Raw genomic sequence first — 72,089 nt, forward strand, 5'->3', positions numbered from 1 at the left:
GTGCAGTGGGGTACTTCGGTGGTCAACAGAGTGATCCATCAGCTTTGAGATTCATGGATGCATACTACATATTGGACTTGGATGACAAGAGGCCTATAATAAGGTATGTTCTGGGAAGGCCTAATTGTTGGAAGTCCAGGGTATAGTCTCAGGTTGCACTAGTTACAACTAGATTGGAGTTCTTAATAGTGGCTGAGGCTACCAAGGTAGCATTATGGTTTAAGGGATCATCGTTCAAGGAGCTGGGTGTTCAGGGAGGTGGATTACCTGTTACCATAGACAAGTTAAGCATTGCTTGGACTTGGTTTACGTCTCCAGGTGCTAGACGGGAGGTGGTCCCAATCTGTTGACCAGGGTGCTGCAGCAAGGTTATGCTTTCAGATTTCTCCTAAGTGGTGAATATTCACCAAGGTGGAGATTGTTGGGGATGTGTGTAATTCCCCGAACCCAAAACTAGGGTCTGTTGTGTTATTTGAAATAAATCTCTGATACCGCCTCATGACGCCCTGAATCCACCAAGCGGGGCCCGGGTGCCACGTGTTCTATTTCCTGTACTTGGTTCTATATCAGCTATGCAGTGAAAATAATAATAATTCTTCCATAATATACTGGAGTTTCTACATCTATATACATCTCAAAAACATAACCCAACATCCAGTATTCACAACATTTACAACTCTAAAAACATAAATATATTACAACCCTAAAAATATACACATCCAAAGTTTATACCCTTGCTCTCTTTCAAAAATGCTACACCAGCCCTGAGCTCACTAGGCTGGATCATGCGAAGGTCCTGAAAAAGATAAAATTCCATATCGGGTAAGACACATCTCAGTAAATCGGAATAGATTAACACTAATGTGTGGCTATCATGAGGTTTGTGTACAAATATATTCAATCATCATTTATATACATATCACAGTTATGAAAACATTCTCTATCCCTACTCACATACATGCAGTGTATTTTAATAAAATGAGAGTTCCTAAGGATTAAGGTGATTACCCGCTCATACAAGTAGCATCCATTTGCTCTGATACATTATGCAACCCATAGCTACAACTGAATAATATCAGAGCACTTACCTTACTCAGTAAGTCCTCAGGTGGATAATTTATCTCGTACACGCACGCACAAACATTCAAACAAAAGTTTTTTGGCAGAAGTTCCTGAGAATAGGGAAAATTACCTACCCATACAAGTAGCTTCCCTCTGCCTTAATACATTATACAACCTAGTATGACTACATCTGATACCTATTAGGGCACTTGCCTTTCTCAGCAAGCCATCAGGCAAGGAGTACACTTTGCTCCAAATAAATATAATACTACAATATACAATTCATTCTTACTTTACTCAGTATCTGTTATCTCTATAATATACATATTTTAATGTTCTCAATAGTTCATATTACGTAGTTCACTTTCATAGTTCACATTACGTGAATTTCGTGTATAGTTTCCAACACATGAATCTCATATAAAGTCCACATTACGTGGATCTCATGTAAAGTCTACCTTACGTGGATCTCATGTAAAGTCCACCATATGTGGATCTTGTGTAAAGTCTACCTTACGTGGATCTCGTGTAAATTCCACCTTACGTGGATCTCATGTAAAGTCCACCTTATGTGGATCTCATGTAAAGTCCACCTTACGTGGATCTCATGTCATATACATCATCTGTAACAATTTACATCACGTGAATCTCATGTCATATACTTCCTCTGTAATAGTTGACATCACGTGAATCTCATGTCATATTTAACAATACACATGCAATACATATTCTTATCACATTTCAATATTCCCAACTTCTCATAAATATACATATCATAATTCATCACAATATTTACATTTTACTCATGCCACACCGTTTAAATAATACACATAATCGTATCATTGAAAATAGAAAATCCAACCCATGTTCATCGTTCAGTTTACTGAAAGTAAACATTTAATATTCTTCACATATATCCAAAAAATTCATTACCTTCCATATTTCATTTTCACAAATAATATCTACACAACCCTAGGCTCAACATCGTAGTTCAAATGGTTGCCATTTCTTTTAAAACTCCCCTAATAATCATATACATTTATATACTCATATGTTTTCCATTTAAACCGATAAATCTATAAAAACTTATGACTTAATATATTCCCCTTACCTAGTTCCTTGAATTACATCTGCAAGAACCCCAAAATGATACCTGCGGCGCTTACTCGAACCCTGAATCAAAAACCTTAGTTTAATCAAATAAACCCTAAACAACCTATTATTTCTACATTTCCTCAACCCATAAACCTCAAATAAACATTTAAAACCCCCAAACTAGGAATTCTAACCCTTATCTCAACTTTGGAGTGATTCCTGAAAAGCCTAGGTTAGAAATCTACTCCGCTAGATATGTAGAAAATCTCCCCTAGAACACCGTAGCGGTCTTCATTTATTGATTCAGGTTGAATTCGGACTGAAATCCTAGAGGGAAGGTAAAGAGAACGTTTTTAGAGAGAAAATGAAGAAAAAGTATTTTCTTTGCAAAGAAGCTTCCTCCAATCTTTTTATACACGATGTTGCCACGTGGCTTCGTCAACGAGAAGACAGGATTTTTCGAAGAACCAAAGAAGGTAATTCATCAACGAGAGGATACATTCGTCGATGAAACTTAAAATATGAAATTCACTCACTCGGGATATCTTCGTCGACGAGGGACTGAACTTCATCAACAATCCCTAGAAGAACACTCGTCGACGAAAAAAGAGATTTGTCAACGAGGTTTGCTACCTTTTACTTTTAAAAATTTTCCCTTTTCCCCTTATTATTTATTTATCTACTCTATTTATTATATTTTCTAATTTTTTTAGTAGTTTTAATTTTTCAGGTGTAGTTTGACTCACTCAAAAAATAAGCAGCTCGGAAGCTATCCTAAATATAGGAGTTACTTCGTGTAATATTCAGCCCAAATGTTAGATCGTCTCCTCAAGGAATGCATTTTAATTTCAAGTTTTTACATTCTCCCAATCGAAAAATAAAAGGTTACTAAACTCAGTTTAGATTTGAGTTTTTTCAAGATGGTTGAGATTTCCTTTGACAAATTAAACGATCACACGAATTAAAACCCTAATCCTAGCATGCACTAAACTAAATAACAAGAACGAAAACCCTACGTCCAATGAGGCAGACACTGGAACCAGCGTTAGCTTCAGAATAAAAACTAAATACGGTAACTTTAAATACATAATTAAAACACACAATAATGAAACTCATTCAAACACATACATGAACGATAAAAACCGAACCTTTAATGAAATCAAGAGTTTGAACCAAAATCACAATTTAAACGCAAACACAAACTTAACGAAAATTTAACACTTAGACAACTCAAACGATAACAAAACATGATAAAAATACGAGCTTTAATAAAACCAACCCCAACTAAATCAAGCTTCAACAAAAAAATTAAATCTTGAAAAAATAACAACTAATTTAATTTCTTAAAAGCAAAAACACTTTTTTTCCTTTTTTTTTTTAATTTTATTCTTGTTTTTTATTTTAGAACCAAACCAGACTTAATTTAAATGATTGAATTAAATCTACCACTAATTAAGAGAAAATAAATAAATAAATAATTTCAATAATAATTAAATACCTTAACAATATTCAACATTCAAAATTTCAAATAAAATTTAAAAACTAAACTTCTCTCAATGTCCACTAACTAATAAATAAAAAAAGGAAAAGATAAAAGAAAAAGAAAGAGAAGGGGGGGGGGGGGAGAGAGAGAGAGAGCCATCGAGTTGCTATTGTGGAGTAGAAATTGCTGGAAGTCTTTTGGTGTTGAAACTGGGGCTGGGCAGATAGGAGTGGCTGTGAGTTGTAGTTGGGGTTCTTGGAGCAGAGGAGAGTAGGTCCTTGAGAGATCTCGGGTGGCTGCTGGTAGTTGGCCGTGGAAGTGGATGTTGTATTGTTGGTGCATGGAGGTTGGTCTCGGGTGCTGCTGTGGTGTGGCTGTAGCTCTTGGGTGGTTGTAGGAGGTGGCAGCTGGCTGTACTAGAGGTGGTTGTTGCTGGAAGCTACAAAGGAGCTCCTGGTGTGCAGTAAATGGTGGTTGGTTTGAACAGTTGAGGGGAACAAGGGAAGAGAGCTGAGACTGAGGAAGGAAAGGAAAAGCAAGAAACAAGGAGGAGCAAGAGAGTCTGAAAGAAAGGGAGAGATTGAGGGCCGAGAGAGGGAGACAGGGAAGAGGATGCACCGGTTGGCTATAGCAGACAAGGAAAACAAAAAAACAAAAAAAAAAAAGCTAGTAAGGGAGATGGGAGAGGAATGAGAGAGAGAGAGAGAGAGAGAGCAAGGAAAGAAGAGGGAGAAAAGGGAAAGAGAAAGGGAGGGAGCTTCAGGGGCTTCCTAGAACAGGGGAAAAAAAAAAAGATTAAATAGAGAGGGGTAGGGGAATGAAGCCCTACGCACCCGATGGATAGGTAACCTGACCCTGCCTGCATAGCCGGGTCACATCAATGTTTTTATTTTTTTATTATTTTTTTAATTATTTTTTTCTCATTTTTATCTGTGCGAATAAGGTTCGTTTTGACTCTCTTGGAGCCTGTTTCTATCAAAACTCAAAACATAGAAGTTGTAGATAATCTTCTCTTCTTTCTCCAAAATTTCGAATCATCTCGATTAAAGCTCGGATGAAAAAGTTACGCGCAAATTACGAACTGATGCTAGTTTTAGCTCCTAATAATTTTCTTGTGATAAAAAAATGCCAAAATTTCATAAATTGCTCAATAAAACTCAGAAATTATTAATAGGGCACTTTGTTAGAATATTGAGATTAATTAGGCATTTAATTAAAAATATAAGTCCTAATGCTCGAATTAAAATGCCTAATTACGCAGTTTAAGCGCGTAATCATGGCTCATATTTTCAGTGGAACGCATGCACTGTGGGAAAGTATCGTGAAGCGAGCAACAAAGAGAGAAGGATGTACGAGGTAAGCCGTTGATGGTTTGGGTGTAACCATCGATGGTTTCAGGTAGTTTTGCAAGGAATTCTTCTCAACTTTAAATTGTTGACAATTTGGCCTAAACAATCGACGGTTATGCTCATGGACGTCAAGGATTTTCGAATAAAAAATCAGTAGAATGGGAGTTTTTGGAGGATTTTCCTCCGGGGGTTGCTACAAGAGTGTTTTAGATATAGTAGAAGTATTCTATATGCATAGGATTAGTATTTAGTCATATTATGTATCCCTAGTTTGGTGATCTTCTTGTAAGCTTTATTGTGATAGTGAAAAATAGCCATAGCTCCCATGGATGTAGGCAAATTGCCAAACCACATAAATTCTTATTTCTTTGACTTGTTTGGTTTCCCTATTCTTATTGTTGAGTGATTGCTTGTTTATTATAGTTCATCATTGAGTGCTTGTCTTGCTTATTCCATTGTTTGATTCATGAGTTTGTGTGAGGGCTTCCGCTACGCATTTGTGACCGAAAATTGATATCAGAGCATTGATTGTTTAACCAACACAATGTACAACAACTAAATATCCATCAAACCTTCCAATAAACAATGTGCAATGGAAAAACAATCCATCAAGCTTTCCAACAAAGAAAGAATAGCAGCAAAAAAAAACAAAACCAGTAACAACTCTTTAGCTTAGCAGCCAACCAGCAAAAACACGAAGAAACAACTAACAAGGCAGCACTCCTAAGCAATGTAAAATAACTAAACAAACCTGCAGGCCTTCCATCCAAAAGCAACCGAGAACATCAAAAGAACCCGCTTCTGCTCGAGAACAACAAAAGCATGAATAGCCTACTTGCCTGAACGTCAAAAGAGCCAGTCTTTGACAGTAGATTGGGAAAACATGAAACTGAAAGTGCCTCCAATTAACCTCCTAAGTTACGCAAAATGCACTGAAATTTTTCCAATCCAAGTTCGTGAGAAAAGGGGAGGACCTAGACCAAAGAAAGAGATTGTCAAAGTGTTAGCCTTGGTGCAATCCCAAGTAGGGTGAATTGGAGATTTAAAAAATCTTCCTAGGTTTATCTAATCCAACAATCAGTATTAAGCAACCTAGGGGCAGTTTAAGCAATTTCAAGCCCAAACATATATTTAACCTATAAGTATAAACATACAGGGGCAGAAAATAAGGCGTGAAAAATAAATTGACACCAGATATGTTATCAGGGTTCAACCAATACTGCCTACATCCTTGTCTTGGCTCACCAGAACAAGGATTCCACTACGGCTCACTTAACGGGTGGAGACCAATTACAACTAGGTCAATTCATGGGGTTGACCTCAACCTACAACCTCACCTTACCAGGATGGTTCACCTAACTTTCCTAACCGGGTCTAAGCCAATCTGGGACTATTCCACAAGGCTAGCCTCCCTCTTCAGGCCCATGCTTGGAATACAACATAAATGAAATACAATTTTTTGCGTACACAGAAATATGCTTCTACCCAAGCAAATATGTACTAAGATACAGTCCAAATAATATGCAAGCACGAATGATAGTAAATATGATCAATGCTTAATTGTGTTAAACACTCAGTCTAATGTAAATCAACAGTTAAGATTTAGAGTGTATTTCCAAGAAAACTTTGAAACAAACAATCAATGTAAATCAATCACCACGAGCTTCAAAGTGTTCTAACAATAGTATTCAAAATATATCAAATAAGATTTTCTTAAAATTAATAGCTCAATAGATATTTGAAAATGTATAAGCTTGTGTAAAAATATTTTTGCAAATCACATATCACAAGCTTGATGAGTCTTGCAATCAAGATGCAAGGACTCACTAGCTGTAAGGGTATTCCCACTCAAAGATTTATTATTTAAATCAGGGGAAGAATCCTGGCTAAGAACTCTTAATGAAAATAACAATCAATGCAAGCAAGGAGACTTTTAGCAATATGAATCACTCAATAACACTCTTGGGAACTTGATCTATCAAGGGAATAGCAAAATAAAGAGTGTATGAGCTTAGCATAGGAAAAGTAAGCACTTGAGATTTGGGAGGATTTTTGGCTAATCTTGTTTTGCTAATCTCTTTTAATCTTTGCAAATGAAGCCCTATATACAGACTTAGCCAATTTTATGACCGTTGGGGACTCATAGGGAATTATTTAAAAGGTTTTAAATGAGTTCAAGGATTTTAACCCTGTTTAACCCAAAATTACGCAAGAGTTTTGGATGCCCGAGCTAAAGTTCAACCGCTCAAACAAACACAGCAAGAAAAGGTATTTTTGAGGTTTGGGTGCCTGAATTTTAGTTCGGTTTGCTGAATGAGACGATTCCTCAAAAATACCATGACTTGGGTGCTTGTTTTGAAGTTCGGTTTACCAAACTCACATATTCAGTTGCCTGAGGGTAAAATTAATGTAAGGTTCGGGCTGCTGAGTTGGTGGGAAAGTTCCTGACACGGGTTCAGTTGCCTATGGAAGATACGTTCATTTTAGTTTAGTTTACCAAATTCAGGTCAACTTTTTGACCCGTCCACGGTTCGGTCGATTGAGGCAATTTGAACTGCCAGGTTTGGTCACTCGAATGCCTTCTGATTTTTACCTAAGGTCATTTTCTTTATTTTGAAATATCCCCTGATAATATGAGAACTATGTTAAGGCTTTGTGCACTTAAGTGTGGGAACCTAAGGTCCAACTAAGGTCATTTTGGGCAAATCATCCTACCATGCATGATGTAGATTATTACAGACTAAATCGTGGTACAGTCCATAATTAAATTACAATCCTGAATGAAGAATGTAATAAAATAATTACAAATACAACATAATATTCTTCAATCTTTGGTGTGATCACCATACGCCATCATGATAGAGCATTCTGTTTAATTTCACACATCGAGTGAACCTGCATGAAAGCTCATGACAAACATCAGTACCAAGTATATTTGTTATTATCAAAACCGGGATATGACCAACTAGGTCAACACAAAGCATCTAGAAGGAACCTCAGATAAGGCTAGTTGAATTCCATAAATCATATAATCAGCTCAGCTTGATGGGCACGACCAAGTGTAATTGCAAACGACAACAAATGGAGGCCCACAACTTCCTACTGTACTGACAATGAAGGAGCAAATAGTTGACCTCCTCACAGTCCTTCTTGCAAAGAACACACATCGTGGCCAACTTCCATCCTCTGATCTTTTGTAAATTATTGGCTGCTAGAATTTAGTTATTAATTGCCAACTAGTAGAAGATACTAACCTTTGAAGGGATGAAGATGTCACAAAGCTTGTCAACATGTTTAAGGCATTTGAAGAGAATTTTCTAAGAAATAGCTTTGTAGAAACTAGCAACCAAAATTTTTTTAGAGGTGTTAAGATCTGAGGAGTAAGAATCAAGGAATCTTAATCTAATTGAAACTTTATAAATAAACTTCAAAAGTTCAACCACTTGATTCACCTCCTTTCCTCTGATCTATCAATTTAAAACCAGATCCTAAAAGGGTCTGTTATTGGAGAAGTTCAATATATCTGCAATTTTTACCTTTTTATGAGTCGCCATAAAAACCAAATTCTTCTAGTCCATTAGCATCCTTATTTTCCATTTGGTTTGTGAAAACAAGCCTAAAATAGAATCAAGTTTTTGGAAATGAATCATATTCCTACATTTGGTTTGTGGAATCAATAGTGAAATCATATTCCAACAAGAATAGGATTTGTGCGAATGATAGAATTATAATTTTAGTCTAGGTGTACTAGGATATATCTCCATTCCATGAAATCAAACTCATTTTATAATAAAAAATATATCATAAAAATAGCAATAAATAGTAATAATACTACCAATTGTTGTTATAAAAGTAATAACAACAATAGTAATTGCAATAATAATATTTATTTCACTAAAATAATAATAATAAAACAAGGAAAATATTGATAACAAAAAAATCCAAAATATCAATTTTTGTTTTAAAATTTATTATAATAAAATTAAAAAAATAAAAATAACATCTCATAATAATTACAAGAACAATAATCAGAATAATAAAGTCAATAATAATAATTATTATTGTTGTTGTTTGAAAGAAAATAGTTATTATAAAAATAATAAAAAAATGTAACAACAACAATAAAAATTATGGATTACACTAATAATAATTAATATTATAAAATTCATAAATAAAAATAATAATAATCAAATTAACTAGAACAACCATGAATAAAATTATTAATTATTATTTTTATTATTATCTTAAAATAATAACAACCAATAAAAATAATTATAGCAATAAATTTTGTTATAATAATAATAATAATAATAATAATACTGGTAGTAGTAGTAGTAAAAACAATAACAACAACAACAACAATAATAAAATGTAAAAAAAAATAATTACTATTATTTTAAGGATAATAATTATATTAAAAATGATTCAAAAATAATTGCAACAACCAATAATATTTAATATTTTAAAATAATAGCAACAACAACAACACTAATAGTAGTAGTAGGCCTAGTAATAATAATAATAATAATAATAATAATAATAATAATAATAATAATAATAATAATAGTATGTATTCGTTTAAGGATACTAATTATTATAAAATAATAAAACTAATAATAATCACTATTATAAGTCAAAAAATAATAAATTAAAATAAATAATATGCATGTGTGTTTATAAAAAAAAAAAAAAAAAAGGGTTAATTTTCATTCCATTATAGCAACCACTAAAAAAATACCTAATATTAGAAAGAAATCGAAACTAGGATTGCTATAGCCATTTCATGTTACTAAACAAATACAATAGCTGCAGTCTAAAAGCAATTTTATTCTTACTATTTCAATTTCATTTCGCAACCCAAACAGAAGGTTAGCATTTTTTTTTATCAAATCTTACAAAATTTTCTATACATTAATTTTTTAAAAAAAAATACATATCTATTTTAGTCACTTTACATATTTTTAGTCACCTTATAATTTTTTTTTTTTATGAAACACTTGATCATTTTTTTCTTTCTAATATCACCTATTTCATATTCAAATTTTTTTCCAAGAATCTCGATCAACTCTTTTACCTTTCCAAAAGTTACAAAAATGTCTCTTAAAATTTTTTTTTGAGCAGTTTAAAAAATAACTTAATAACTTCATTCACTTTTGTAATCTACTGAGCGGAGCTGTTTTCATTTGAAGATGTTATTATTAGTCCTAATTGTAATATGCCAAATGTGATTATCATCTCAAACTTCTTTGGCATTCCTTCATATCAATCCACATCCATTCCTTATCCTCATTTTGATTAATTAATTCTCAATAATTAAACAAAACCACTACATTAAAATACGAGTGCTTTTCAATTTTAACTTTGTCAACTCTTAGAAGCATAAATATTTGATAAAATTACCGAACAATTAAATAAGGAAATTATATTTCCTTAATTTAAAATAACTAATATAATTTATTTTATTCTAAAATAGAGTTAATTATTTTAATTTTAACCTCTTGAGTATTATCTTTTTGTCATTTTCAATTTTTAGAAGGGATAAAATTGGAAATGAGACTCTCAATTTCTCACTAATTACTAAATCAAACATGTTTGCCAATCTAATTCTATTAAATGAATTTAAGAAAATTTAGAGTTACAACCATTCTTTTCAATATTTGACTAGTTCACTTATTTAATAAACCAATTTAGAGTTACCATGCTTTACTTAAGGTCTCTTTGGTATCACTATAAAAAATTATGAAACAAAATCTAGAAATAAAAATTAAAACCTCAAAATATAAATTAAAATTTGAAAACAAGCAATCTATTTATCTAATATTTCTAGACTTAAAATAAATTAAATTTTTGGTTAAATAAATATTTATTTTTGCCGTCCAATCAAATAAAAATTGCAAAATATGATTGAAATAGTAAAAGTACAAAGTAATATAAATATAAAATACTATAATAAAAAAAATACTATAATTATTTTACTTAATTATTATACATCAATAATCACTTTTCAAGAACAATCTTATGTATATGACAATTGAATTCTAGTTATAAATATTTTGTAAAAAATTGTTGGAAATGGTGTATTTCCAAGAGGGAAGGTGAATTGAGTATTTAAAAATTCAACCTAGGTTTGGTCCAAATTACAATTCAGTATTTCACAACTTAGGGTCCGTCTAAGCAATTGCACAACCCAGCACAATTTAACTAAGCAGATATGGCAGGCTTAGTATATCCCAATCATTTACAATATTTAAAACATGCATACATTCAAAATAAATTTACATACATGTGCAGGAATTTAAGTTCGGAAATTTAAAAAGCACAAGGAAGAAAATGATACAGTATACGTTATCGGGGTTCGGCCAACAATGTCTACGTTATTGCCTCAAGCACACAAGTAAGAGGATTTCACTAAAATTTGCTCACTTGCAGGTGGAGTGGCACTGATTACAATCACCCTCTCCTTACTAGGTAAGGGAAACCTCATGTCACATTAACAGGGTTAACCCCAACCTTTACAACCTCTCCTTAAAAGGGCGGAGATGACCCACCTTCAAGTCACACTTGGAATACAATAATGAATATAAATTTTGTATACAATAGAAATGCTTCTTGCACTAAGCAAATATGTACCACAATAAGCACAATACAACCAATGCACTCACAGATAATAGACATTTATGCTTAAGTGAGATCGGTCAAGATATATGTATCAACTCTCAAATATGTGTATATGAAAATGTGAGAGTGACACCTTTAATTCAGATATGAAAAGTTCACTTGGTGTATATCAAAGGTTTGTAGCCCAAAGAAAATATTATCTCCAAAAGCATTTTTCAATAATAATGACTAGGAGATGATAATGATTAGCCTTCCAAAAATATTTTCAAATATGCACAATAATATCTCAACAAATATTTGCAAGATGAAGTATAGGAGATATTTGATATTAGCTCAACAAAATGATTTAGCTATATGCACAAAGATGAGCTATTGAGTCTTGCAATGTCAGTGCACAAAAACTCACAAGCTAAGATAAGATTTTCCCAACAAATAGTTATCACAAAAAAATAATATGAGAAAATCACAAAGTTATCTCTCAAAAACAATTTTCAAAACTAAAGTATATGTGAGAGTATAAGCTAAATAAAGATATATAAATAAACCCACAAAAACTAAGGACAATCACTCTTCAAGTTGCAATTGATTTGTAAATGAAGAGGATGGACAAATGAAGCTCTCTTCTTAAAATGATTTTTGCAAAGAAGAATGTAAGAGAGAGAGAGACAAATTATACATGATTTTGAAATGTATAAACAATAATAGCTCAAGAAAATTTTAGAGAAAAATTTTGCTAATCAAGTGCTAATTATCTTATTAATATAGACAAATGAGGGGGGTGTATATAGTTTTTCCACAAAATATAATCGTTGGGGACACAAGGGAAATTTTAGAAAAAGTTTAATTAAGTTTACTTAAAATTAACCCTTGTTTAACGCAATTAAAAATTGGCCAACCCAAGAGGTTCGATCGCCTAGAGGCATGGGCCGGTTGTCCGAATAGACTCATAGATTTTGAACTTAAAAAATGGTTTGGTTGACCAAGGATGGTCTCGATTGGCTAAGCAAGGGCGATTCTCCAAACCTTCATAGGTTTGGTCGACCGAGAAAGGGTTCGGTCTGCCAAATATTGAAGTTCGGTCGACTGTGATAATTTGAACTTACGAATCGGTCACCCAGGGAGAAGTCAAAATTTAATGATCGGTCGACCGTGTAAGATACATTCATATATAGATGGTCGATAGCTCGAGGCATAATCAACCTTTTGACTTCTGGCCTAATGGGTGTTTGGTCAACTTAGTTGAATTGAACTAAAATGGTTCGGTCAACTTAGGCTTTTTAATTAAGTCTAAAAATCCAACGTTAGTCAACTAAAGGTCGACCAAAGTCTATCTATAGTCTTTTGATTTCTTTATGGTCAGATTATGACCTTTGAGCATAAATCTATCATGTATGCAATGCATTATTACAGTCCAAATTATAAAACAAAAATGCATTTACAATTAAATAAAATATCTTCTTCTTCTTTTACTCTTAACTCTTTATGGAACCTGCCAAGATTATATGTGTTTTAAGTCCTTTCTGGTTTCCACTTCACTTTCATGTGTGTCTTTTGAATGATTAACATGTTCAAATACTTAGGCACACACATTAATTCCAAGTGGTTTGTTAGCATCAAAATCGAGATCGGACTCAAAAAGTCAACAATAATTTTTAATATTTTTTAATTATTTTTGAAGTTTTATAGATATTTTTTATTTTAATTATATTTTGAATTCATGTGAGAATTTTGTTTTAATTTTACTTAAAATGTACGGATAAGATAAATGATTTAATCCAAAAGTTAATCTTTATTATTTAAAAATGAAAATTAAAAATAAAAATAAAACCAAACATGTCCTTAATTTCCATAATATTTGTTTGCATTGATGAATAATATCTCCTTATCTTTTGCATTTATGAAACTAATTAATGATATTCCCATAAATAAATGCTTTTGAAGAAAACGTAGACTTTCCTTACAAATTTTTTGGTGTGTGAGTTATAAATTCTCATAGGCAAACAACATCAATGCATATCTACAGTATCCCAAACATGAAATATTTCTAGAGTTAAAACACATTAAGAACTTGGTTAAATAACTATTTATTTTTGTCCTTAAATCAAATAAAAACTATAAAATATGATTAAAATAGTAGAAGTATTATAATAAAAAATTATAATATTTCAACTATTATAATAAAAAAGTACTATAATTATTTTACTTAATTATTATATTTCAAAAATCACTTTACAAGAGCAATGTTATATATATGACAATTGAATTATGGTAAAAATATTTTGCAAACAACTTTTATTATTTTTTAATTGTTTTTGAAGTTTTACAAATATTTTTTATTTTAATTATATTTTGAATTCATGTGAACATTTTGTTTTAATTTTAATTAAAATGTATGGATAAGATAAATGATTTAATCCAAAAAGTTATTTCCATATATTAAAACATTCTTATACATTATCAAAACAATAGAAAATCATAAAATCTAGTTTTCAGTTTTTTCGCAAGTTAAAGATTGTCAACATAAGTAGAACACCAAAAATGAGTAAAGTAAACAAATTAAGCATTTTTTCATGATCTGCTTATTTATTATTTAAAAAATAAAATTAAAAATAGAAATGTAATTAAATTAACATGTCCCTATAATATTTGTTTGCATTGATGAATAATATCTCCTTAGGTTTTGCATTTGTGAAACCGATATTCCCATAAATAAAGGTTTTCGAAGAAAACTTAGACTTTCCTTGTAAATTTTCTTAGCAACATATTTGAGGCATCTGAAATGAATTTTTTGAGTAATAGCTTTGTAGAAACTAGCAATTGAAATTTTTTTAGAGATGTTAAGATCCTAGGAGCAAGAATAGGGGAATCTTCTTCTAATTAAAACTTTATAAATCAACTTCAAAAGTTCAACCACTCGATTCACCTCCTTTCCTCTGATCTACCGATTAAAAACTAGATCCCAGAAGGGTCTGTTATTGGGGAAGTTCAAAACATCTGCAATTTTTACCTTTTTATGAGTCGCCATAAAAACCAAATTATTATATTCCATTAGCATTCTTATTTTCTATTTGATGTAATTGGTGTAATCCCTAGAGGGGGGTGATTTGGATATTTAAAAATTTTAGGTCAAGTCTATTGAAATTCTATCCACAACCAGTATAACTCAACCTAGGGTCTTTTCTAAATAAATCCAATTCAACAAATACATAATCGTTCAGATAAGCTAGGCAGATAAAATAGTTCCAGTATTTCTCAAGCAATTACCAATATGTATCTAAATACCAGTGTAATGAATCCAGCAGATAGCAATAAGCAAGTAACCACAAGAATGTAAAGAAAATAAAAGAACAGTGACACACAATATGTTATCGAGGTTTGGCAACTATGCCTACGTCCTCGCCTTTAGCTAACTAGCCTGAGGATTCCACTAATGCTCACTTACGGGTGGAGCGACACCGGTTACAACCTTCTCTCCTTACTGGGCGAGGAATACCCCAGCTCACATTAATAGGGTTGAGCCCAACCTATACAACCTCTCCTTCATAGGGCGGAGAATACCCTCCTCAGGCCACGACTAGAATACAACAATTAATAACAAATGTGTACAATAGAGATGTTTCTTACACAAGCAGATATGTACAACAATTCAACTAAGGGACTCTAGTATGATAAGGATTAATTATCGGTAGAGTTTGTGTGAGATATCTCTCAAATATATATTTATGAAAAATGAGAGAGATAAGATCTTTGACTTAAAACAGATTTATATTAAGAACTCTTCAAAGATCTAAAGCTCAAAATAATATCTCCAAAAATTATTTTTAAAATGAAGTATAGGAGATGTTGGATAATAGCTCTCAAAATATTTTTAACAATAAGCACAGATTGAGCTCTTGAGTCTTGCAATGAAAGTGCACAAAGACTCACAAGCTAAGGAGAGATTTTCCCAACAATATTTATCAATAAGAAATAATATGGGAAAAATATCAAAGCAAACTCTCAAGAATGATTTTCAAAAACAAATGAATATGTGAGAGTATATGCTTTGCAACTATATATGAATAAGCCCGTAACAATCAAAGACTCTTCAAGTTGCAATTAGTTTGCAAATGAAGAGTACGAAAATGATGCTCTCTTCTTAGAATAATTTTAGCAAGAAAGAGTAAAAGAGAGAGTATAATATGCTTGAATATGAAAAATGTAAGCAATGAAAGCACAACAAATTTTAGAGAGAATTTTTACTAATCAAGTTGCTAAGTATGCTTACAAATGGGCTATTTATAGACTTCCCAAGATTTTGACCATTGGGGACATGGAGGGAATTTTAAAAATTATTCAATTAAAAATTTAACCTTGATTAGCGCAATAAAAATTTGGAAACCCGAGAGGTTCGATCGACCCACGGCCTCGCCAGTCAGCTAAACCATTGAATTTTTAAAGCAGACCCGCGAGGGTTGGTTGACTGAGCACAAGGTCGGTCGGCTGGCCTCTCAATAATTTTCAAGTTTGTTCAAGGCTTGGTTGGCTGTGTACAGAGTTGGTGGGCTGAGCCAATGGCGAAATACTAACTTACATAGGTTTGGTCGGCTGGGGTATGTTTAGGTCGTTAAGATTGGTTGGCCGAGTACCCTAAAAGGGGTCATGTTTAATGCTCGAGCGGCCGCGGAAGATACGTTCATTTTTGGTTGGTCGTTTGAGATTCTTTTAAAAAATAATGTCAGATAATAAAGCCAGCCAGCCGAGGCATGTTGAAAACGCATGAGTCGGTCGACTAGAGCTCTTTTAAATTAAAGATTTTGCCCTATTTAGTTCCTTAAATTTTTTCAACCCTATGTGAATAAGTTATGACATTTTAATTTGAAGGGTTTTGGAACCTAATGGTCAATCTATGGTCATTGAGCATTCAACCCTATCATGCATGCAATGCATTATTATAGGTCGTATAATTATTACAGACCCAAAAATTTAATATAATTACAATTGAAAAATTTTGGTCTTCATTCCTTTTGCTCTTCAAATATTAATGTTATCTTGTGGTGAAAGCTTTCAGTTCCTTATGGCTTCCATTATGTCCTTACCATCTGTGCATGCTAAGAGCTAATCTTGTTCAAATTCTCAGTGTACAGGTAAGATACAAAGTGAGTTATTATTATCAAAACGAGATTAGACTCATAAAGTCAACACTATTTTGTTTGTGGAATCAAGCCTAAAATGGAATCAAGTTTTTGAAATGGAATCATATTCCTACATTTGGTTTGTGGAATCAATAGTGAAATCATATTCCAACAGGAATAGGATTTGTGCAAATGATAGAATTATAATTTTAGTCTAAATGTACTAGGATACATCTTCATTCCATGAAATCGAACTCATTTTATAATTAAAAATATTATAAAAATAGCAATAAATAGTAATAATACTACTAATTGTTGTTATAAAAATAATAACAACTATAGTAATTGCAATAATAATATTTATTATCACTAAAATAATCATAGAAACAAGTAGATGAGAAGATGTTAGGGTGAAGGACCCGACACCTCACAAATATGCTGGATCCTTTTTAGACTAGTCTACTCCATACATTTAGCATTCGTTCCTTGCAATATGTGGGATGTTTGATTGCGGCACTCCTCTTTATATATAATGAGTGAACCTATCCTTTTTGAATTTTTTTTAGGGTATACCAGTTAGGCTGAGTCAAAAGGACCATTCTGTAGGTGTCCATGGATATCCTGGGTGTAATGAGTCATACATATTACACATACCTCGAGATTTCGCCTGTTTATACTTAGATTTATATGACTACATTAATTCTGAATTGTATTGCTAATTAATTACATATAAGTATCCTGTTCCTAATGACTATATAATAATAAAACTTGCATGAATGACTTGCTTCGGAATTGCATGAATTGTGTACGAGCTTGTGTGTAATCTGGTGATATTCATGTATGTGAAATGGTATATTTGTTTTGCATGTACATTCATTTAATATTCATTGGAATTGGTGTTTGTGGGTGTCACCCTGGAAACCTTCACGAGACTACAACTTATCCACTAGGATCGACCTACCGGTTTAAAGCCTTGTTGCATTTGGTAAATGCAACCGTGTTTCCCGCAAAAGAGGAGGTAGATAGGATTTGGTAGTTTTCTTAGTTTTTTTTAATTTGCTAGGAACTAGCAAAACTTTAGTTGGGGGGAGGGGGGGTGTGATTATGCGCCTAAATTGCGTAATTAGGTGTTTAAATTCATACATTAAGGATTATAATTTTAATTAAATGCCTAATTATGCTCAATATTTTAACATTGCATTCTATTTATAATATTTGGCTTTTATTGAATTGTTTATGAATTTTTGGTATTTTATTATTGCAGGGCAACTATTGGACGTTAAAGCGGACATTACTTTGTAATTTGGGCTTAATTCCCACATCCAAGCTCCGATCGAGGTGACTCAAAAAGATGTGGAAGGCCAAGAAAGTGTTTTACAACTTTTGTGTTTGAGTTATAAAAGATGCGGGCTTTAGGACAGTCCAAATCGGGTTTGTTCACTAGGAAACGAAAAACAGAAAAAAGGAAGAAACACAGAAAGAAAAGAATATATATATATATATATATATATATTGGGTTGATTTGACCCAGCCATGCAGTCGGGTCCTCTTCCTCCGTGCACTGGGTAGGGCTGCTTTTCAAGAGCCTTTAAATTGATTTTTTTGCTCTCCTTCCCAGCCGGCACCCTCTCCCTCTCTTCCCTTCTCTCCCTCTTCTCTTCTTTTCTCTTCTCCCTCTTCTTTCCTCTCTACCCTACCTGCTGCAACTTCCTCAACCTGAGCCTCCTTACTGTTGTCCTTGCTTGCTGCCATATTGATTTCTCTATTGTCCCTACTTGCTACCCGTGAACTCCTTAAGCCGAGAGCTCCTCCTATAACCGATGTTGCTTCTTGGTACCCCTTGTTGCTGCGGTGCTGCTACTGAAGGCTCCAACCAGAGACACCTACTGCTGCTACTCCTTTCTTTGCTACAACTGCTGCTCCACACGGCTAGCCATGACTTGCTCTCTCTCTCTCTCTCTCTCTCTCTCTCTCTCTCTCTCTCTCTCTCTCTCTCTCTCTCTTTCTTTTCTTTCCCTCTCTCTTTCTTTATTCTTATTTTTAAATTCTTGAATGAAAATTGTTAATTTTTAGTAGAGTTTCAATTAAAGTTTTAAGCTTTTAAGTTCATGTTGGGTTATTATTATTAAAGTTAACTTATTTTATTTCTTTTCTTATTTAGCATTATTGTTAGAGTTAATTTTTGCTTGCTTTATTTTGCATTGTTAAAGTTCGGTTTGATCTCTAAAGAAAAAAAATCTTCTTTAGAAATTAAATTTTGTTAGGTTCTATTTAAATTAAGTTCGTTTAATTAAAGTTTGAATTTTTATTGTGTTTAGTTTATTGTTTAGTTGTTAAGAATTAATTTTGGTTTACGTTCTTGATAGTGTTAAAATTGGTTTTTGTTTGAATTTGTGATTGATTGAGTTTTTTAATTACGTGCTTAAGTTTTTTCTTAAAGTCATCATTTTAGTTTTTTCCGAAGTTCAAACGTGGGTTTTAATTCTTGCATGGCTCGTTAAGCATAGGATTTTTGTTTTTTGTTGTTAAATTTAGTGCGTGTTAGGATTCATAGTTTAAATTTCACATTACTTTAATTTGTCAAAAAAAATCTCAAACATCCCAGAAAACCCGAATCTGAACTGTGTTCAATAAAAATTTCTTTTCTTATTTTCTTTGGGATTACATGAAATTTGGAATTAGACTCATTCCCTGAGGAGACGATTTGGCCTTTGGGCTGATTATTACACGACTAAACTCCTATATTTGGGATAGCTTCCGAACAGCTCATTTTTTGAGTGAGTCACTTCGCATAGGTTTGAGCACCTTGATTGAGCCCACCTTATTGCAGTCTGATGGTGTTAGCTATCATATCCTGCAGTTGTTGGACTGATAGTGAAGTGACAGAGGTGGATGACACGAAATACGTTGGTTCAACTTAAGGTCTTCCTGTTGTAGAAGTGTTAGCTGGTGTGGCATATGGAGCAAAATCGGAAGGATATAGTTGCTCTTCACCGAATTCAGGATCGATTGGGGCTTTCCCTTTTAAGAAAGCAATTTATCGATCCTTGTCTTCAAGGGCTTTAGCTAGTATTGCTAGCTTGTTTTCTCGGTCGGCAATCCTTTCATTGGTGTTTGCCATGTTTATAGTCATTACTGCAATGTTGGCATCAATAGATGATCCTCCGTGGAAGATTGGGGTAGATGGTTCTGTTGCGCCATCTTTGTTATACCCAGTGGAGTGATTTAGGCTTTGCTATCGAGGGGAAATTAGTGGCAAGTAGTTGCCCTCAAGCTTGATTTCAGTCAGTGTAGATGATCGGCTTTCCCATGCTTCGAGGGAGTCGGGTGACAAGTATGGATTTTGAGGGAACTGTCTGCCTTCTGAATTCATAGGCGCCATGGAGGCGAGAACTTGGGTTTGCCTACAGGTCTCCAGGCTAGTGTAAGGCTCTGGCGGTTGGCAATGGAGTGTTGACATTTCCTTTGTTGGCGCCAGCGGTGACATTCTTCCTTGGTGCCATGTGTTCACCAACTGTAATTTGTTTGTTTGTTGTTATTCTTGTAGTTTTTTTTTTAAGGCCCTTTATATATATATATATATTTTTTAAGGCCTTTTCTTTTTTCTTTTTTTGCCTCCTCTTTTTTTTTTAGCCTCCTTTTTTTTTTTAGGCTCTTTTTTTTTTAGCCTCCTTTTTTTTTAAAGAGGAAGAGATAAGAGGCAAAGTCATCCCACCAGGCATGCCAAGAATTTGTTTACTACAAATCTTGCACCCTTTGGACTTCGTAGGGTGATGAAGAATGCAAGAAAAAATATAAAAAAAATACAAACTACAAAATTACACAAGAGAATGTAAATTAAATTTTTGTAGGTATGACCTTTGGTTTTTCCTCTGATTAATCCTCTTTTAAGATTCCGTCAAGAGCTGTAGTAGCTTGATTTCTGGCAGAGTGGATCTTGTTCGAAGACAATCTTATAGGTGAAACTTTGATTGTGAAGTTGGAATCTTCCCCTTTTTTTTTTTTTTTTTGAGTTAGGTGCTTTTGACTTAACATTATTGTCCTTTATTTGGACATTCTGCTGAAGCAACTCCAACTTTAACCATGCCGGGTGATTTTTTTTTTTTTTTGGAAGACAAAAGCAAGCCTTGAATTCTAACTATATTCCACAAGGCAAATTTTACTTTAAGGAACAAGGCTGCCTAGGACCCTTCACCCACAACATTGAGGCTAAATGACTACTTTCCAAACAAGCGCAAATTCCAAGTTTGTTACCTGACGAGATCTTATAGCATTTTCTTGTAAAAAGCTTCTTGTTCAGGCTTCAACACCACCTCATCTGTGTAACTATCATTGAAAGAGCCCAAGTAGAAGCAAATTTGTTTGGTTGCCCTCTCTCTCTCTCTCTCTCTCTCTCTCTCTCTCTCTCTCTCTCTCTCTCTATTTATTTATTTATTTTTTTTATGCTTGATCTCTCTCTTCTTCTTTTTTTGCTCACTGTCTGTTGTGATGCCTTGGCTCGGTGAGAGGCCTGAGTATTTATAAGCAAAATCTGACCTCGCCGTAGTCGCAAATCCGACGAATTTTCAATTTTGACAGCGACACTTACGGTGAAAGTTGCAAATCCGGCGAGCTTTTCAATTTTAGCGGTGGCATTTTCAGCGTAAGTCATAGATCTGACGATCTCTTCAATTTTGGCGATGGTATTTCTCAACTTCGGCAGCGGTGATTTTGACGAAAGTTATAGATCCGGTGGGCTTTTCAATTTTGGCGGCGATACTTTCAGCGAGAGATGCAGATTCAGGGAGTTTTTCAATTTTGGCGGTGGCTCTTTCAGCGAAAGTCACAGATCCGACGAGCCTTTTAGTTTTGGCGGCAGCTCTTTCGGCAAAAATCGCAAATCCAGCGAGCCTTTCAATTTTGGCAGTGGCTCTTTCAGCGAAAGTCGCAGATCCGGCGCCGAATTTTTGAAGTTTGTCCATATGTTTGTATTTTTATACGCCTAGAGGGCATATTTTTATACACATGTATTTTTTTGTCACTTGTACTCTTACAAAGTATATACATATGTAGTTAAACTTTTTATTTTACTATATTTATTTCTTTTTTGTTCTGAAATTTGAGTGTTTACACATTGATTTCATTTTTCCCTTGATTTCTTTACTACTTCAATTTCATTTCGCAAACCAAATAGAATTTTCAAATGCATTAATTTTTTTTTCTTGAAAATACATATCTATTTTAGTCACTTTACATATTTTTAGTGACCTTAGAATTTTTTTTTATGAAACACGCGATCAATTTTTTCTTTCTAATATCACCTTTTAATATTCAAAAAAATTTTCTAGAGTTTCAATCAACTCTTTTTCCTTTCCAAAAGTTGGAAAAACATCAAAGGAAATCTTAAAAATTTTGTTTGAGCATTTGAAAAAATAACTTAGTAGCTTCATTCACTTTTGTAATCTACGGAACACAGTTTTTTTCATTTGAAGATGTTATTATGAGTCCTTATTGTTATTTGCCAAATGTGATTATCATCTCAAACTTCATTGGCATATCAATCTGCATTCATTCCCACTTTGATTGATTAATTCTCAATAATTAAACAAAACCACTACATTATAATCCTCTAGAAAATATGCATTCAACACAAAATTCAAATCTAATTTATTGAACTAAATTTAAATAGAGAACTATTTTAATTATTTGGTATCTAATATCAAAATATGGATGCTTTTCAACTCTTAGAAGCATAAATATTTGATAAAATTAACAAGCAATTAAATAAGGAAACAATATTTTTTTTCTTAAATAATATAATTTATTTTCTACTAAATAGAATTAATTATTTTAATTTTTAACCTCTTGAGCATTAGTTTTTTGTCATTTTCAAATTTTAGAAGGGATAAAATTGGAAATGACTCAATTTCTCGCTAATTGCTAAATCAAACATTTTTGTAAATCTGACTCTATTAAATGAATTTAAAAAAAATTTAGAGTTATCGCCAAATTTTTTGGTATTTGAGTAGTTCACTTATTAAGTAAACTAATTTAGAAATATATGACAATTGAATATTGTATAAAGATTTTGTAAATAATTTTTATTTTTTTAAATTTTTTTTTGAAGTTCTATGAATATTTTTTATTTTAATTATATTTTGAATTCATGTAAACATTTTGTTTTAATTTTAATTAAATTGTATGGATAAGATAAATCATTTAATCCAAAAAGTTAATTCTATATATTAAAACATTCTTATAGGTTATCAAAACAATATAAAATCATAAAATCTAGTTTTCAGTTTTTTCGCAAGATGAAATTTGTCAACAGAAGTAGAATATCGAAAACCAGTAAGGTAATAACTCCCTAGGTTTTGCATTTATGAAACCAATTAATGATATTCTCATAAATAAAGGGTTTCAAAGAAAACTTAATTTTCCTTATCAATTTTATTGACGTGTGAGTTATAAATTCTCATAGGCAAACAACATCAATGCATATCTGCAGCATCCCAAACATGAAATATTTCTAGAGTTAAAACAAATAAAGAACTTGGTTAAATAAATATTTATTTTTGTCCTTAAATCAAATAAAAATTAAAAAATATGAATAAAATAGTAAAACTACTGTACTAAAAAATTATAATATTTCAAATATTACAATAAAAAATTACTATAATTATTTTACTTAATTATTATATTTCAAAAATCACTTTAAAAGAACAATCTTATATATATGAAAATTGAATTGTAGTAAAAATATCTTGTAAATAATGTTTATTACTTTTTAAGTTTTATGGTTATTTTTTTATTTTAATTATATTTTGAATTCACGTGAACATTTTGTTTTAATTTTAATAAAAATGTATGGATAAGATAAATGACTCAACATAAAGAGAACACTAAAAACTAGTAAAGTAGTGTTTTCATGATCTGCTTATTTATTATTTAAAAAGGAAAATTAAAAATAGAAATGAATCCAAACATGTCCTTGACATCCCCTTAGGTTTTGCATTTATGAAACCAATTAATGATATTCCCATAAATAAAGGTTTTCGAAGAAAACTTAGACTTTCCTTGTAATTAAATTTTCTTGACGGTTGAGCTATAAATTCTCATAGGCAAACAACATCCACATATGCATATCTGCAGTATCGCAAACATGAAGACTCCATCGACTCTGTTCGTGCTCCTTGTACTTGTCTTCATTGCTTCAAGTACTCTAGGTAATCTCATTTTCCATAATCCTTCCACGCATCCATGCTCGCATGCATGTATATATATTGTAAAATATTTTATAATTATCAATACAGTTTAGATTAGATATATTTATTTTCAAAAAAAAAATTATAAACAAACTGTCCTAATTTAGTTTACAAATATTAAAGTGCAAACATTTAAAATTACTCGTAAAAATTTATAATTTTTTTAGAGTTGTAAACATAGTTGTTTTTTTTTTTTTGGGGGTTTCAAAGATGCTAACAATTGTATACCCTGAGTGTTTCTTGTGTCATACATTTTTCAAGATTAAAATTTGTTAAGTCTTTTAGTATATGTAATATGAACTTATATTTGTGTGCGTGTGCACGCGTGTGTAGGTGCATGTTATCATTTTAATTCTTTTTCCTTCTCATGGTTCAATATTTTCTTATTAATATTCGGAAACAAGAAATGATTAAATATTTTGTTGTTATTGTTTGGAAACAGGGAGTGTAGCTTTAAATGAATGCGTTGTCCGTACACCCTGCGATAACGGCTCATGTGACTCCTATTGCTTTTACAATAATGTTAATCATAGTCATGGCAAATGTCGCGACATTCAAACTTGTTGTTGTTACGGTTGAAGAAAATATTTTGATTATGGAATAAAGGAGAGGGATTGGGCAATAATGTAATTATAATAAAAATAAATAAATTTCTTCAGAGTTCATTATGAGACAAAGAAAATTGTTTAATTCTTGTGTTGGAATTATATATATATATATATATATATATATATATATATATATATCTGTGTGTGTGTGTGTGTGTGTGTGTGTGTGTATGATCTTCATGATCACATGGGGTATGTATGTTGTCGACACCCCAATTTTAACCTGGTCACGCCAAAAAAGCCCGGAGAAATGAGATTTGACTTCGAGCACTAAGCAACCCTGAGCTTCAAAATTAAGGTTTTAAAATTCCCAATTGAGTCCTTTGATTTTAGAAAATCAAGCCCATTAAAATGGCACGCCTTAGTTTGGAATTTTCAAGATAGATTCTCCTAATTTTGGGACCTTTGGTTTTAATTGGTTTTCATAAATAGGCTAGTTGCAAAATTAGTCTTTATTAGTCAAAATCCCATAATAGGTCTCTTTAATCATAGTCAAAGTTTTTTTTTTTTGGGTCAAATTGTTTGAGTTCAGGTTCTCCAACATTGGTTAATTCTAGAACCCTTTCATCAGTTTTTAGTCCTATAATTGTGTGTTCTTAGAATTTGGGATGGAAACTTTGTAAATTTCTAAATTTTGTTTTATCAAAACAAAAGCCCCAATTGTGTTTTGTAATTGGTTTTCTTTTAAGCCCAATTTTGTTTTATTAAAAGCCCACTTGTGTAACGACTCGAAGAATAATGGTATTTAAATAATAAAAGAAAGGGAAATGGAAACAGGAACGGAAGGAGGCAATCGACTTCGTCGATGAACACAAATTGGATGGCATAATTCCGAGGAACTTTTCAGCGTATAGGTTGAGCTATGGATAGAAATTGTTATAAAATACTGTTTTCTAGGAATGTGTTAATGATACGAATTTTTATAATGGAAAACCGGCGTATGGACCGAGATTTTGATATATTTGTCGGCATACGGGCTGAGCTATGTGTATAATTTGCCAGCGTATGGGCCAAGCTATGTGTATGATTTGCCAGCGTATGGGCTGAGTTATGGATATATTTGCCAGCGTACGGGCCGAACTATGGAAATGATTTGTCAGCGTATGGGTTGTGCTATGATTTAACAGTGTACGGGCCGAGCTATCGTAAAATGTGAAATACCGGCGTACAAGCCGATGATTTTCATGATATACGTATATATGCAAAATGATATGATTGATTTGAAAATTAATGATATAAAATATACATGTATCACTGTTTCAATATATGTTATATGGTGTCAAAACTTGGTTGGTTTGGTCTAGGCTAGCACTTGCACGGTATCGTTGCTATGTGTCCATGGTCATCATGATCATGATATTTGTGTTAATGCCGCTGTACGGAATGGTGTGAGATTGGATGGTCATTGTAGTTTTAAGAAGTGTGTGAGCGCCCCTAACGTACTGACCAGGTCAGGTAGACCCATCAGACTTACAGACTGTACTTTTGACTTGGCAGTGGTTGGTCAACCATTGTCGGGTCCCGCCTTCGAGCCACACAACCCAGTTATGTGGGGAATACATGACAACAGCCAGCTAACCTACCAAGAATGTTTTTGTATTATTATTATATGAGATGGAACATGTTTATGATAATGCAGTATGTTCTGCCATGTTTGATGATATATATGTTTTCCTAAATTTCACAAAACAATTACTGAATATGTTCTGTATGGTATATGTATAACACGGAATACTCATGTTGCCACACAATGGTACTAGTTTATTTCCCTTACTGAAAGGTGTCTCATCCCAAAATTTTATAAACTTTTCAGGAGCCCCAGATAGGAGAGCGAGAAAAGTCCCGCTGATCTAGTGTTGTTTGTCTGCCCTCTTTGAAGAGTAAGTGTTAGTAAGGGCAGTTGGATTTTGCGAGAAATATCCCTAGATCTTGTTTTTGGGATGTATATACTGAAATACTGTGGTTATAGCATTATGCTAATGTGATGGATGTTTTCGTATTTATATTGTGATTGTATGTTTCCTACTACTTAGGCTTTCGTTACATGTTCTGATGTATCCCTGATACCCACGGATCCAGGCGAATTATGATCTGCTAAATTAAGTTTTGTGACTTTGTAATATAAAAAAAATGTGAAAATTAACCAGGTCGTTACAAATTGAGTCTTGTAAGTATAAGGTTGTTTCATCAAAGTTTAGGCTTTATTGTGAAGAGGTCAATTTCTGAGAAATCATGAGCTATCTGGTCAAAATTCTGAAGTCAAAATTGAGTTTCATTAAGGAGTGGGGGGCACGTGCAGTAAAGGTAAACTATGAGAATATTACAATAGGTGGGTGTCAAAGGGAAGTGCAGGCTCACTTTCAAAATATAGAAAAAATGATAATGCAAAGTACAAAGATACAAGAAAATGGAAACTATACCGGGAAAATAAGTTGTACAAACTATTGTTGCAGGACATAAAATTTGGGCGTACATACATCAGCATACAAGAAATAAATAAAAAATAAATAAAATACAGAAAACCCAGGAACAGAAAAACAAAAGCCCGCCATTCCCATGCTGCCATCTGGCCACTCCAATTACCTGTGCACGGAAAAGGGAATAAGAGTTGGTTAGAAAACCATAAGAAAATTTCAAAATAAAAATAATAATTGAGATACCTGGGCCTCCAGTCTGAGACCACCACCTAAAAGCCCTCAAGAAAGCCCGCAAGTCCTAGTAGGACACCTAGCAAAAGCCACCTACGCACCAAAGGAATGAGTTGGTTAGAAAAATTCCAAAAAGAGAAGAAATGGACACTCACGCGTGCCAGGAGAGGAGGACACCTGGAAAGTAATATTCCTTTTGTTATGGGGGAAATTGGTTAGAGGAGTAGTGAATTGGCACCAAAAGCACCCTTTGGACTCCCTATAAATAGGGAGTCCGGGCACTATAGCAGGGGACCCTAGAGAGAGTAGAGAAGCCTCGTTAAAATGGAGAGAAGTGAGGAGAAATTCAGAAAAGGAGGGGAGGTTCTACCATTTTAGAAAGAGGGAAGCACAAAATTACTGTGTGAAAATAGAGAGAGAAGGCATACAGAAACCCTATGAGAATTAGGAGAGAGAGAAAGTTAGAGAGTAGAGAGAGACTCTGCCGAAGAAGAGGACAAAAGGGAGGGGTGAGAATAGGTGGAAGCTCTACACTTCTTAGTGCAGGGAGCAGAGGATAAAACTTTGAAGAATTTAGAGCACACTAAGCAGAGGGAGAAGAGTTCAGAGCGCTAAGCCAGAGCACAGACACACACAAAGTTGGAAAAGAAGACCGAAGGAGAAAGAAAGAAGAGGAAAAATGTCGAACATTCGCTTTCATTCCAGGTCTAAGCCTTGAACTCAAACCCTTTTTAATTTAAAAACCCAAAGGTTAATCTAGGCTAGCCCTTTTTAAAAGTCTCAAGAGGCCTTGTTTTGAAATCTTATTGGATCGGCCCGTTTTTAAAACCACTAGAGGTCTTATTTTGAAAATTCAAATTGGGTTGGCCCATTTTTAAAGTCTCAAGCGGCCCTATTTTAAAATCTTATTGGCTCAGCCCTTTTTTAAAACCACTAGGGGCCCTGTTTTGAAATTTCAAATAGGGCCGACCCATTTTTAAAATCTCAAGAGGCCCTATTTTTAAAATCTTGTTGGGCTGGCCTATTTTATAAACTTTGGCCCATTTCAAAAGCCAACTCGCCTAGGCCCAAACTCACTCTCTAAAATGCTCGAGCCCAATCCACTTAAGGCCTACACGTGACTTGCACACGTGGTAGAGCCCATGTGGCTCACCCATGGATGCATGAGTTCACAAAATTCATCCAGCTTAACTCGCACGAGTCAACCCTGGTTAGACACGCCCGACTCACCAAGTCGAAGACGAGTTGACTCGTCTTCGGCCTCACTCCTATGATCCAACCCTACCCTACAAGCTAAATTCTAACCAAAACTACAGCAAAACCCAGATCACAAGCATCAAACAATCAACATTCAATTAGTATTGCACACATCACACACAAGAAAATGAAAGAAAAAGAGAGGCATAGGATCACTTAGCTCGTGTCCACAAAGGAGGTCACTGTATGAGCTTCTTTTTCAAATTCTCCCTCTCGCGACCATCTCAAAATGAGCATGCTAGGAATTGAGTTCGACATCAACTTTAGGAGGGAGTAACCGAAACTTTGATCTGAAACCCACTCAAATCCATCCTACAAACCTGCAAATAGAGATCCAAAGAGGAGATAAGAAAGAGAAGTAGAACGAGAGGGGAAAACAGAGAGAAGAGAGATCCAAAGAAGAGATAAGAAAGAGAAGTAGTGTGAAAGAGGAGAGAAACTGAGAGAAGGGAGATAGAGAGGATGAAGAGGGAGTAAGGCATCTCTTCAAGTGAGCCAAGCCTCCAAAGGAGCAGCAGGGAGTTTACACAGAAACCCTAAGGTTTCCGGGACTGGTTCGCGGGGAAGGCGCGAGAGAGGAGAGGAATAGAGAGGGTTTGCAGGGAAAATAGAAAAATGAGAAAGATGATTTTTTTGAGCTTAAATAAGTTAAGCTCTCGAGCCCAAGGATGTAGACACGTGGCGAAGTTTGAGTCCATTAGATCAAGGTTGCGCATGAGATTCCCCCGTAGTCATTGGATCTCTAATCCTCATCAACGGCTGAGATCGCCTGGTGTTCAAAGCAATTAATGCCACCTGCTCCCCCATAATGATGCCCCTGTGCGTGCCCCACTTAGGGATCAACACGCAGCCATTTCGCCTGCTAACACCAAATGCACCAGACCGCCCTATTCATGGCCACCATTGGATCAAACGCTCCATCGATGGCTCAGATCAAAGGCCATCTCGCATGCACCCTCAGCCCCGGACATATGGCAGAGTCACCCTCAAGAATTTAAACACCTGCGGCCTTTCCCCTAAGCACACGCGCTCCTCTGCGTATGCATCATCACCCCCTCTTCACCATTGTTCACTCTGCGCACCCCGGTTAGCTACGATCTCTCCAGTATTGGTCCCATGACGAACTCAATCCTCACTGTTGGATCATTGACCTTCACCAATGGTTACGATTGGCCATACCAACTGTTAGGCGACACCTAGCATTTACTTGAGTTCCACGAGTTCATTGTAGTCATTGATCCCCTTCGTGCCTCACACACTCCTGATACGCGGCAGATCAGGTCCCCTAGGCATTTAAAGCCAATAGCTTTCACCTCCTGAAGCCAAAGCTCCCTGCTGCACTTCTCTCTCTCTCTCTCAGTGCCACGTGGAGATGCCTGCTCCCTCGATTAAACCCTAGTTGTCGATCATTACTTGAATCCACACCTCAGATCATGGCCACGTAGCTCTAATGCTCCATCAACGGCTTAAACGCACCCCGCCAAAGACTCCCTGAAGACCCCTCTCGAACCTCAACATGTGGTGAGTACGTCTTGCAGCATTGAATGCCTCTATTAGCCACACTCATCTCAGCCGTCCGTGGTCTCTAGCATTAGTGGCCACGATCGAGCCGCGTCAGAACGTGTCAGGGGCGACTAAGTGCGTTGACATGTGGCGCTCCCATCTTGTCCCCTCATCAGTGCTTGTTGGCCCCTACTCAGCCCTTGGATCCGCACTCCCCGCAGACGCTCTAGATCATAACACATCAGCTATCCTTACTCACCTTGTCCGTCCACTCACATCACGCCACGTGGTGGTCTGGTCTTGACCTAGACCTTAAACCGGGTTCACCCGAGTTGACTGGTTCGTGTCCTGGAACCAATTGGGTCCATTAACCGACACCGGAAAAGATTCTCATAATTTTTTTGTACATAATTCTTGATACAATTCTATATTTTTTGATCTTCTTGTAACCTTCAAAAAAAAAAAAATTTGGTTGTGCAAACCAAAGGGAATGATGATCTTGGGTTGTACCAAGTCTGAAACCAAGTGGATTTATTTTTTGTCCCATACGCCTCTATTACTATACATACTATGACGCGTAGCGATACTAGGCGTGTCATATCTGTGTACTTTTTTTAGGAAACTCATAAAAATTTAGGAAAAATTCATAAAAATCCTAGACAAATGAGAAAAAATTCCATCAATATTTTAAAGTCTAAAGAAGGCAATTCTAACACTTACATGCATGCATGTGCATATGCGCACCCACACTCATGCACTTTCATTCATGCATGTCCACACTTATGCATGCACACTCATACACACACTCACATGAATACTCCCTCATTTATAATGACATTCCAATACTCGCACACACATATGCATGCACTCAACACCTTCATAGACATGCATTCACTTGGTCATGCATGTGCATGCATGCACACTCACACACGTAAACAAGCTTACATGCAACACATCCATGTAATCAAGCATGTACACGCATACACATACTCACATATCCATGCACTCATGTACATACACCATAGTCATACGCACTCGTTCACATACCCATGGCCATGCATTCATGTGCGTATGTATACTATACTCACACCACTCACATGCATGTACACATTCAGGCATGCACACACATTCACGTGCTCATGCATGTACATGCATGCAATGCACATAATCATGCACATACACATCCACGCATACACATGGGCATGCATTCATGCTCACACATGCATCATGCATCATTCATGTATTTTAACATACATCGGAACACACACAACCCACGCGGAAAGCAATGCGTGTTGACTTGAGATGGTCTCGACCAAGATCTTAAACTGGTTTTCCCCTGGACTGGTCAGTGTTTAACCGGCTCCTTCCCCAAACCGGTTCACGCCGGTTTTTTCCATTTCACTTGTTTATTATTATTTAGATATCCATAAAATTCACAGATAATCCATAAAAATTCAAAAAACTCATAAAATTTCTAAAAAATGTTTTTTGACTTACCTTCATGGTTTTTGTCTTAATTTTATTTGTGCTATTTTGAAGTTTGAGAAAAATATTGAAAAAATCACAAAAATCACAAAAAATATTTTCACACTTAGAAAAATCACAAAATTTTTTTTAACCCTAGAAAATCATTTCCATTCCGAACAAATTCCAAAAACCTCCCGGAATATTACTTTTCACTTAGAAAATTCAATAAAAATTTCAAAATCCCGGGAGTGTATTTTTGTAAACTATTTTCTTGATTTTCCATTCCGATGATTGCAACAAAGGGCATGGACTCTTCAGAGTATTAGATAGCTCCAGTTTTGATGGAGTATCTATATAGTATCTATTTAGTGCATTTTATTTATTTTTTGGAAGGGAGTAATTTTGAAAGGCTTATTATGTTTATTTTGGGATAATTTTTTATTAATCCGGTACCGTTCATAAGAACGAGCGCGTAGGGGGTGCTAATACCTTTTCGTCACGTAATCATACTCCCGAGCCCGACTCTGGTAATGTAGATTGATTCTACCCCTAACGGGGTAGCAATCAAGTGTTCTAACCACATTTTAAAAGGTTAGTGACAACTCTATACACCATGTTTTCCACGAAAATCATATTTTCAAAATCACACATCCATTTTTCCCAGTTTGCAGCTGCACCCATTTTCCAAAGTGGTTTCTGGTGGGTCCGGGATGTCGCGACAGCTTGGCCACTCCGCTGGGGATGCCAAGACCATTACCTTTTAAAATAACCATTTTTTTCTCTAGTTCGTGGCCGCACCCATTTTCCAGAGTAGTTTCTGGTGGGTCTGGGACGTCGCGATAACTTGGCAACTCCGCTGGGGACACTTAAGAGTCGAGCCGATGATTAATTAAGGATTATCCTAAAATCCAAATCTAATGAGCCTTCTTGATTGCTCTTTCCCTATTTTTGTATACATTGACCACATGTTTAGTTTGTTTGTAGATACTTCGCGAATAAATCACAGTAAGTAATTAAACAAAATGCTTGGCTTTGCTTGTGTTTTCATTATCTAGTGAATGAGCATGCGATTAACAATGAATGCCTTGATTTAGCATGAGATGATAAGCATGTGATTACTCATTCCCATGACTTTGTGTGAATAAAGCATGTGTTTAATTCGGAATAATGGATGGATGTAGGGTAGAGGGTGTAGGCTGAAACTATTAAACTCACTCACCTTTACAGTTCTATACCCGGGCTTTCCCTTTTAGGAATATATAGGAGTGTAATAGTGCTAGTCCCCATGCGGCAGGGTCTATGGGGACCCGTGAACCACTCTGCTCAGTGCGAGCTTCGTCCGGACCTCTATGAGGGAGGATGAAGTTTCATTCTGGGGACCTTTTAATAGGGAATAGAGCTTAAATGCACATGATCGTCCATAATCTCTTACCTAGTGTAGAGCCTCAGAGAACCCTATGCACATACCTTCCCTGGCACTTGGACAGAGGCTCCATCCTTCTCCGTATGATCTCATAGGTGTGTATCATGTGCTTTAAAATGTGTTGCATATTTACTGACATTTTCCATTCATATAGGCATCCCCATCTATTTTGCCAAGGTTCTGGTAAAAATCCAACTCATCCATGGAGAACACGGTGGTTCATCAAGAAACAGAATCAGCAGTGCAGCTATATTTTGAAAATCAACAAAGGCAGTGGGGTGACAGTGCAAGCGAGGGATCTGTGGTTGAGGTTTTGGACAGGGTTGGCATTAATGCTCCATCCAATTCTCTGAAAGAGCTAAGAGACATTTGGAAGGGATGGATGCCCCAGAGTCGTTTGACCTTTTCTCAGATATATGGACACATTGGCTTTCTGTTGCATATGTCTATAAACCCTAATGTGATTGAAGTATTGGTGGAATTTTGGAACCCGTCTTATTGTTGTTTTACTCTGGATGGGGTGAATTTGGCTCCCACCGTGGAGAAGTACGTTTCACTATTGCATCTAGCCAAGCTTTCGACACCCTACAAGAAATATGTACCTACTCAAACATCTATCGCCAAGGAAATGTTCAAAGTCACCGAGGTTAAGGTCCAGAAGCTGGGAGACTCGAAAATCACCTGGGAATACTTGAAAAAGTTGTTAAAAATGGAAGAGGGGGAAGAGGCCCATCTATTTTTGTTTGCACTAGCCATCTATGACCTACTTATATTTCCAAAGGAACTGGGGACCATTGACCACGCGACCATTGCTTTCGTGGCACGAGTAAAAGAGGGGGCTAACTTGGTCCATGGAATTCTGTCAGAATTATTCTGGTCACTTAACAAATGTCGGACCAAAAGGCATGCTAGGTTGACTTGTTGTGTGCCATTATTATATGTCTGGTTAGTGAGTCACTTGCTGTGTATTCAGGGGTACTTTCATGCTTCCTTCTCAATAGTTAGGATCCCTTTGGCAAAGTTTAAAGTAGCTTAATGGAAAGAGCATGCTAGCAATACTGAATGGAATGATAGGCTGCAACATTTGGTTAACAAGGGCATCGTATGGCAAGCACCGTGGATAGAGAAGTCGAAAGTGGTATACAAATTTGAAAACCTCCACTGGGTCCCACTATTAGGCCCTTGGGGAGGAATATCCTATGCACCCCTCATGTTTAGAAGCCAGGTGGGCACAATGCAATTCATACCCATGACCCACGGGTTGGCAGATGCTCAATTCGCATATGAGGCTGATGATAGCCAAAAGAAGGTTCAAGAGTTTGTTGTATCCTGGAGGCATGTGCACGTGGTAGAATCCACCAATCAAAACTCTAGAGCCAAGGAAAGTTATAAACTATGGAGGCTTAACAGAGTAAATCATCGGGTTAGGCAGACGACAAAAGCACCAACAAGAAAGAAACTACCAAAAGAAAGCGTGCATCCGTATGAAAGGAAGGCTTTGAAAACAGCAACCAAGGAGTAGTCACCAGAGCAAAGGAAGGAAGATCCAGCTGATCCTCAACACAAGCCAAACAAACGACAAAAGATCCAGAGCTTGCAATCAAGGGAGGAAGTGGCGATTCTGAGAAAAGAGAAAAAAAAACTTCAAATAACGCTCGGTCGTAAGACCCAGTTACTCAAGGAGTTCAAAGTAGAAATTGAAGAAAAATATCAATACATACAGGAACTAGAGGAACGGTATGACTAGCAGAGATACCACTACAACAAAGTGTTGGAAAAGCTAGAGCCTTGCGTCAGAAAGGCCAATTACTCGAAAGCCCAATACAGAGCATTAAAACAGAAGGTAGACAGTCACTACAAAAAAACTGGTTTTTATAAAAGTATTAGTGACGAAATCAATTTCGTCACTAAAAGTTGGTATTAGTGATAGTTTTTAAGAACCATCACTAATAGTGTAAGCATTAGTGACGATTTTAGCAGCTGTCACTAATACGACACTATTAGTGACGATTTTAAAACCGTCACTAATACTTTTGTCACCAAAAGCAGTGTGGGAAACAATTTTCGCGCGAAAAATTTTTTGGAAAAATATTAGCTACGATTCTAGAGTATTATTGACAAATTAAATTCGTCACTAAAAGTCACTTATTAGTGACAATTAACTAACTGTCACTACTAATATTTATGAATAAATAAAAGAAAAATTAGTTAAGGGTATTAGTAATGGATTAGGAGAACTGTCACTAATGATAGGGTATTAGTGACGGTTTTGAAACCGTCATTATTAGAGTTTTTATTTAAAAAATATTAAAAAAAATTAGTTAAGGGTATTAGTGATGGATTGGGAAAACTGTCACTAATAATAAGATATTAGTGACGGTTTTGAAACTGTCACTACTAGTGTTTTTATTTAAAAAATATTATAAAAAAAATTAGTTAAAAGTATTAGTGACAGATTGGGAGAACCGTCACTAATAATAGGGTATTAGTGACGGTTTTGAAACCGTCACTACTAGTGTTTTTATTTAAACAATATTAAAAAAATTAGTTAAGGGTATTAGTGACGGATTGGGAGAACCGTCACTAATAATAGGATATTAGTGATGTTTTGAAATCGTCACTACTAGTGATTTTATTTTAAAAATATATAAAAAAAATTATTTAAGGGTATTAGTGACGGATTGGGAGAACCGTCACTAATAATAGGGTATTAGTGACGATTTTGAAACCGTCACTACTAGTGTTTTTATTTTAAAAATATTAAAAAAAAATTAGTTAAGGGTATTAGTGATGTATTGGGAGAACTGTCACTAATAATAGGGTATTAGTGACGGTTTTGAAACTGTCACTAGTGTTTTTATTTTAAAAATATAAAAAAGAAAAATTAGTTAAGGGTATTAGTGACGGATTGGGAGAACCATCACTAATAATAGGGTATTAGTGATGGTTTTGAAACAGTCACTACTAGTGTTTTATTTAAAAAATATAAAAAAAAAATTAGTTAAGGGTATTGGTGACGGATTGGGAGAACTGTCACTAATAACAGGGTATTAGTGACGGATTGGGAGAATCGTCACTAATAATAAGGTATTAGTGACAGTTTTGAAATCGTCACTACTAGTGTTTTTATTTAAAAAATATAAAAAAAAAAAATAGTTAAGGGTACTAGTGACAGATTGGGAGAACCGTCACTAATAATAGGGTATTAGTGACGGTTTTTAAATCGTCACTACTAGTGTCTTTATTTAAAAAATTAAAAATAAAATTAGTTAAGGGTATTAGTGACGGATTGAGAGAACCATCACTAATAATAGGGTATTAGTGATGGTTTTGAAACCGTCATTGATGCTTAAAATCTAAAATCCCTTCCTAATTAACCCTCATCTCTGCTCGTCCCTCCTCAAAATTTGAAATTCCAAAATTTCCTTCTCCCTCCTCCTTCTCCCATTTTTTTTTCTTTTAATACTATGCGCTCCATTTGCAAAATGATAAAACTTCCAACCATGTCCGACTTCTCGGCCTTCTTCTCCCTCCTCTCTATGCTCACCATGATCACCATCGTCATCCCAATGTAGTCTCGCACTGTGAGCTCAGATATCTCAGCCCTTAATGACCTCAAAGCCTCCATCACAAGAATCCCTCCCTCCTCCCGCCTTGCGTCCTGGGTTTCCTCCAATCAGGCCGCAGACCCTTGCTCTCCCCCCTTTTGTGATAAAGGTCAAGCATTAGAGTTTGTCAATCCTCGCCATCATCGCTGATAAACATTTCTTCATCGAGGAGCTAAAGCCCCAACCCTCATTTTCTCGCCATTTTCTTGGATCTTCATTTCTCTGCGAGAAAAAGGAAAAGATGGTTAAGGGCCCTGGTCTCTACTCTGACATTGGCAAGAAAGTTAGAGGTAAACTTATCATTTCTTTTTCTTTTTCATTTTCGTTTCTTCACACTTCGCAGGATTGCTAAGAAAGCTGCATAGAAAGAGAAATGGAACTTCGAATTTCATTTGTTGTTATTTTCTTCTGCTTTTAAGAGAACAAATTTGTACAAAGTATTTAGCTATGTTCGGCTCAACTGCCATCTTTTGTTTCGTTGGGAAAGTGTGTGGAATTTTAAATATTTTTTTTACTCATTTCCTGCATGTTCTCCACAACCGAGCGGAGCATTTCTTTATTTTGATTCATCGGTTAGAATGTTATTACTTAATTTGCTTGTTTATTGTTGTTTCAGATCTTCTCTACAAGGACTATCAAAGTGACAACAAGTTCACCGTCACTACTTACACCTCCACTGGAGTAGTAAGCTTCTCCAATCTTTTATTTTTTTGTGTAAAATTTTTGGATATATTTTAATGTTTGTCCAAAATTATTTCTATGGATTGATCAAGTTAGGGTTTCTGGTGCTTTCCTTTAGTTGTTTCTTTCTTCTTATTTTTATTTTTCACAGTAGACTTTTCATTATGGGGATAGTTAATCGATAGGTTCCTATGCTTCTGTGCATTTTAAGTTTGCCCTTTTTTATTTGTTATACATTTTTGTGTAATTCATTTAATTTTGAACTGGCCCATTTTAATTAAGCTTATTGGCCCTAGCTTCAGATAACTTTTTCCTTATTAATCACTATTAACTTGACTTATTTTATTGGTCATGTCATTTTCACGATTCAGGAAGCTTGTTGCAGCTCATACCATAACATTTCATAATTACAGTTATATATAAGGCTAATGAACTGGTAGAAGAAATTAATTGTTACTTCACATTGTTTTAAAGCACTGTTTTTTGCCATTCTTGACTCTGTGATAACTGGGAGGATTCAATTGGTACACTATGAAAATTTTTTTTCTGAGGTTTACATTCAGGGAAATGAGGAACTCTTGTAAGACCAAATAATTGTACGAATCCAATAACTTGGAGAAACACATTGGTACACTTTATTTTGTGCTCTGAGGAACACATCCAAATCACAGTTTATCTAGTGTGTTGGATGCCTTTTCTAAACTATTTTAGGTCTTTTTGGCATGCCCTAATATATATATATATATGTATATTTTTTTAATCAAGTCTTGGTTTTATCCCTCTTCAATATAACCTTTTCTCTACTTAATGCAGTGGCGCATGCCTCAGCAGAAAATATTTTTCTAATGGTTGGATATTGAGTATGTAATTGTTGATGTTGTAGCATTAATGAATTCATTTAGGAAGCCAAGGTATTTATGACAGTAGATAATATTCTAAACCACCAAATTATGCAGTGTGTAAAAGATATGTTTAAACTTATGCATAGAATTAAACTATTATGCACATAACTCAATAGATACTTTATCTACTTGTTTGAAACTATTATTTCTTGTTATTTCTGTACTGGTGAAACCAAACCCTTAAGAAAAGAGACTTGGTGCACAAAGCATTCGGGTTCTGGGAAAGGGCCGTGCCACGATGGGTCTATAATATGCGGCCTTACCTTGCATTTTTGTAAGAAATTGTTTTCATGCCTTGAACCCATGATCTCTAGATCACATGGCGACAACTTACCGTTGCGCCTAGGCTCCCCTTCTGGTCAAACCAAACACTATCATATTCAAATGAACTTACTGCTAGTTTTTTTATGTATCAAATGTATTTTACATTCTCCAGTGTCATATTCCTATGAGTTGACTTGCTAGGATTGTATGAAATTTCAGTTAATCTCTTGATCATGCTGTTGGTATTAATATTCCCCAATCTCAATTTCTTCCATTTAAGTCAACTTCATATTTGCATCTTGTTCAGGTTACACCAAAGTTTGTATTTAACTATCCTTTGAGCATCTTATGCTTATATGTTATTTGAGGCCTTATTTATCTCCGATATTGGTATCTGCAGTCAGATCTATACACCATAGATAAGGGAGTTGTAGTTATAAATAAAGCTAGAAAAAATCCTATGAATCCTTGCATTGAGTTGGGACCTGAATTTTAAAAGGTAAAAATTTGTTGGTTTGTTTACCCAATTGTTGGTTTTAGTATTTATATACTTATAAATGTTTATTTTGATCTTTTTTTTAGGTTAGTGACTTTCTAAGTCGATTCAAGTTAGTTCCTAGCATAGTTAAGCTTGATAGTTTGAGGGTAACGGGTGACGTTTGGTTTGGAGCTAATACAGCTCTCAAGGTATCAAATGTGCTACTGTTGAATTATTATTACAAATTTATTGAGGTTTTTCTTGATTCATGTATACCTGGGTTGAAGCACATCTCTATGGAAAATGTCATATTTATAGGAGAAATGCTGCCAAAATTTTTCAAAAAGCGTATAATGATTTTTTTAACTTTCTTAATTTGTAAGGTTTGCAATTGTTATAACTTTAGCACAATGTCATGCACTACGAATGCAGCTTTTGACTTTTTTTTTTGTTATCTGAATAGATGAAATTTTTGTATTTGAATTTGAATTTGTATAATGGATTTGTATTTAAATTTGAATTTGTATAATATATTTGTATTTGAATTTGAATTTGAATTTGTATAATATATTTGTATTTGTATTTGTATAATATATTTGTATATGTATTTGTATTTAAATTTGAATTAGAATTTTGAATAATTTATGAATTTTTTAGCAATTATAGTTTAATGTTATGTATAAGAAAATGTAATTACAGATTTTTACAGGAATTAATAATTAGGGAAAAAATTAATTTAACATTATTAGTGACAATTTTAAAACCATCACTAATAGTATGGCAGTGACGCTTTTATTTGTCACTAAAGCCTTATTTGAAACCATCACTAATAATTGTCTTTTTAAAATGTTTTAGTGAAGGTTTTCAAACTGTCACTAATACTATGGCTTTGGTGACGATTTTTTATCGAGGCGGTGTAGCATCTTTAGTCACGGGCTTAGGTTTTTAGTGACAGTTTTAAACCATCACTAATACTCTATTATTAGCGCCGATTTGAAAAATTCGTCACTAATAAGTATTAGTAACGGCAGATATAGCGACTAATTCAAAATCGTCACTAGTAACCTTATTTTTTGTAGTGAGTGCGGCACTCAGAAAGTCAGAACTAGCTTTAGAAGATCCGAGTTGCCTTAATAGGAGGGGACTAGGGAATCAGAATCCGGCATCCGCATAGACTATTCGAAAATTTTTTGTATTTTCTACCAAAATTTGTACAAAAGTTGTAATGAAATAACGATGATTTGTGTTGGAACCTTGGTCAAAGCACATAGGTTGCATAATTATACTTGTTCATCCATGCACTCATACATACCTGCATAAACATTCATTGCATGCACTTGTCCTAAAAGATGCGGGTTTTATGTTCAGGAAAAAAAGCCGTGATTGAGATCCGATGAAATTGATACAAATACACACCCCTACAACACTCGTAGAAAAGCCAAAGCCATGGCAGAACAATTGGAAAGTCGTGTTTTGGGGATTGAGCAGGGCAAGAGGAACTGAGCAATCAAATGAAAAGAATATTAGACGTGTTAAAAAAAGGAAAGACAGTCCAGGATTAGGATCATGAAGAAGAAATAGATCCTATCCATCTACCAGGCTTCACGCCGGTTCATAGGCAGTCATTAGGACCGCCACCATTCATCTTGGAGAGAACACTGCCTAGTGTGCTCCCCTTTGTTCCAGCAGTGACAATTCCAGGAATGGGAATGCCTTCGTCAGCAATGGCAGTTGTGGGAACAAGAAAAACTGCGACAAAATACTGCTACAATGAGCTTAAAGAGTGGTTAAGAGCCATAGAAGGGACCTAAGCCTCCAATGCCATCAAACCCTCAAATTATTTCTTGGTGCCCAATGTAGTGCTCCCTCCAAAGTTTAAAATGCCCAACTTTGAGAAGTTTGATGGGACTACATGCCCCCAGACCCACATGCACATGTATTTCCAATTAATGTCTGCTTATGCTGACAATGAGAAATTGATGATGCACTGCTTTTAGAGCAGTCTTACGGGAGCAGCGGCTATATGGTATGTCCAACAAGACAGAGCCTGAATCCACGTGCAGGGGGATTTGGTAGATGATTTTGAGGCACAATACTGCTATGTCCTAAAAATGGCTCCTAATAGAATGACCTTCTTCGAAATGGAGAAGAAAACGATAGAAACTTTCAGAGAATACGCGTATGTAGTACCGTTGGAGGGACACGACCATCCAAGTAGATCCCACGGTAGGCGACCGGGAAGCAATCACATTGTTCGTAGGGATGTTAAAATATCCTTACCATTCACACATGGTAGGATCTACTCTCCACAACTTTATGGACATTATGGTAGTGGGGGCCAGAGTGGAGGCCGATGTTAGGGCCAAATGGATAAAGGTTAGCAGCACCGATCGTGGTCCGAGCAAGAAATGGGTCAAAGGGAAGAAAGAAGAGGACACCCGGATAGTATAGGGGTCCCTCAGGAATCAAAATCAAAGAAGCCGAAACCAGTGGCCTAGGAAAAATTTCTATGTTGAACTGATGGTGAATCAGACACTGCATATGGGCACAAGGCCCCAATTCGCAGTTCCCCGATCAAGACTAGCACCAATAAACAATCAAGTTCGAGAGGGAAATATGCACCAGAATATCAGGAGGATCGATCTGATCCCAATGCCTTATTCAGATTTATTCCCTCAGTTGCGCGAATGGGGAATGGTGACAACCGTACTAGCCATCCCTGTCACCAACCCACGGTTTGATCCTAATGCCCACTATCCGTACCATGAAAACTCTCCAGGTCACTCCATTGAGGCATTCAAATATAAATTCCAGTCGTTAAAAGATGCAGGGTGGCTTGCCTTTGATGACAAACTAGCTCGGATCCAAGGAGACCCCTTGCCAAACCATGAAGGGGACCATGTTGAAATGATCGAGGCAAGAATTGAAGGGATGCAGGAAGCAAATCTAGATCCGATAACTTTGGACTGGATATATAAAGAGCTCAGAGAGGCAGGCCTAATGGAATCATAGGTCACCTGCCCTAAGGGTTCACACTGTAAGTGCCAAGGTCCAATGAGAAGGACCGTCTAGGGCTGCAAAAACTTCAGGATGTTTCTATACAAGATGATGGATGACAAAGTTATAGAGGTCAAATTTACTCAAAAAGATAGGAAAGTCTCAACCATAGGAGACAAGGAACAAGAACATCCCCTATGCATGCGCCGACCTTTCATACCCTCAGCAAAAGGAACCAGCTATGTCCCCTAGGTGCCAACTTGGCTGATTATTTCAATACCCCGACCATTCCCTTACCAAAGAAACAAGGCGGTGCCCTAGAGGTATGATTGCAAGGCCCAGGGCACGGAAGGTATAGACGATGTCGCAGGGATAACTCGCAGTGGCCAGGTATACGCTCCAGAATAGTCAGGGAATCCAAGTACGGAACAAATAGAGGAGTCAAGTTGGAGTATTAAGAAGTCCGTGTAACAACAGGAGGCTAAAGAGTTTCTGAAGCTAATCAAATATAGCGAATACAGTGTGGTTGACCAATTGAACAAGATGCTAACACGTATATCCATTCTATCTTTGCTTTTAAACTTAGAAGTCCATAGGGAGGCATTGCTGAAACTTCCCAACCAAGCATACATTCCTCAAAACATCAGTGTAGAAAAATTTAGCCACATGATTGGGGGTTTGGCCATGACTAATTATGTTACTTTCAATGATGAAAAGATTCCACCAGAAAGGAGAGGGCATAATCAGGCATTGCATATATCAGTCAAATGCAGGGTTCATATGACAGCGTGGGTGTTAATTGATAATGGATCGTCCCTCAATGTCATACCGATGGCCACTCTTCATAAATTGTCGATGGATTCCTTATATGTCAAGTAGAATAATCTGGTAGTAAAAGCTTTTGATGGAACCCGTAGGGAGTCGATAAAGGCGATTGAGATTCCCATGCAAATCAGGCCAGTTATTTTTGACATCAAATTAGTTGGTCTGCAAATATGGCGAGACAAACGTAATGATAACTAAACCCACTTCCACTCCTTACGTGGAAGCTGTAGAAGAAGCACTGGAAGACTTGTTGTGGGCTTTTGAGATTGTGAATGCCATGACCATAGTAGAAGGATCTCCCATCCCTCATCCCCAGATCTTCGCCGCAGCATATATGATGGCGTCTAAGATGATTAAGTAGGGGTACCATTTGGAAAAGGGGCTCGGGAAGTACTTGCAAGGAGTTCGAAAGCCATTTATGCTCAAAGAGGTAAAAGATAGATATGGTCTTGGCTACATGCCCACGGCAGAAGACCTGAAGAAGAAAGCAGAAGAAAAGAAGATGTAGAGGGTAGAGAGGCTTACTGGCAAGACAAGTTCCAAGGGGGGTTTGGTTGTCCCATCCATCAACCAAACCTTCATAAAAAGTAGCCAATCCAACCTAGAGGCAGAATTGCAACCATTAAGCATATCGGTGTTGGATTCTGAAGTCTCCTCAAGAACGTCAAAAGAGTGGATCCATCGTCTCTAACCGGGAGTACAGCTTCAGAACTAGAGCTCTTTTGATTTTCCAGATATCATCATGCAAAGATCTTGGTTCAGATTTTGTTTGGTTTTGTTTTTGTAACCCACGAGCACTAAAAAATTGTGAAGTTTCTTAATAAAAATGAACTATGCATTTCTTGTCATTTATGTGCATCTTGAGATCAGTTGTCAAAATTTGTTTGTAGGAATAAAGGAAATAACAACACCAAAATTCCTCGCCAAGTAATGGAAGGAATGTTAAAAGCAGACAAAAAATCAACCCTGACGAGTAGTGACCCCATAGTCATGATCAATCTGGGACCGAGGAAGAGCCCAAGCAAGTAAAATTAGCGCACTACTAAAAGGTGAGGAAAGGAGCAAAATAATTGAGTTGCTAAAAGAATAACAGGATGTGTTTTCCTGGTCGTACTAGGACATGCCAGGTCCAGGCACGGACTTGGTAACCCAAAAGATTCCCCTTCATCCTGACTCTAAGCCAGTAAAGCAGAAGCTGAGAAGAATGCGGCCGGTGATGTTGCTCAAAATAAAGGAAGAGGTGCAGAAACAGTTCGAGGTAGGATTCCTGGAGGTAGCATAGTATCCTGAATGGATGGCCAACGTTGTCCCGATAATAAAAAAGAATGGCAAAGTATGAGTCTACGTTGACTATCGGGATTTAAATAAAGCAAGCCCTAAAGATAATTTCCCACTTCTGCAAATTAATGTGCTGGTAGACAACACTGCAAGGCATGCTTTATTTTCATTCATGGACAAATTTTCAGGATGCATCCAGATCAGGATGTGATTATGCGCCGAAACTGCGTAATTGAACGTTTAACCTGAGTTTTATGATTTATATTTTTAATTAAATGTCCAAAATTTTCTAATATTTTAATAAAGTGCCAAAATCATCATTATTGAACTTTATTGCACAATTTATGAAGTTTTGGTAATTTTTTGTCGCAGGAAAATTTCCGGGAACCAAAACCAACACCTGTTCGTATTTTGTACATAACTTTTCCATCCGAGCTCCGATTGAGACGATTCAAATTTCTAGAAAAAGAGAAAAGGATTATCTACAACTTTTGTGTTTTAAGTTTTATGAGATACGGGCTCTAGAAGAGCAGAATTTGTAATGAACAGAGAACAAAAAAATATAATAATTCGGGTCCTCTAAATGGGTCGGGTCTCCTATCCGGGTCTAGGGCTTTCTTCCCCAATCTCTATTTATTCTTCTCTTCTCCTCTTTCCCAGCTGTGCCCTGTGCACCACTCTCCTCTCCTCTTCTTCTTCTTCTTCTTCTTCTTCTTCTTCTTCTTCTTCTTCTTCTTTAGTTTGCTTTGTTTTTTTTTATCTTGCTCTCTTCCCTTCCCTTTACTTTCTCTCCCTCAAACTCTCCTCTCTTCCCCTGCTCTTCCTCTCCCTCTGGTTCTCTATTTACCTACCAGCCCTCTGCACAGCCAGCTCCAACACCAGCAATAGCCTCGGCCTCCATCACAGCAACACCAATTGCAGTTCTCTGCCTCACCTCTGCTGCAGCCACGGCCAGCACAGCATAGCAGTCCTCCTTGCTGCTGCAAGACCTCCTCAGCCCCTGTTCCAGTACAGCAAGCTTCTCCACACCTCAGAGCATAGCTGGCTGTTCCTCTCCTCTGTAGAAGTCTCCAAACAGCAGCCCCCCTGCTGCTACACTAGCACACACAGCCGGCAACTTCTCTCTCTCTCTTCCTTTTTCATTTTTCTTGTTTTTTTTTATGTTATGCAAACATTGTTTTTTTTTTTTTATTAGTTTGGTTTGAAAAGTGTGAGTTTGAATAATTGTCTAAGGTATACTTTTATTATTAAAATTATTTATTTAGTTGGACATTGCTAAGTTTTCATTGAAGTTTATTGGAAAGTTTTAGTTTTTGAGTCGTTGTTTAGGTTGTTTTCTTATTATTGCACTTTATTTATGTATTTTCTCAATTAATTTCATGGTAGATTTAATTAGTACTTTAGTTTATTTTGCAGTAATCTAATGAGGTCCAGTTTTGTTCTTTAAAAAAAGAAAAAAAAAAAAAGGTTTTATTGTGTTTCGTTAAATTTGGGTCTTTGTTTGTGTTTTGTTCCTTCGGTTCGAGTTCTTGGCTTGTATTAAAAGTTAAGTTCTTTTTTTTAGTCTGCATTTAAATTGTGATTTTGATTCGTAATTTTTAGGTCATGTTAAAGATTTGATTTTTAGTGTGTGTGTGTGATTGAGTTTCCATTACATGCTTTAATTCCATGATTAATGTTACCGTTTTTAATTAGAGCGTGTGTCGATGTTTCCTTAGGTAGATTAGAGTTTCCATTCTAACGTGTTTTAATTCCTTATTTGAAGTTTCCATTTTTAATTAGTACGTGTCCCAATGTTTCTTTAAGTAAACTAGAATTTCTATTCTTGTTTTCTTTTATTTAGTGCAATTTAGTTTAGGACTTTAATTTACATGTCATTTAATTCAAAGTGGAACTCAACAATCTTGAAAAACCCGAATCTAAACTGAGTTCATTACCTTTTTAATTTTGATTGGAAGAAAGTAAAATCTGAGATTGAAACGCATTCCCTGAGGAGACGATCTAGCCCTTGGGCCTAATATTACACGACAGAACTCCTATACTTGGGATAGCTTTCGAGCTGCTCATTTTTCGAGTGAGTCAGGATGGCACCTGAGGACAAAGAAAAGACAACCTTCATCACACTATGGGGGACTTTTTGCTATAGGGTCATGTCATTTTGACTAAAAAAACGATGGGGCCACTTACTGGAGGGCTATGGTTACCCTTTTTCCATTACTTAGCACAAGGAGATTGAGATTTATGTCGATGACATGATTGTTAAGTCACGAAATGAGGGAGACCATGCAATAAACTTGGAGAAATTATTCAAGACTCCAAAAGTGCCAATTGAAGTTGAACCCTAAAAAATGTACCTTTAGTGCCACTTCCGAAAAGCTATTAGGGTTTATAGTGAGCGAGAAGGGGATCGAGGTGGACCCCGACAAGGTCAAAGCCATTCAAGAAATGCCTAGCCCAAATTCCGAAAAAGAGGTATGAAGTTTCCTGGGTAAGCTCAACTACATTGCTCGGTTCATATCTCAATTGACCACCACTTACAAACCCATCTTCAAGTTGTTAAGAAAGAACAACTTTCTTAAGGAGTACCTATTGAACCCCCCCAGTGCTAGTTCCTTGGTGCCCAGAAGGCCGCTGATTTTGTACCTAACAGTTTCAGGAAACTCCATGGGTTGTGTGTTAGGCCAACATTATGAGATGAGAATAAAAGAAAGGGCCATTTACTACCTAGACAAGAAGTTCACAGATTACGAGTCTAAGTACTCCGACTTGGAAAAAACATGTTGTACTTTGGTATAGGCAGTTAGTAGGTTAAGGCAATACATATTGTATTACTCCACCTGGCTGATCTCCAAAATGAACCCGATCAAGCACGCATTTGAAAAGCCCGCAGTAATAGGATGAGTAGCACGATGGTAGATGTTGCTAACCGAGTACAACATTTCTTACGTCACCAGGAAAGCCATCAAGGGAAGTATCATTACAAAATACCTAGAAGAGAGGGTGGTGGAGGACTGCCAACCTATGGAGTTCGAGTTCCCAGACTAGGACATTGACTCAAGGGCGGTGGAGGACTTCCAACCTATGGAGTTCGAGTTCCCAGACTAGGACATTGACTCCATAACCCGAGAAGAAGACGACCCCGAAAAATGGATGATGTTGTTTGACGGGGCAATCAATGTTTGGGGACATGGAATAGGAGTCGTGCTCATATCATCGAAAGGGAAACATTATCCTGTGGTAGCCAAGCTCGTCTTTCCTTGCACTAACAACGTAGCAGAATACTAGGCATGTATACTGGCATTGCAGGTTGCTATGGATCGGGGTATCAAGCGATTAATGTAAAAGGAGACTCAGCCTTGGTCATTCACCAGCTGACCAGGGAATGGGAGACTTGGGATGCCAAGATGGTACCATATCGGGAGTACATCCAAAAGATGATCGAAGGGTTTGATAGTATCAGTTTCTCCCAGATGCCAAGAGAGAACAATGTGATTCCTTATGTGTTGGCTACACTGGCAACTTTGTTCAAGGTAGAAGAAGAGGTGGAGATTGAGCCTATTCATATCATAATACAATCATAACCCACCCACTGCATGGTGGTAGAAGAGGCCGATGAAAAGCCTTGGTTTTATGATATGAAAACATACATCCAGAAAAGTGAGTACCCCGAAGGGGCAACCAGTAATGATTGGAAGACAATCAGAAGGCTGGCTATGGGTTTCTTCTTGGATGGCTAAGTATTGTACAAAAGAAATCATGATATGACCCTCCTACGATGCATAGAAGCGTAGGAGGCTTGACGAATCATGTGTGAGATCCACGAAGGAGTCTGTGGTACTCACACTGCGGGCCACTCATTGGCACGAAAAATACTCAGGAGCGGATACTACTAGATGACCATGGAGAGAGATTGCATTGATTATGCTCGGAAGTGCTATAAGTGCGAAGTCTACAGCGACTGGGTACAAGTTCCATCGGCCCCGCTTCATGATCTTTCCACACCATGGCCTTTTTCAGCATAGGGCATGTATGTAATCGGGCCAATAAGTCCAAAAGCCAGCAATGGGCACCATTTCATTTTTGTGGCAATTGATTATTTTACTAAATGGGTAGAAGTCACCTCATATTACAATGTCACATAAAATGTGGTAAGTCATTTTATCAAAAGAGAGCTGATTTTCTTATACAGAATCCCTAAAAGAATAATTACAGATAACGCCAAGAACCTGAACAACGCAATAATGATGAAGTTATGCAACCAGTTCAAGGTTAGGCACCATAATTCAGCTTCGTATAGGCCACAGATAAATGGGGCAGTGGAAGCAGCCAACAAGAACATTAAGAACATCCTGGAGAAGATGGCAGAAACTTACAAACATTGGCATGACAAGCTTCCCTTTGCTCTGATGGCTTATAGGACTACAGCCAGAACCTCCACAAGTGCTACTCCTTTCTCGTTGGTGTACGAAATGGAGGTAGTGGTCCCAATAGAAGTTGAAATCCCATCTCTAAGAGTCTTGAAATAGAGCTGGCTGAGGCAGAATGGATACAATCTCGGTATGACCATTTAAACCTAATTAAGGAAAAAAGGATAGCTGCCATAGCACATGGACAATTGTATCAAAGAAGGATAATAAGAGCATTCAACCAGAAATGCAGCCCTAGCAATTCCAGGAGGGGGACCTAGTATTGAAGAAGATTTTACTGATCCATACAAACCCTCACAGCAAGTGGACACTAAACTATGAAGGGCTTTATGTGGTAAAGAAGGCCTTCTCAGGAGGCACCTTACTGTTGGCAGACATGGACGAAACTGACCTTTTGCATCCTGTTAATTTTGATGTTGTAAAGAAGTATTATGCCTAATGGTTGTGTACATCCCTAAAAGAAATTAATGAAAGGATCATACTGTTTTTTTCATGTGTTCTCTCTTTGTTCATTGTTTTGATTAAATGACGGATGGCCATTTTTGGCTCACCAGTTTCCCCTTAAAGAACCCAATGTCTTTCAATCACTTGAAGAACCTTTTTTGAGCTTTAAAATTAAACCATTTTCTTCAAAAAGTCATTTCCCAAAAATTAAACCAGGTCAAGGTTTTTCAAGGGTTTGGAAAATTATGTGAGACAACAATTGGCTACCAAAATGATGGCAAGCCATCCTTTCTGCTACCAAAAAGAAGATCGAAGAAATCCCTTGCAAGCCCCCTTGAGCCTAAAAGAATTCAATTCTTGATTAACTCGTCAAATGATCACACCCCACACTGAGGTAGTTTTAAAAATATTAGTCCCAATTAAGCTCCTAATGAACATGATGCTCAAAAATCCTCCATAAAAGGGAAAGCAAAAAAGAAAATGCAAAAAACATAAAAAGAAAGAAAATAAAAAGGGACATGCTTAAGATGTGATCTTTGATCAAGGATTACCCTTTTTAAGACCAGCAGTGTTTGAGCCATATTGTACCATTTTCTTGTCTAACCAATACCCTAAGCCTACATTATGGTCCAAATGAAAGTCTTGACCAGATTGGCACACATTGTTGTCTCAAATGATTCGTTAGACTCAATGTTGATTCTGAACTACGTAATGACCTAATCTTGAAAGGGTACGTAGGTAGCTTATTCAAAATTAACAAGTTCGGTCAATACCTTGTAAAAAACCCTAAACTGGGTAGCAAATGTTACCGAGGGATGGGATTTTAGAGCCTGAGTTTACTTTCCTTCTGGTAGCCCACAACCCTAAGCATGCACTTCGTCCCGAGTCTTAAAGACCATCCAGAGGTCGAAACATGAGCAAAGCCCCAAATGAACCTTAAGCAAACAATAGAACTAAGGGCACCACTCTACCTCATAGCATCAAGAAGGGTCAATTTTCCTTTTGAATGAAACTGGGGCAGTTGCCAAAAAAGGGTAGAGTTAGTTTTCATAAATTAATGTCGATACCATTAGGACAGGAAATGCTGGTACAAAATTTATCCATTTTTCTAGAATAATTTTTGAACATTGCAAAACAACTATTTTGCAAAACTTGATATCTTGATTTAGCGCGTTAATGACATAAATGCACAATCATTATCATTATCAGGAATCCCCCATTTTCTAAAAGCCCCAAAAAAAACAAGCAAAAGAGTCAGAAGTCCTATGTACCAGGGTAGTTCTTGGGCACCGATGGGAACTTGAAGCATTTCTAGGATCAGTGATAAAGAAACACCGGGGCAAGTTTCGAGTACCTTTTGGGCCTTGAAAATCATTGAAAGTACTGACAGCCAACTACTGGGGTAGATTGCGAGCACCTGTTGGGTCTTTAAAATCACTAAAAGTACTGACAGTCAAACATTGGGGTAGATTTCGAGCACCTTTTGGGTCTTGAAAATCACTGAAAGAACTGACAGCAAGACACTGGGGCAAATGTCGAGCACCTTTTAGGCCCCAAGAATCACTGAAACTACTGACAGTGAGACACTGGGGCAGATTGCGAGCACCTTTTGGATCTCAAGAATCACTAAAAGTACTAATAGCCAAACATTGGGGCAAATTTAAAGCACCCTTTGGGTTTTTAAAATCACTAAAAGTACTGACAATCGGACATTGGGATGGATTTTGAGCATTTTTTTGGGGACTTGAAATCACTGAAAGTTTTGACAGCCAAACACTGGGGCAAATTGCGAGCACCTTTTGGGTCTCGAGAATCACTGAAGGTACTGATAGCCAGACATTAAGCAGATTTTAAGCGTTTATTTTTTTTTTTTTGGGGGGACTTGAAAATCATTGAAAGTACTGATAGCCAGACACTAGGGTAGATGTAAAGCACCTTTTTGGGACTTGAAAATCACTGAAAGTACTGACAGTCAGACACTAGGGCAAATTTTGAGCACCTGCTAAGTCTTGAACATCACTGAAAGTACTGGTGAATAAACACTGAGGGGGATTTTAGGTTGAGTTTCAGTCAGGCTAGGTCAGATGCCTTTATATTAGGAAAAATTTTGAAAGCGTGACTAAAATGGGAGGGTGACTATAACCGCATTGGAAAAGAGAAAGGCATGTAGCCTCAAGAACTTCTCGCACCCTCATGCATTCCATGTATTCATGCATTTTAAGGAACGCACTTAGGGTCGCGTTATGTGACATGCATCCATGCATCCTAGCATGTCACATATAGTAACAAACCATGCATTCATACTTATCTTGTAAAAGAAGTTTGTGAATAATCCTCTGGCATTCTTAACTGTCTGACGTTTGAAACTGGGGAAGCTGACCCATCAGGGCATTAGGTTTCGAATTTCAGATCAGGTGATTTAAAGACAGCCAAAGAACCTCGGGATTTGGCTCCCGATCGATCATCCCCAGTGGAATAACTCTGAGCCCCACACTTGAGGACACTGTCCAAAAAGAATTTTTGGATTTCGCACCCGACTGATCATCCCTAGTGGAAATGCCTTGGAGATGAAGAAATCAACTAGAATTCTATGCAAGATATGCAACCATTTATGGACAAATTTGAAAAGTACTTAGCTTAGAAGTCTATGAGTATGTTGATCGTATAAGTGAGGGGGAACCACGAGCCAAGCTTGTTAGGGCATTTTTCTTGCCTATGAATGCTTGTATTATGCGCATAGGATGGGTTACCATTATGTATATACTAGTGCATGTTTCTTTTTCAAAAGTAGTTTTATCCTAGGGTAAAAATAGGAGTATAACTTTTTGGAAAGTTTGATGTTTTCTAGTGCTAGAACTAGATTTTCATATAAAACTTTTTATGGGGGTGAGTGTTCATCAATCTGTAAAACTCACTAGTCATTGTAAACATGTTTAGCCTACTTGCCTCCCTCACTAAACAAACATGATTAACGGAGGTGTTGCTTTAATGAATTTTGTTGCTTTGACATTTGCCGCTTTCTTGTCATTACTTTCATGAGTTGCTTACTACTTTCATTTACATTTCACTCAATGATAATGAATGTGTTAAAAATGTCAAAATTTGTGCCTTAAAAAGCAAGACAATAAATTGGAACAAATGTTAATTTTATAATGGAAAAAATAATGGGCACTATCTCTATATATTTTACAATGAAGTAATGTCCTTTGACTAAATCTCGTTGAAAGTAGATCTGCTCATCTAAGGGATCAAGTTTATTCTTGAACAAGTTGATGATGGACCTATCAGACGATTAATTTGATGATCTATGGAATGTGAGATTATTTAATCTCTCCGATCTTTGACAAATCGATCTTTCAATTGAGGGCACGGTGGTGGATATAAAAGTATACATGTGCATGTATATATATATATATATATATATATATGTGTGTGTGTGTGTGTGTGTGTGTGTACTATAATATAATAAAGTAATAAGTATTATGACTCACTCTAAAATTGAGCAGCTCGGAAGCTATCCCAAGTATAGAAGTTTATTCGTGTAATAATTAAAACACCTTCTATGACACAATAATTTGGCATGATATGCTTATAGGGACATGCATGGCTAACCACTCATAAAGAAATCAAAGTAAATAGTTATTTATTCAATTTATCAACTCACTAGATTTTGGAACCATGCATGTTTTAAAATCAACCACGAATCATGTAAAATGAATGACAGTCCTATGACTTTCAAGCCTTCATTTATCTTTTCTAATGATAATGCAAAAGGGGCTAATCATAGGCTTTAGTTAACAGAAACCTACAATTTTAGATCTCTTTTTGTGGTTTGTAATGAATTTTTTTGTTTTTTTGTAGGTATTACTAGAATCTAAATCGCATGCCCTACACTCTAACAAAGATTAAAGGAAGGATTTTTTTTTTTAAGAAGGGCGGCACCTCCATCGATAAACCCTCACTTTTGGCGGAGGAATACCGTGGTTACAAGACAATCAATGGGAGAAACAAAAGACAAAACTATAAAGGCCTCCCAAAAAGAAAACAACACCAACAACCAGCCAAAACAGGATTACAAGTCCAAGCAAAACAAGACAAAACAAAGACCTAAAAAACAAATCTCATGCAACAAAACAAACAAAAGATAAACGAAAGATTGAAGGAAGGTTAAATGTAACATTAAATCAATATATGATGTGTTGTAGAACGAAAAGGAGGCAATATTTGGTTTGGTATTCAAAGATTCATGAGTTCATCCAGTTCTAAGCTTGAAAAAAAAAAAAATAGAAGGCAAAAGGCATGTGGCTAAAGAACCTGAAGCATGAGAAATCGCCAAGCAATAAAAATAACAATATATCAATGGGAAGGAGAGAGTTTTCTATTATTTCATATGCAAAGGTTGTCGTGCCATATCTAAAAAAAGAAAGTACTTTAACTCGAGATTACAGTGCCATAAACAAAAATAGTCTCTGTCAATAAGAAAACTTGGAGTTGTTCCTTATACAGGATGTTGCCATGTGGCTTTGTCGACGAGAAGACAGGGTTCACTAACAAACCATAGAAGGGAATTTGTCGACGAGACGATGCATTCGTCAACAAAACCTAAAATCTGAAATTCACTCACTCGGGATCTCTTCGTCGACGAAGGACTGAACTTCGTCGACGATCTCTAGGAGGACACTCCTCGATGAAGACAATAGATTCGTCGACGAGGTCTATTGTCTTTTCTTTTAAAATTTTCCCTTTTCCCCTTATTATTTATTTATCTATTCTATTTATTATCTTTTCCTAATTATTTTAATAGTTATAATTTTTTGGGTCTTTACAAAAAGTACTACAATAAAAAATTATAATATTTCAAATATTATAATAAAAAATCACTATAATTATTTTACTTAATTATTATAATTCAAAAATCGCTTTACAAGAACAATCTTATATATATATATATATATATATATATATATATATATATATATATATATATGACAATTGAATTATAGTAAAAATATTTTGTAAATAGCATTTATTATTTTTTAAGTTTTATGGATATTTTTATTTTAATTATATTTTGAATTTATGTGAACATTTTGTTTTAATTTTAATTAAATTGTACGGATAAGGTAAATGATTTAATCCAAAAAGTGAATTCCATATATTTAAACATTCTTATAGGTTATCAAAACAATATAAAATCATAAAATCTAGTTTTCAGCTTTTTCACAAGTTGAAATTTGTCAAGAGAAGTAGAATACTTAAAACCAATAAGGTAATATCTCCCTAGATTTTGCATTTATGAAACCAATTAATGATATTCTCATAAATAAAGGGTTTCAAAGAAAACTTAGATTTTCCATATTAATTTTCTTGACATGTGAGTTATAAATTCTCATATGCAAACAACATTCATGCATATTTGCAGTATCCCAAACATGAAACATTTCTAGAGTTAAAACAAACAAAGAACTTGGTTAAATAAAATAGTAAAAGTGTAACGTCTCAAACCCGCAACTAGGATCCGGAATGTTATTTGAAATATACTTCTCACACCGTCTTGCGACGCCCTAAACCCGCCAAGTGGGGCCCAAGTGCCACGTGTTCCATTTACCTGAACCTACCACTATATCAGTTACACAGCGGAAATAATAACAACTCTTCAATAATATACCAGAGTTTCTACATTTATATAATCTCAAGAGTATATACCAACATCTACTATTCACGAATATTCATAACTTTGAAAATATAAATATATTACAACCCCAAAAATTATAACCAAAGTTTATACCCTCTCTTTCTTCCAAAAAATGCTATACCGGCCCCGAGTTCACTAAGTTCGATCACACGAAGGTCCTGAAAAAGATAAAATTCAACTATCGGATGAGACACATCTCAGTAAGGAGACATTAAATCAGTGTGTGACAATCGTGAGGTTTAAGTGCAACATATATATATATATATATATATATATATATATATACATTTTTTTTCAAAGGAAACCACAATTATGAAATCATTCTTTGTACCTACTCAAATACATGTAAGGTATTTTACCAACGAGAGTTCCCAAGGATAGGGGTGATTATCCGCCCACACAAGTAGCACCCCTCTACTCTGATACCTTATGCAACCTATGGTTACAACTAAAGCATATTATGGCACTTACCTTACTCAGTAAGCCATTAGGTGGGTAGTTTATCTCATACTCACACATTCACACAAATGTTTATAAGAAAAAGTTCTCGAGAATAAGGAAGACTACCCGCCAATACAAGTAGCTTCCCTTTGCTCCAATACGTTATGCAGCCTAAATATAGCTACATCTGATACCTAAAATCATGGAAAGGAATTTGTCAACGAGATGATGCATTCGTCAATGAAACCTAAAATCTGAAATTCACTCACTCGAGATCTCTTTGTCGACGAAGGACTGAACTTCATCAACGATCTCTAGGAGGACACTCGTCGATGAAGACAGGAGATTCGTCGATGAGGTCTACAGTCTTTTCTTTTAAAATTTTCCCTTTTCCCTTATTATTTATTTATCTATTCTATTTATTATCTTTTCCTAATTATTTTATTAGTTATAATTTTCTGGGTCTTTACAAAAAGTACTATAATAAAAAATAATAATATTTCAAATATCATAATAAAAAATTACTATAATTATTTTACTTAATTATTATATTTCAAAAATCACTTTACAAGAACAATCTTATATATATATATGACAATTGAATTATTGTAAAAATATTTTGTAAATAACGTTTATTATTTTTTAAGTTTTATGGATATTTTTTGTTTTATTTATATTTTGAATTCATGTGAACATTTTGTTTTAATTTTAATAAAAATATAAGATAAATGACTTAATCCAACAAGTTATTTCCATATATTAAAACATTTTTAATGGTTATCAAAACAATAGAAAATCATAAAATCTAGTTTTCAGTTTTTTCACAAGTTAAAAATTGTCAACATAAGTAGAACGCGGAAAACCAGTAAAGTAAACAAATTAAGCTTGTTTTCATGATCTACTTATTTATTATTTAAAAATGAAAATAAAAAATAGAAATAAAACCAAACGTGTCCTTAATTTCCGTAATATTTGTTTGCATTGATGAATGATATCTTCCTAGGTTTTGCATTTATGAAACCAATTAATGATATTCCCATAAATAAGGGGTTTCGAAAGAAAACTTAGACTTTCCATATAATTAAATTTTCTTAGCATGTGATCTATAAATTCTCATAGGCAAACAACATCCACATATGCATACTACAGTATCCCAAACATGAAGACTTCATCCTCCCTACTCATGCTCCTTCTAGTCTTCATTGCTTCTAGTACTCTAGGTAATCTCATTTTCCATAATTCTTCACGCATCCATGCTTAATTTAAATCTTTTTCATTCTCATGGTTCAATATTTTCTTATTAATATTTGGAAGCAAGAAATGATTCAATATTTTGTTGTTATTGTTTGGACATAGGGGGTGTAGCTTTAAATGACTGTGTTGTCCGTATACCCTACGATAAATCTTCATGCGACTCTTACTGCTTTTATAATAGTATTCATAATTGATATGCCCATAATAATCTAGCTAATAAGGGCAGGTCAACGCCTATCTCGCACTTTCTCCGGGTCTGACATTCGGACGAGTGATTTGCTCCGACCCAATAAAGAGGAGGAGAGATCCATGCCAACGCCCTTAATAACCGAGTAATAGGCGCACACACTTATTGCTGGAGAGCGATTCATGCCCCCGTGCAATAAATTCGAGCCAACCGATGGTCAACTCAAGCCCCTATAAGAAGGGATTTGGAGTAAAGGCAAAGGTAAGTCACAAAACACTATTCTACTGTTGCGTTTAGCCTCTCTAAAAGCATTCCTCTTATTTAGGCATCAGAGTGATCCCCCGGAGTACACCCCGGGTCCTCCAAGCCTTTCTTCTCTTCCTCTTTCAGGTCAAAGGGAGTCGAAGGAGCATCCTCGCTATTTTTATCCCACAACAGTTGGCGCCGTCTGTGGGAAGCTGCTTTTAGGAGGCGATATTATCTTGCTCTCGACTTTCGACATTCCAGCAATGCCGACCTCACGCAATTCTACCTCCTTCCCTGCTACAAAAGAATGATCCCAATCCATCCAATCCATGCCCGTAGAGTCATCGGGTGTTAGTAGGGAGGAGTTCCTTGCTTTCCAGAAGGAAATAAAGGACATGCTCAACCAACTCTTACAACAAAAGAGTCAAAAAGGGCACGCCCTCTTCTAACTGCAAGAGAATCCTAGCGCAGACAAGCAAGCTAACAAACCAGTGGAGAAAAAGGAGAAAACTCACCTCAATAAGAAGATAGAAGATGCAAATCGCGCGTTGACGTCAACCAACAAAGATACACGAAGCTTGAGGAAAGAATAAAGAAGATAGATCATATAGAGAAGATGATGAAAGAGGGTAGAACCAGGCCCTACTATGGGGAAGCATCCCTAAGGTCCTCAGAGCCTCCATTCAACAAAGAAATCATGGAAGCACCATTGCCCAGTAGATTCAAGATGCCCACCTTTGAAAGATACGAAGGTTTGGCTCACCCCATTGATCACCTAGATAATTTCAAAATGTTGATGCAGTTGCAAGGGGCTCCTGACGCCATCATGTGTCGAGCTTTTGCAACCACCCTTAAGGGTACTGCCAGAGACTAGTATCGAACTCTTCGACCAGGATCCATTGGTTCCTTCAAAGAGATGGAGCAAATGTTCACCAGCCACTTCCTTAGTAGCCAGAGAGTTGCTAAAACAACAGGCCATCTCATGAGTATGGTGCAAGGGGAGCAGGAAACTCTAAAGAACTTCATGCATCGGTTCAACACAGCGACCCTAGAAATCCGTAACTTAGACATGGGGGTAGCTTTGGCCGCCTTGACAACGGCTCTCTAACCTAGAAGCTTCTTATACTCCCTAGGGAAAAAACCGCCGGTGGACATGGGGGAGTTAATGATCCGAGCAGAGAAATACATAAACCTGGAGGAGATGATGGATATGAGAAGAAATCAAATAGAGCAGAAAAGGGGAAACAATAGCAGAGAATCTGAAGACTCCTATAGATCTGTAAAAAGGCATGCCACTAGTGCGCTGCAAACGGGTCCAAAGATGAGAGGACAGCACAACAAGTTCTCCACCTACACACCCCTAAATGTACCGCGCTCAGAGTTACTGATACAGATAAAAAAGAAGGACTACATCTCGTGGCCTGAACCTATGCGAACGCTCTACATAAGCGGAACATGTCCAAGTTCTGCGCATTCCATAGGGATCACGACAACGACACAGAAGAATGCATTCAGTTGAAGAAAGAAATCGAAGTCCTAATAAGAAGGGGACATCTGTCAAAGTTTATAAAGAAAGAAAATACACAAAGGGAACCAATCGAGCAGAGGAGGCATGGCGCCAAAAAGAAGGAAGAGCAGGTCATAGAGGAAATTGCGGTGATCTTCGGAGGATCCGCTAGTGGAGGAGATAGCGAGAGTGCACGCAAAAGATATGCTAAACAAGTGCTGACGATGGAGAAGGGGGAAACCAGTAGCAAACGAAACAGAAAAGATGACATTATAACCTTTGACAGCGGAGACGAAGAAGGGGTGCAGCACCCATATGATGACGCATTAGTGCTCTCCCTACTTGTGGCCAATTACATGGTCAGACACATACTGATAGACAACGGGAGCTCAGCCAACATCATGTTCTGGTCGGTCCTGGTTGGAATGAAGATCGACAAAGAATGACTCAAGCCAGTCTCAACCCCCTTGGTAGGATTTGGGGGAGACACTGTTCACCCTTTGGGTACAATCACGTTACCGGTGACCATAGGGACGACCCCACAGTAGGTAACGAAGTTGACAGAATTCCTGGGGGTCGACCGACCTTCGTTATACAATGTCATCTTGGGTCGCCCTTTCCTTAACGCAGTTCGGGCGGTAACGTCAACGTACCACCTCAAAGTCAAATTCCTTACACCACAAGGGATAGGATTTGCCAAGGGAGATCAGGCCGCTGCTCGGAGTTGCTATGTAATGGCTTTGAAAGGGAAGATGGAGACTAGATAAGCTCTAACGGTGGAAAATCTAGAAGTAAGAGGAGAGTATCCTGAGATCAGTACAGTAGATGAAGATATCAAGCACATACTACTGAAGGGCCACCATGAGAGAAGTATACAGATCGGGAATCACTTGCCTGACACCTTGAAAGCGGAGCTGAGTGAACTTTTGGACGAATTCACTGATTTGTTTGCATGGTCAGCCGCAGACATGCCCGGCATTGACCCTGCAGTGATAGAGCACAGGTTGCAAGTCGACCCCAACCACCGACTTGTGAAGCAGAAAAAAAGGAGCTTCGCAATGGAGCGGATCAGAATAATCGATGAGGAAGTGACGAAGGTGGTATAAGCTAATTTCGTCAGGGAGGTTGACTACCCGGAGTGGTTAAGCAACATGGTTCTAGTAAGAAAGCCAAATGGAAAATGGCGCACTTGCATAGACTTTGCTGACTTGAATAAGGCGTGCCCAAAAGACAGCTTCCCTCTTCCCCGAATCGACCAACTAGTGGATTCAACCTCTGGGCACGAGCTCCTCAGCTTCATGGATGCTTACTCAGGATACAACCAAATCCCCATGAGTCGAGCAGACGAAGAAAAAATATCTTTCATCACCGAAAGGGGTTTGTATTGTTACCGGGTGATGCCCTTCGGGCTAAAAAATGCAGGAGCCACATATTAGAGATTGATGAATAGGATCTTTAAAGATCACCTCAGAAAAACAATGGAGGCGTACGTGGACGACATGCTGGTAAAAAGCTTGGTAGCAGGACAACATTGCAAAGACTTGAGAGAAACATTCGAACTCCTTCGCCGATACCATATGAAACTGAACCCATTGAAGTGTGTGTTCGATGTTTCTGCAGGAAAATTCCTGGGCTTTATGGTGACTCGTAGAGGTATAGAAGCAAACCCAGATAAAATAAGAGCGCTGCTGGAGATGGAGGCCCCACAAACAAAAAAGGAGATCCAAGTTTTGATAGGGAGGATAGCCTCCCTCAGCAGGTTTGTCTCCTGCTCAGGGGACAAAGGCTTACCATTCTTCAAAACACCACGGAAGAAGGGAGGATTCGAGTGAGGGGAGGAGCAGGCCAAAGCCTTCAAACTGCTCAAGCAATACCTCGAATCCCTTCCTCTTTTAACGAAAGCAAAGAATGGGGAAGACCTTTACCTATATATAGCATCCACAAAAAGTGCCGTCAGCTCTGTCCTAGTTCGGGAAGAAGGCAGGAAGCATCAACCCATCTATTACACTAGCAAAGTGCTCAGCGGAGCTGAAAAGAACTACTGCAAGGCCGAAAAAGCCGCGTTCTCCATCGTTTGTGCAGCACGAAAATTGAGGCCCTACTTTCAGGCCCACAAGGTAATTGTGTTAACAAACCTACCCATAAGACAAATTCTACAAAGACCGGAGAGTTCGGGAAGGATGACGAAATGGTCAATCGAGTTAAGTGAGTTGGACATACAATATCAACCAAGACCCGCTATCAAAGCCCAGGTGCTCGCTAATTTTACAACAAAAAGGTTCTCCGACTCGTCCACTAAGTAAGACGTATGGACATTACATGTTGATGGGTCATCTAACGCTGCTGGAGGGAGAGCTAGGTTCATCCTTTCGGCCCCAGATGGCAGTGAAACTCTTTTCAAACTGAAGCTTGATTTCACAGCAACCAACAACGATGCGGAGTATGAAGCTTTGCTAACAGGCCTACGCTTGGCAGAAGTATTAGGGGTGGCACAGATCAAGGTATTGAGTGATTCTCAGCTGGTGGTAGAGTAGCTGAAAGGAGAATTTGAAGCTAGGGACCCAAGAATGAAGAAATATCTCGTTAAGGCCCAAGAATATGAGAAAGCATTTGTTCGGTTCGATATAGAACACATACCAAGGGCAGAAAACAAAAAGGTTGACACACTCGCGAAATTAGCCTCAGCAACCGGTGCGGAATGGAAAGAAGCTATTTATCTGGAGCGAATAGGGAAACCCTCATACGAGGAAGACGAAGTTAACTCAGTAGAGTCTGAAATCAACAATAATGATTGGAGGGCGCCTTTGTTCCTATTTCTCCAGGACGGATCCTTACCAGAAGACAACAAGGAAGCTTAGAGAGTGAGAAGGAAAGCAGCTGGGTATACGCTGATAGGCCGGGAGCTGTACAGACGATCTCTAACACTGCCCTACCTTCGTTGTCTAAACGATGAAGAAGGGACATACGTACTAAGAGAAATCCACGAAGGAGTGTGTGGAAACCACCTTGCAGTAGGGCCCTAGCCCACAAAGCCATGCGGCAGGGGTTTTACTGGCCTACAATGAAGAAAGACGTGGTTGAGCTCGTCAAGAAATACGACAGATGTCAACGATGTGCAGCTGTACCACACGTACCCTCTAATCTACTCTCCCCTTTAACCAGTCCCTACCCCTTCGCACAGTGGGGAATAGACATCCTTGGGCCTCTACCGCAGGCAACAGGTCAAAGAAAGTTTTTATTAGTAGCAATAGATTATTTCACTAAGTGGGTAGAGGCTGAACCTCTAACCACCATAACAAAGTGGAACATTACAAATTTCACGTGGACATCAGTGGTTTGCCGTTACGGCATCCCCTGGGTGATAGTTACAGACCACGGGAAGCAGTTCGACAATAACCGCTTCAAAAAGTTTTATTCGGACCTCTCTATTAAGCTCCTCTTCGCGTCAGTGGCGCACCCCCAGAGCAATGGATAGGTAGAGAACATGAATTGGACGATACTGCACGGACTAAGGACGTGACTCGAATCCATGCAAGGTAGATGGGCAGAGGAACTCCCTTCCCTTATATGGGCGTACCACACCGCCAAGAGAGCAGCAACAGGGGAAAACCCTTTCATGCTTGTCTTTGGCGCAGAGGCAGTCATCCCAGCAGAGGTAGGGATACCTTCTTGGTGAAGGAAATACTTCAACGAGCAGACCAACAATGAGGAACTCAGATCAGAAATAGACCTACTAGAAGAGAGACAAGATCAGGCGAGTTTAAAAGTTGCAGCGTACCAGCAGAGGGTAGCAAAGTACTACAACAATCGCGTCAAAGTACGGAATTTCCAGACAGGAGACTTGGTCCTGAGGAAGAGGCGAAACAACCCGTTCGAGTCAGGGTCGCACAAGTTAAAGCCCAACTGGGAGGGCCTATACAGGGTCACAACAGAGATAAAACCAGGGACATACAAGTTGGAAGATGTAGAGGGGAAAGAAATTAAGAACACATGGAACTCGAAAATGTTAAAAAAATACTATTCTTAAAAACCGCTTCTTGCAGTGTTGTAATAAAAGTATCCATTCCAATAGTTGCACTATATCAATAAAGTTTGAAAAATTCAAATTACAAGTTCGGTTCCTACAAACTAGTTGGCTTTACTCCCCTCTCCAACTTCCTCCTCCTCCCCTTCCTCATCCTCTTCCAGATCTTCCACAGACTCAGGACTCTCATTGCCATAACCATGAGAGCTCACACCGTCCAGAGGAAGCTCAGGATGTTTGGTCCTGACTTGGTCCTGGCACCTCCTGAATACCACTCGGTAAGCTTTGGAGGTATCAATAATGAACTGGTTGGAGTCCTTATACTCCTTTACTACAGTTCAGGAAGCAGTAGCAGCAGTAGCAGCTTCTCTAGCAAGTCGTTCCTCCCTACGAAGGCGCTCAACCTCAGCTTGCAGAGCCTACTCATGGACCTTGGCCTCACGCAGTTTGTTCTGAGCAACAACATACTTCTCCTGGGCATCGAGGGTCTGTCGATACATCTCGGCAACCTTCTCCTCTTGGGCTAGAGCCATCGTCGCCAGCTATGGAGGAATACAAAGTACGGAACAGTTAACAAGACTATGTATAAGTCAAGAAGAATAAAGCCAATTAAAGAATAGATACCTGGTATTAGGTGTGGCGGATCTTCACTGAGAGAGCATCAGGAAGGGTGCACTGAGCCTGCACAAAATCCTTAGCGTGTACAGCCCGACAGAGTGTAGAGGCAGAATGGGTCGGCTCGTGAAAAATTGCTTCGATATGAGCCTGCGGGGTTAGAGGAGAAGCAGCATGGACCTCATCAGTAAGGGCGCCGGAATCACCTACGGCAGGTGCATCCCTTTGTGAGGATTCTCCTTCGATCTCCCTTCTCTTCTTCCTACTCCTATTCACCTTTTGCTTCCTGGCTTCTCCCGTAAGAGATTCATACCTGGTGAAGTCCATATCTACAAGGATAAAAGAGAAAAGGAGTAAAAACACCAACAGTAGAGACAATATCCAAACATATATATATATATATATATATATATGAAATCAGGGGCGAAGAAAGAGTTAAGGAAACGGGGCTGATCCCCCACTGCACGAGGACACGCTCTTGGAGCAGCTCCTCATGAGGGATAATACCCTGTTCACCGAGGACACGAAGTTCTTTCAGGATGGCCTGCTCTTCGGGGAAAAGTTTGGGAAGGAGGTGGCGCACCCAAACTACAAAGGAAAAAGGGGTGAAAGGAGAAAAGATGAGTCAGCGGATAACCTACTAGTAAGCCTTGCAAAAGAAGGTGGAAAAGGGATAGAAAACGTTACCATCAAGAGGAGAAGACCAGACCAAAGAGCCCGTGTAATTCAACTCTCCCGAGGTAAAGAAGTAACGAGTCTTCCAGTTATGGATGGAAGAACTGCCTGGTGAAAAAGTTTATAGCCTGGTAGAGACTTGAAATAATACAGCTCCTTCTCTGCAGAATGGAATCACATTTGGAAACAACTTCTAAAAAGAGGAACTGTAGGCTAGTGGCCCAAGTAGAGCAGAAGCACGGAAAAATAGGTGAGCGAAAGATAAGAGTTCGGGACAAGTTGGGAAGGTGCTATGCGGTAAAAACGTAATACGTTAGAGACGAAAGAGGGAAAAGGGATCCTAAGACCCAAATTTAGATAATCGGTATAGAGGCAGAGCTCCTCGGAGCTTTGATCAAGAGCTGACTCGGAAGCAGATGGCAACCTAACAGTAATATTCGATGGTATGGCAAAAAAATAACGAACATTCTGCAATTCGGAGGAGGTGAGGTCGCAACGAGCGCTCCGAACTGTAGTAGGAACCCTCAAAGGCTGTGAGAAAGACTCCATAGGAAAAACAAAGCGTGAACTAAACAATACCTATACCTAAGGATCAAACGAGCAAGCACTAGCAAAAACAAAGAGGAAAAGATGCCAAGACAGATCAAGACAGTAAAATTTCACACACAAACAACAAGGCCATCTTACAAGAAAAGATCAAACATACAAAGTTAACGTAAGAACAACGAAGAACATGAAGAACAACAAAACAAAAATGCTATAGAGAGGAAAAGTGTACCTAACGCCAAATGGGGGACCCGGGGAATGAAGAAGAGAAGAGAAGGAAGGAGTCCTCTTAGAATGAAGATGAGTGCAGAATGATAGAGTCTATTGGCCTTTATAAAGAGAGGAGGGCACGAATCCCTGTGGCGGGAATCTCAAGAATTTCCATCTACAAAAAGGATTGCGTCTCGAGGGAGAAAAAGGACACAGAAAATCTCTGACAAATGCACAAATGCGGCTTCCCAAGGACAAACGGTGCCTCGGAAAGACGATATCGCCTCGGACACAACGTTAGACGGATGACCATAAATGACAATGTTTCCTCCAACCCACTTCCCAAGGTAGAACGCATTTAAAACCTGCTTTTATTTATCTTTCGCAGGACAGAAGTGAGCGACGACGCCTCGGAAAGGTGAAACAACCAAGAGACGAGCACGACTCGTATGGCCAAAACGGCCCAGCAGATGAGCACGACTCATCAGGCAAGTAGGCTAAACTAACGAGCATGACTCGTGAGGCCAGAACAACCCAACAGATGAGCACGACTCATCAGGCGGAGAGGCCAAACCGACGAGCACGACTCGTGAGGCTAGAACATCCCAGTAGAGGAGCACAGCTCATCAGGCGAGTAGGCCAAATTGACGAGCACGACTCGTCAGGCCAAAACAACCCAACAGATGAGCACGACTCATTAGGTGGATAGGCCAAATTGATGAGCATGACTCATCAGGCCAGAACAACCCAACAGATGAGCACGACTCATCAGGCGGATGGGCCAAACTGACGAGCACGACTCGTCAGGCCAGAACAACCCAACAGATGAGCACGACTCATCAGGTGGATATGCAAAACTGACGAGCATGACTCATGAGACCAGAACAACCCAACAGATGAGCATGACTCATCAGGCGGATGGGCCAAACTGACGAACATGACTCGTGAGGCCAGAACTGCCCAATAGAGGAGCACGGCTCAATCAACGCAAAGGCCCAAATGACGAGCATGACTTGTAAGGCCAAAATAGCCGAGCAGGTTGGATAGCTCGGCCAATTTCCCTTCATAAGACAGGTCAGACAAATTTCCTTCATGGAGTCGGACAACTCGGCCAAGTTCCCTTCATGGTACAGGTCGGAAAAATTCCTTCCATGGGGCAGGTTGTCCAAGCTTCACTCCAGGGAAAAGGTCGGACAGCTCGGTCAAATTCCCTCCTTGTAACAGCTTGGCAAGACAGCTCGGCAGAATAGCTCAGCCTGGGCAACTCTTCAAAGAGCTCGGACGAAGCAACTCGGCATAAACAGCTCGGCCTGAGCAACTCTTCGATGAGCTCGGACAAAAAAGCTTTGCACAAACAGTTCAGCCTGAGCAACTCTTCAAAGAGCTCGGACGAAGCAGCTCGGCACAAACAGCTCGGTAGGAGCAACTCTTCAAAGAAATCGGATGAAACAGCTTGGCCCGAGCAACTCTTCAAAGAGCTCGGATGAAGTAACTGGCATAAATAGCTCGGCCTGAGCAACTCTTCAAAGAGCTCGGACGAAGCAGCTGGCATAAACAGCTCGGCTTGAGCAACTCTTCAAAGAGCTCGGACAAAAAAGTCTGGCACAAGCAGCTCGGTAAAATAGCTCAGCACGAAGAGCTCAGCAAAACAGCTCGGCACTAGCTGCCCGATGAAAAAGCTTGGCACGAATAGCTCAGCAAAACGGCTCGCCAAAACAGCTCGGCACGAGGAGCTTGGCTAAACGGCTCGGTATGAGGAGTGCGGAAAAACAGCTCGGTACGAGTTGCTCGGCCCTTGCAGCTTGGCAGCTTGGCATAAGGAACTCGGCTAACAGCTCGGCACGAACAGTTCGGCACGATCAACTCCGTAAAACAGCTTAGTACGAGCTGCTAAGCTATTCTGCAAAAAAAAAGGAACAAGATGGAGCGTTAAACCCTCTAAGGGGAAAGATGCAGATAAAACCATTATTCAAAATTCTTTCTAGAAATTTGAAACTAAGGGGGGGACAACTGATATGCCCATAATAATCTAGCTAATGAGGGCAGGTCAACGCCTATCTCGCACTTTCTCTGGGTCTGACATTCGGACGAGTGATTAGCTCCGACCCAATAAAGAGGAGGAGAGATCCACGCCAACACCCTTAATAACCGAGTAATAGGCGCACGCACTTATTGCTGGAGAGCAATTCACGCCCCCGTGCAATAAATCTGAGCCAACCGGCAGTCAACTCAAGCCCCTATAAGAAGGGATTTGGAGTAAAGGCAAAGGTAAGTCACAAAACACTATTCTATTGTTGTGTTTAGCCTCTATAAAAGCATTCCTCTTATTTAGGCATCGGAGTGATCCCCCGGAGTACACCCCGGGTCCTCCAAGCCTTTCTTCTCTTCCTCTTTCAGGTCAAAGGGAGTCGAAGGAGCATCCCTGCTATTTTTATCTCGCAACAATAATCATGGCGAATGTCGCAGCAATAATAACTGTTGTTGTTACTGATTGAAGAAATTATTTTGATTATGGAATAAGAATTAATAAAGGAGAGGGGTTGATGTAATTTGAAAAAAAAAAAAATAAATTTCTTCAGAGTTCATTATGAGTCAAAGAAAATTGTTTGATTCTTGTGTGGGAATTTATATATATATATATATATATGTGTGTGTGTGTGTGTGTGTGTGTGTGTGTGTGTGTGTGCGTGTATGATCTTCATGATCACATGGGGAATTTATGTTCTCATTTATGATTATAGGTATATAGTTACCAAAATCATGAATCCGTAATGACTAATGAAAAGTTTCCCAAGGTACATTGGAAGAGTGGAGATGTATTGAGTTAGTTATGACTCTCCTTAATTAATGTATCATTAAGCAATGTGTCACATTTAATAAAGACATCTTTTTTTGTAAAGGGCCCTTAGTCCCTCTGACCATTTAACCAAGTGTTATAGAACATCCATTACTATGCAAACAAAAGTAAAGGGAGAGAAGATCAAATAGTTTTCATATAATTGATACTTAATCAGAAGGAATTGAAGGAAGAAAAGATAATTGCACAAAAGCATGGGTTTGTCTCCGTGGAAATTGAAAAAGGTATATCATGAATTGCTTTCAATATCCTTCCTTGATTATGGTACACGAAATAAGTAAATTATAAGCCCAAAAAGCATGGTTTTTTGTATATGATGATGTATTGAATTGCTCAATTTAAGTATGGTGAAATGATGTCACATTAAGTTTTATTGATGACTTTTGACAGGCTTCAATTAATAATTTTAGTTTCTCTTTCATGCCATATGTTTAATATCCTAGAGTTGAACAGTTTACTTTCTTAATTATAAGGAACAAATAATCATTGTATTGTCATATTTAGACTTAGATCTAAGTCTCCATGCATCCTTAATGGTTGATGAAAATTCTCACAAGATACAATTTATGGAAGAATAGAAATATGTGGATAAGCCAAAGTCATGAATCTCCTTAATTAATGTATCACATTTAATCAAGGTTCATTAACCTTGGAGTAAGGGAAAGACAATATGTATGCATTATATATTTATGACTCTTGAAAAATTCTCTAAAAGCTTGAATATAATTAATTGAAGAGATGGATCCTCTTTTAAACTAAATAAAATAAAATAAAAGAGATGGATTGGGCAATGTAATGTGGAAATATATATATATATATATATATATATATATATTTTGTATTTCCTCACAAATCCTCCCTCCCTCCCTCTCTCTCTCTCTCTCTCTCTCTCTCTCTCTCTCTCTCTCTCTCTCTCTCTCTCTCTCTCACTCACTCACACACACACACACACACACACACAACAAAAAATGAGAATTCACAACGATAGAGTGTCAAACCATCATGATTTGAGGGTTGGGATAAAATTGAAAATTTCTAACCCTTCTCACATTCTCAATCTCCCCAAAATCGAAATTTGAGACCTCTGACATTTAAGTCTTATGTGAAATACTTGGCGCTATTGAAGCAGAGGTATTATTAGCCGCACATGCTTGATGACATGTTTGGTTATACTCAAACTTATCTCACTTGTCAACAAGACAATATGGAGCACAAGAAGATTGCAGGGTTATTGGAGTCCCTACTTGTACCAACAAGACCATGGGAGAGTGTCTCATTGGACTTCATCACCAACCTACCCAGGGTATGTAAGAGATGTAGGGTCAATACTTCTTGTTGTAAACAGGTTTTTAAAGTATGGTACTTTAATACTCGCACTAAAACACTATATGGTAGAGAAGATGACAAAACTGTTCTTTAAGAATATTGTGAAGTACGTATTAGGATGTTCCTTAAGACATCATGAGTGACTGAGACTCAAGATTCATTAACAACTAAAACTTTTTAAAAATTTTTAGTTCACAACATGATATCTCTTTGAGTTATCATCCACAAATATATGTACAAATGGAGAGATTTAATATGCTACTAGAGGAGTACTTGTGTCATTTCATCAATGCCAGCCAGAAGAATTGGGTGCAACTACTTAATTTGGCTCAGCTCTGTTTCAATGCTTAAAAAATCTCATCAACCAACAACAGTCCTTTTGAGTTTGTTATAGGCCATTGACCATTGTTACCTTACACAGTGAATGAGTCTTATAGAGGAAAGAGTCCCAAAGCATACATGTTCACCAAAAAATGGAAATAAGTGCAAAGTTTACCTAAGCCTACCTAGAGAAAGCTTCCATATAGATGAAGAAGTGGGCAGATTAGGGGAGAAGATTGTTGCACTTCAACATGGGTGACTTGGTGCTTGTTAAGCTCAATCCTGAATAGATCAGGTCACTATAAGGTCGATATGGGAGACTACTTCACAAATATTAAGGACTAGTCCCCATCTTGGACAAAGTCAAGAAGACCTTTTACAAGATTGACCCTATGTCTTGGATGAAAGTGCATCCCACATTTCACGTTAATTGCATTAAATCATTCGACACCGATATGGATGATCCAAGCAAAAGTAAGCCAATCAGAGCATCAGTGAATATAGTACAACCTGACAAATGAGAAGTTGAAGTCATCCCTGCAAACAATGAGTTCACATCCTCAAGGAAAAAGTGACATGTGTTCTTAGTGAAATGGAAATGCCTTGGAGATGAAAAATCAACTGGAATTCTATGCAAGATATGCAACCATTTATGGAAAAATTTGAAAAGTACTTAGCTTCAAAGTCTATGAGTACGTTGATCGTATAAGTGAGGGGGGAATCACGAGCCAAGCTTGTTAGGGCATTTTGCTTGCCTATGAATGCTTGTATTATATGCATAGGATGGGTTACCATTATGTATATACGAGTGCATGTTTATTTTTCAAAAGTAGTTTTATCGTAGGGTAAAAATAGGAGTATAACTTTTTGGAAAGTTTGATGTTTTCTAGTGCTAGAACTCGATTTTCATGTAAAACTTTTTAGGGGGGGTGAGTGTTCATCAATCTGTAAAACTCACTAGTCATTGTAAACATGTTTAGCCTACTTGCCTCCCTCACTAAACAAACATGATTAATGGAGGTGTTGCTTTAATGAATTACGTTGCTTTGACCTTTGCCGCTTGTTTGTTATTACTTTCATGAATTGCTTACTACTTTCGTTTACATTTCACTCAATGATAATGAATGTGTTAAAAATGTCAAAATTTGTGCCTTAAAAAGCAAGACAAGAAATTGGAACAGATGTTAATTTTATAATGGAAAAAATAATGGGCACTATCTCTATATATTTTACAATGAAGTAATGTCCTTTGACTAAATCTCGTTGAAAGTAGATTCACTCATCTAAGGGATCAAGTTTATTCTTGAACGAGTTGATGATGGACCTATTAGACGATTAATTTGACGATATATGGAATGTGAGATTATTTATAATCTCTTCGATCTTTAACAAATCGATCTATCAATTGAGGGCACAGTGGTGGATCCTCTGAAGGATTAATTCGATAATTTAAAAAATGTGGATTTGTTTAATTTTCAATTTATTTGATGAAATATGCCAATTTAGGAGCTTAAAAAAATGAATTCTTGATCAAGGAAAAGATAGATCTCCTAGATGACGAAGTTGATGATTCGTTGAAAAATGAATATGTAACCAATTTCTGTGAGTGCGGCTTGACCACGAATAGAGGATGCTTGGAAGAAGAATTGGTCAACCGATATTGATTGAAATTTAAGTATTCTTCAATTATTGATGTCGCTAAAGAATGAAAGCTTGATTCTTGATTTTGTGTTTGCCTCTTCCTTTCTCAAAGCCAAGTCACTTTCCTTTTTTCTTGTTATTTTTTTTTTTAGGTTCCCCTTTTGTGACACTAATCAAGGCTTTTATAGGCCAAGGCTACAGTTAGGTTAAATCCCTAAGAATTTAGGTATACTCTCAAGAGAGGGGTGAATTGGGTTTTTAAATTTTCTTTATAACTTTGTTTTACGAATTTCTTAGTTTTAGTATTAACCCGGCAAATCTATTTTCAACAATCACACAAATACAATAATATTGATTAGCAACCTCACAATTACAACTAACAATCCTTTGATCAATACAAGTCCAATCCTTTATGAATAAATGATATTAAAGATTAGCTTGATTAAAATCCCAGAACTTTTTATATTCAAAATCAGAATTTATTCTTCAACAATGAATAGTGATAATTTCAAAGATATTTTCAAAAAGACAAATTCTATAAAGCTCTGCAACTTTCCTTCAATAGAATAATAAATTTAGAAAAATTAACTTCAGCTTGTGATATTCAAAATCAGTATTCAATTTTGAAGTTGTTAAACCAACCAACAACCAACAAGATAATGTGTTGATTTTAAATATGAACCACACTTAGCATTTCAGTAAGTTCCAATATGTAGCAAGTGTTTAATAAACATACACGCAAGTTATATACTTGCAACAAAATAAAAAGATTAGGAAAGAAGAGCTGAAGACCAGATTTTTTACAAGGTTCGGCCAGCAACCTATGTCCCTGCCCCAAGCAACCGCTATGAGGATTTTCCTGTCCAATTTTTTACTAGGAAAAATTACAACCTCTCTCTATATGAGGTGAAGATCCCTCTCTAACAAACATACCCTTTCTTGCTAGGCAATGATCAAATATCCTTGAATCGTCGAGAAAACAAGAAACAAGAAACTTTCTTTGTTCGTACAAGAACACTCTCAGTTGGAGCAGATTTGCGCAATTGAAAATCAATGTACTTCAACAATAATCAATATAAAAGAGTGAAGCTGTAGTAATCCGGAAAAAAATATCATTAATTAGTTGATAAATTAACATTATTAAATTAAATTAAATATAAATAATAATATGATGGATATATAAGTATACATGTGTGTGTGTGTGTGTGTGTGTGTGTGTGTGTGTGTATAATAGTAATATAATATAATAAAGTAAAGTAATAAGTATTTGACTCACTCTAAAAATGAGCACATCGGAAGCTATCTCAAGTATAGGAGTTTAGTCGTGTAATAATTAAAACACCTTCTATGACACAATAATTTGGCATGATATGCTAATAAGGACATGCATGGTTGTTGCGACATCTCGGAGCGCGTGTGCCCCGAGCAACGAAATAAAAAATGTTTTTAATTTTTGGGAAAAAATAAGAATATCGGAGTCGCCACTAACCTTTAGTATGGTTAGAACAAATGATTACTACCCCGTTAGGGGTAAAATGGGTCTATGTTACCAGAACTGGGGTCGGGAGTTTGGTTACGCGAGGGGAAGGTACGAGCACCCCCTACGCGTCCGTTCTTACGAACGGTACCTAATTAATTCAGAATTATCCCTTAATTAATCTAATAAGTCTTTCAAATTACCCCTCTATTTGTGGATTTACAAATATACATGGGGTATAAATATATAAATAAATAAATAAATAAATAATACAAAAATATATGTACTATAT

General features: G+C 37.0%; 1 protein-coding gene and 2 long non-coding RNA genes across 4 annotated transcripts; 2 read left to right on the top strand and 1 right to left on the bottom strand.

The window, feature by feature from the left end:
- The first annotated feature begins 23,789 nt into the window (after window positions 1-23,789).
- LOC131159927 (uncharacterized) lies at window positions 23,790-24,647 on the top strand. The gene is made up of 2 exons (XR_009137889.1): window positions 23,790-23,926; window positions 24,408-24,647. It is a non-coding gene; the product is annotated as an uncharacterized LOC131159927 (long non-coding RNA).
- Window positions 24,648-26,971: 2,324 nt separating this feature from the next.
- Window positions 26,972-30,553, bottom strand: LOC131159928 (uncharacterized). 2 transcript variants are annotated; one of them, XR_009137891.1, is made up of 3 exons: window positions 28,919-29,101; window positions 27,234-28,798; window positions 26,972-27,156 (listed from the first exon to the last, which is right to left on the bottom strand). It is a non-coding gene; the product is annotated as an uncharacterized LOC131159928 (long non-coding RNA). The 2 variants fall into 2 exon arrangements; XR_009137890.1 differs by having other exon boundaries at window positions 27,234-30,553.
- Window positions 30,554-33,073: 2,520 nt separating this feature from the next.
- LOC131160762 (uncharacterized) lies at window positions 33,074-34,393 on the top strand. Its single transcript, XM_058116644.1, has 2 exons — window positions 33,074-33,816; window positions 33,946-34,393. Exons 1-2 carry the CDS (start codon window positions 33,074-33,076, stop codon window positions 34,391-34,393), a joined length of 1,191 nt encoding a protein of 396 aa, XP_057972627.1.
- The last annotated feature ends 37,696 nt before the right edge of the window (window positions 34,394-72,089 follow it).

The sequence above is a fragment of the Malania oleifera genome, chromosome 7 (assembly GCF_029873635.1).
Source record: "Malania oleifera isolate guangnan ecotype guangnan chromosome 7, ASM2987363v1, whole genome shotgun sequence".
NCBI classification, from domain to species: domain Eukaryota; kingdom Viridiplantae; phylum Streptophyta; class Magnoliopsida; order Santalales; family Ximeniaceae; genus Malania; species Malania oleifera.

Coding starts and splice junctions, on each gene's coding strand:
- LOC131160762 (XM_058116644.1), top strand. CDS start 33,074: ATGGAGAACACGGTGGTTCATCAAGAAACAGAATCAGCAGTGCAGCTA. Junction 33,817..33,945: donor GTGCCATTATTATATGTCTG/GTTAGTGAGTCA, acceptor ATGGAATGATAG/GCTGCAACATTTGGTTAACA.